Source organism: Schistocerca nitens, chromosome 6, assembly GCF_023898315.1.
Source record: "Schistocerca nitens isolate TAMUIC-IGC-003100 chromosome 6, iqSchNite1.1, whole genome shotgun sequence".
In the NCBI taxonomy this organism is placed as follows: Eukaryota; Metazoa; Arthropoda; class Insecta; order Orthoptera; family Acrididae; genus Schistocerca; species Schistocerca nitens.
Window position 1 is genome coordinate 588,871,293 of NC_064619.1, and position 72,089 is coordinate 588,943,381.

At 42.2% G+C, this 72,089-nt stretch overlaps 1 protein-coding gene across 1 annotated transcript; it reads left to right on the top strand.

Annotated features, from left to right (window-relative positions):
- The first annotated feature begins 31,830 nt into the window (after positions 1–31,830).
- Positions 31,831–49,758, top strand: LOC126262639 (probable cytochrome P450 6a14). The gene is made up of 8 exons (XM_049959400.1): positions 31,831–31,895; positions 36,349–36,614; positions 38,600–38,838; positions 41,154–41,416; positions 43,139–43,308; positions 44,949–45,167; positions 47,233–47,502; positions 49,445–49,758. Exons 2-8 carry the CDS (start codon positions 36,395–36,397, stop codon positions 49,615–49,617), a joined length of 1,554 nt encoding a protein of 517 aa, XP_049815357.1. The 5' UTR covers positions 31,831–31,895; positions 36,349–36,394; the 3' UTR covers positions 49,618–49,758.
- Positions 49,759–72,089: the final 22,331 nt, after the last annotated feature.

The window sequence follows — 72,089 nt, forward strand, 5'->3', positions numbered from 1 at the left end:
AGAATAGAAGCTTTTGCAATGTGGTGCCACAGAAGAATGCTGAAGTTAGGTGGGAGATCACATAACTCATGAGGAAGTATTGAATAGAATTGGGGAGAAGAGGAGTTTGTTGGACAACGTGACTAGAAGAAGGGATTGGTTGGTAGGACATGTTCTGAGGCATCAAGGGATCACCAATTTAGTATTGGAGGGCAGCGTGGAGTGTAAAAATCGTAGAGGGAGACCAAGAGATGAATACACTAAACAAATTCAGTAGGATGTAGGCTGCAGTACGTATTGGGAGATGAAGAAGCTTTTACAGGATAGAGTAGCATGGAGAGCTGCATCAAACCAGTCTCAGGACTGAAGACCACAACAACAACAACAACTAAGTAATGAATCTTTTGCTGCCTTCTTAAGCTCTTTATCCGCCACATGTCATTTCTCTAAGTCTTGATTATCTCTGTATGCATTGTTGTGTTATTTAAATGTTTCACCTACTCCGTTTCTACCTTGAATTCCTTCAGGAAGTTGTTTATCTAGTGGGGTACCCAGAGCACAAAATTTATGCATAGAAAGTGCAAAATTGATGTTATGCTTTCCAATTTGGTTAATTATCCAGTTTATTAATCGTTTTCCATATTTTTCACTGTGAGGAATATTGATGACAGATCTGATTAGATATGGGATTTTCTTAGGATTGTTGATGATGAAACCACTAAATTTATTCATTAAGATTTGTGTTACACCAACTTTTTCATCATGATAATCTTTATTTCCACCATTTCTTCCGTATGAATTCCTGTTAATCTGTCGATTAATTCCTCTGCATCATTCATCCAAATATATTCAACTGGTTTTCCAGCATATTTTTTATTAAGCCTTCATCTGTTAACTCAACGAAACTTGAGTCTATATCTGCTTTTCATGTTGGGAAACAGACATCAGCAACAATATACTTTTTCAAACTTTTATATTTTTACTTCCACTTGATTTTATTTAGAGTATGGTCAGAACATAATGCTCCTGAATGGTACAATATATCTGCATAATTTGACAAATCAACAGCATCAAATTTGTGTTTAAATCATCCATGGTCGTATGTGTTTTTATTTAAAAGATTCAACAGTCCATCTGTACCTCATAGTATTTTCTATCAATTTTTAATCCATCTCAATGGAATTCAACTGGCAAGAACCATCAAATTTAAGAAACCAACAGTTCTCAACCCAAAAATATTATCGTCACTGTGATTGATGTGCTCTAACATACTTCTACTTACATTAATTTTTTTTATGTTCTTCACTCCTTCTTTATGTTTCTCTTCTGCATTTTTATTCAGTGTATCCTGTATTTCTGATTCACTTAATTCGCAATCAAACTATAAACTTTCATATTGTTTAATTTGCAGTAAATCTTCACATTCTTCTGAAAGAGCAGTGTATGCCTATGGAGTCATTAGTTTTTCCGCTTATCTAGTTTCTTCAATAGCTTTCACAAAATTATCAACAAATCTTTCAATTCTTTGTTTTACCCTCTCAATTGTATCAATAACAATATTTTATTTTTTTATATTTTTCTATAGCCTGAATGCTTTTTTCAATTCTTCAATTTTTTTATATTTCTTTAGCTTTTTAACAAACTTCTGCTCATATTTTGCCAAAATTTACTATAAACAAATAGTGAATAAAATAACTTTTATGTTTAATGTTTAGATGTTAAAAATATTTAATATGATATCTGTACTTTCCTTCATTGGATTTCCTTATTACGTCTATCGCAAAAAATCCAAATTGATTCTCATTCCAGCATTTGTTAAAATATTTTTTAAAAAGTCATCAAACTTAAATATCACCACCAATACAGTTACAATTTTAATTGCTACCATCTTACCTAAAAAAATTTATAAATTTAGATTATCTCTCACTAACTGTTTTGCTATTTTTGAATGTGTCTGAGTTAAACAGGAGTAATATATTCCTTTGTGCCTATCTCTAGTAAAGTACTCTCTAAACACATCCTGATGTTTGAGAATGAAATCATCGAATACTACCATTAAATTATCGTGACAGTGATCTAGTGGTGCAATTTCATCATGTTTTTCAATAAAAGTGGGAATCCTCTCATTATTTTTGTCTTCAACTTTTTGCATGTCTTTTTTTTTATAAACTCTTGATATTTTGGTCGATCTAAGCTTCTAGAGTAAACATACAGATGAATGATTTTATTCCATTTCAGCCATCCCACAGTTAGAATACAATTGTTGATAGTTAATGTTGTTTTTCCAAATCCACTTGGCCCTATTATTGCAAATAGCATAGAATTACGCATGTGAACCCCTTCTTTTTTTATTTCTTCTTTGAAATTCTTATTTTTGGTTCCCAATCTGTTTTCATTTAATTAAAATTATTTTTATTGGTAGCAAATTATTTACCTACATCAGCTGAGTGGTAAGTCACCTGTTCTGAAACAAAGATAGACTGTATCTATACTAGGCAGTTATAGTAATGCTGCACTAGTAAGTTTTTATACAAGATTTTTAACTCCAGACATTATGTCAAAAATAATATACTATATTGTGATGGAGAAACAATGGAAATCGCTGTTGGTCAATACTCTTTGAAAAGTTTAGAAAAATCTGTTTATTCAAAAAAGCCAAATATTCATATTAAGATACATGAAATTTTAAATAGAGTTGTTACTGAAAGTAATGTTAAATTGTATATATCTATAAATAATAGTGTTGGAAGCCTGCTGAATTTAGTGCCCAAACTATTCTTGCTAATGAAAAAATGTTCCTAATGATGTTCCTAAAATTGTTCCATTCAGATTAATCAACATAAATTTTAATGTATCTGATAGAAAGTTTGTGAAGTATTCTGACCACTTTTTTTGAGAAAATAATATCATACTTTCATTCAAGTCTAATGCTGAATTTAGTGAACCACATTATCCTGTATTTATTCTATTTCATGATAAAATTGAGGACTTGTAAACAACTGTAACTGATGAAAAGAATGATTCAATTGTCTGCAGTGGTAACTGTGTGACAGCTGTTTTAGAAATGGCTTAATAAGTTTTTATTTGTGTTGAATGAATAAGATCATGAGCTATCAGTTTTACTCATTACCTGTGAATGAGAGAATTAAATATAACTTTAATGTTCTTAACAAGGATATTGAGATTAGCATTCATGTAGGAGATAGATGTATACATGAGCTTTAGGACTGGAGCACAGTACCCAATATATGACTGTAAACTCAAAAAAAATTAATACGTAATTATGTGGCAAATCTATTTGATTTTATATCTATAAACAAAGGAAATAATGTTTTATCTATAACTGATTACACTGTTATTTCATCATGAGTTTTGATGCAAGTGACTTCATCTCTTGTTGATAAAAGAAGCATGTAAGTTCTTAAAGTTAACAACAGAAACATTAAAAATTCTTAAAATGAGGGTTTTGAGCACAGTTATAATATTTTATTGACCTTCAGCTATCACAGGTGCCTTTGTCAGGCATCATAAGTCAACTGAATGAAACTGCAACTGTGTGGCTGCAAGCAGAAGAAGAAATGAGATACAGCCCAAAGGCTAATTAGCTGTGGCAAGATAATGCAGAGCAGTCATGATGCTTGAAGTATAAAATTAAAGTGGCTTACACTGCCTTGTGTGGTTAGCTTAGCAATATAAGGTAAGCGTGCTTTGAATCATGAAATGTTTACTACTAGCACTTCATGGTTCGAAACCTTCTCAAATACTGCACATTTTAAAAAATCCTGGATAATGTAGCCCAGGGTTTTTCCACATGAGACAAGTGCTTGCAGAAAAAACTTGGTTTTGAGCAGTTAATTTTTAACTAAAATTTAATTTGCTTATTAAAAAGTTTTATTATATAAACGGATCTTCCACTCAAGATGATTAACAATGCAATCAATTTTAATTTATTTAAAAAATTTGTGAACTCGAAGTAAATGTTTTTATAATACTACTGGATGTGAATATTTGAATACTAGATGTCGTGAAAAAATTTGTATGAAGCTCAATAATGTGTTTAAGATTCTTTTGCCAGATAGACATTTGAAATTCATTACTGACTGGAAGTTTCAGTTTTATGAAGATGGACACATTAAACTGAGGTACAATGGGATGAAGAAAATGAAAAATAAAAGTAATGAATTTCATGATTTAGAATTTTCACCTAATTGAAATTTTACTTTCAATTTCTTATTATTGTAACTATTACTTGCTACTGTGCTGGGTCATTATCTTTACCCTGACAGATAGTCGTTTTTTCCTCCCCCAAGGGCACTCAATGTGGCTACTTACTATTGACAAAATATAAAACTATAAAAGTTATATAAAATAAAATGAGGTAAAAAATATAAAAAATAAAATATGGTTACTAAGGCAATGTTTTTGCATTCTGACAAATTCATGAGAACCCAGAAATCTTCATAAATAAATATATGTAAAACTGGTAATTTCATGTTCAATTACTTATTTGTTTTTCTTAAGATTGAGAAGAATGAGTTGAAAGAAAGTAGGGTAGCAAATATATTTTATAGGTTCTGGGTTATTTTTTCCATAGAAAAGGAGACATAAATCACGAAATTCTGGAGGATTTTGTGATTTATGGACACTTTTTCCCTAGTATAAAATGATCAAGAACCTACCAAATATATCTAAAGGCAATTCACCCTTGTGCCCACAAAACCAGTACTGAGCGATGTGACCTGTGTGAACAGGAGCCCTGTCGTTTTGAAACACGGCATCACCATTGAGCAGCAAATATTGTATCATGAGATGGTTCTGATAAGCCCAAATGCTTACATAATCCTTGGTAGTAATGTGACCATCTATGCGAGTAGCTGCGAGTGCTAATGTAAGTTAGCAGTATTTTGCACTTTACTGTAATATAATAATTGTTGCAAAGACGAGTTAGATATCGGTTATTATGTTATTTATCAGGCAATCAGCCTATTGAAATTAATGTAGGGCGTATCAGACATCGTAAGACGCGTATTAACTTTAAGAAATTTGCATGTTGCATGAAGTCGGGGTTCAGGTGATATTTTCATGGAGTTTGGCTGGAGCGGACGAGCGGCACTGCTCAAAGGCAGGGCAGAGGGGTGCGGAAGTTTACAACCGACCATTACGAGTCGGCATACGAAAGCGTCCCACTGGAGGAGACGTGCCGCCGGAGCAGGTAGGCACCCACTGCGCGGACAACACAGGTAGGCCTTCGAAGGACGGCGCCTCGTTGGCGCTGGACGTTACGCCAACGCCACAATGTCGAGATGAGCTGCCGCCTAAGGGAGCCTTTCCACGAATCTTAACGTTTTCTGGGGCTTTCTAAGAAACGCGGTTAAGCTAGTGCAATGACCGTTTCCCGTGCGAGGGCGAACAGAGAGACACCATTGGTGGGTTCAATTTTGAATGGAGTTTCAGTTTGTTCCAGAACATTCTCGGGGCAGTAAGACGCAGAATGTTTTAATTGGCTGGAAGAAGCCAGGGAATAATAGTGGGAGCGAACTGTGCTGGTCTAGAGCCACGGGATTGGCCAGCTCGAAAAATAGCGTGTGAGTGCTGATTTTTGCAGAGAGAAGCGTCTTAGCTCCTGTAGCGAGCGGACGTCGTGCTTTCGGCTCTGCTGTAGGAGAGTAAATTATTTTCAGTGTGTTGTGCAGGACTTTGAATAAGTCTGCCAGTTGCAACTGAAACTAGTATTCAGTTAGTGGTACTATCATGTTTTACTGTTAGAGACAGGCTGGTTCCGCTAATTACAGTTGGGAATACTATCTCACAGGAAGCAGACAGGAGCAGAGCAATTTCCTTGAGCCACACTTCATTAAAGACGTTACTGGATTCCGCCTTTGGACTGGTGAGTCCCGTCTTAACGAGTGCGAGACGACTGGAAAGAAACCAGAATTAGCTTTTGAATAGGAGTTTACGAACAGGAAGCCTGTTCGCGAAAATAAATTCATTTTGTTGCAATTGAGGCTCCTCGACGACGCAGACGCCATCGGCAGCTTGCTGACCTGTCCACGATGCTGCATTTGGTAACGTGATGCTCAGCTTCGGCATTTAATCCTATATTACGCACGCCTGTGATTACCAGAGCTCAGTTTTCCAGCCACGCTCTTATTGAGAATTTGGTAATTGAAGTAGATTTGTCTGACGTATTTTATGCCGTCTGACAAAGGGAGAGAGTAGAAAATAACAAGTACAGTTGCGTTATCCGACCTTAAGAGTTAGTTTTGGAATTTAAGGGCCATTGCCATTACTAGCTTGATTTTATCACTTATATATGTATGTCTTTGTTCACTTTGATGTTAGGAAGATTATTGTTAAATAAATGTGTTCAATGCTATTCTTCTTTGTTTAGTAGTGATCAGTTCCCTGAACACTATTTAATTATTAAATGTTAATCAAACTTAGGAAAGGGGCAGTTTTAATTAACGGATTGGGTCTCATAACAGGCCTTCAGACAGAGCCAATGACCCGATCCAGTAGGGAAAGTGAACAAGTAAAAGCATTCTTGTTAAAACCCCCGACATTTGGCTGACCCGCCTAGGGTCCCTAATCATCATTTTATGGAAAGAAAACCCCTTCCACTAACATGACCGCATCTGTAACAGAGGTTTACACTGGCTCTGGATCGAAACCGTCCAGCTGATTAATGGCAGGGGGTTGGTGTACCAGTCAACCTGGATATGGTTTGTTGACGGTTTACTACATACCACTAGGTAAATACCGAGTTGGTTCCCATGTTCCACCTCAGATATACACTACGCAAATATTGAGAACACATTCTCACACTTGCACACAGAATTACCTCTACATGCACACAGATTCAGTACAATGCTTCTTTCCTGGAAGGAAGGGTATGAGACCAATGACCTTCGTTAGTTAGTCTCCTTAAACACTTAACCAGCAGAAGAAGAAGCAATGCGACCTTGCAGAGTAACGCAGGCGCCCAGGAAATATTACAATATGGCTGCTCAGTTCTTCGCTTAACCCCTCCATATATCACTCTTGGGCCATAGACTCTGCCAGATATTGGAAACAGTGGGCAACAAAACTTGAAAGGTATATACACATAGTAAAATTTGATATTGAACCAGAGATGGTCAAATGTAGTATCGATTGTGCAGTAGCATCACTGCTCAACTGCAATCGCTGATTCAAGGTGTTATAGGTAATGTGTTAGAGCAACTTGGGAAGAGAGATGTATGGAGGACTCTCAAATGTAAAGCCTTGAATCTGATGTGTGCTGGATATATACAGGGTGGTCCAAAAGACCGGAAACACCCTCATAAAATTCAAATGGAGTAGCAAACAAGGAAACAGAGTCCCTACACTTGAGGAATGGGAAGGGGGAAACTTTATAGGCTATGCCACCAACATGGCGGCCATCTTGAAAGTCGCCATCTTGGATTCAACTCGTGTATAGGGACTCTGTTCCTTGTTTGCTACTCCATTTGGATTTTATCAGGGTGTTTCCGGACTTTTGGGCCACCCTTTACTTAGTTGCTATGGGTAGTAATGATTTTTATTTGCAAGATACCATACTGGAAATAATTAAGGTAAAGATAGTTGTTTTCTTATCAATGCAATGCGCGTAATCGTAAGTGATGATTGAGAGAATGTATAGCACTCACATCCAATGATTTTGTAAAGCTAACTGTTAATGTATAATCAGTTCATTGTGTTCTAATTGTAAGCATTATTAATTTTCAAAGAGTCAAATACAAGTTTTAAAGTTAGTGCTATATTTTTACTTACCACAAGTCATTACCAGTTCCCAGATCCATGTCGTTTTTGATTAACTATTTTTCGCAAGAAGTTATTGTCCCAGTCATATTAGATTTAATTAAAATGTATGCTAAGCAACAGCCTTGCACAATAGCTTTTTGCTAACAATGCAATTTAAAGTACCTACTAACAGAGAGGAGTGCGAAGAGCATTACCATTGTGCAGATAAAGTAAGAAATTTTATTATTTAAGGAATAGCATTCATTAAGCACAGGGACCATTATTTTCAAATCAGTCAAGTTCTGTTTTATTGCCAAGGCCAATTTCAAATCCATAGTGTTGGTTGAGATTCAGTTTTTGTGTTATGTAAATTCATGCAGCTTTGGTCTGGTTTATAGTTATTGATAATGTACATTCTCGCAGTCCTAAAAGTTCAGTACAGGACAAAGCGCATAAGTGACGACATAAAATGCACGTTCGTATGTCACTCCAATTTTAACCGTTGTGTTGCAGACAAATGTCAGTTACGTAATTCAAACGCAAATGTTTAAGACTCTTCATACCAAATGAATATCTTACATTGCTCCGTTGTCCAGGTTTTATCCTCTCGGCACCACGATTTCCTGTCACGGGTCTTGGAATTCGAGCTCGCTCTACAACTCTCGGCATACGGGGATCCCTTCGTGTTGTTTTGGTGCTAACACGATTCGCGAGTGTGATATTAAGTTCTGCAGTGACTTTTCCAACATTCGTCCCCTTGTTTTTCGTCACAGTCCTCTTCAATGACCCTCTGTCACGATTACCCAACACATATTTTCGCCCGCGTTGTGACGTAGCCCAAGATGTTTTCCCGCTTTCCTTGTATGTGATATAAATCTTCGATACGGTGCGTCTTGGAACATCAGACACTTCGGCTACCTCGGTTAAGGAAGCACTCACCACACGAGAACCAACAATTTGCCCGCGTTCGAATTCACTTAGCTCTGGCAAAATACACTCACAACTACGCAGAACACAGTTATGACTACGACTGATGCTTGAACGTATTGAGCACATTGTATAGGCGCCGTTCGTTATCAAATACAACAGCGCAACACACAGGCTTGGCTATCATCTGAATTTATGTTCAAGCACGCATTTCTGAAGCGGTATTCCCATATTGTTCAATCTCCGTAGACATCGATGGATATTGAGGCAGGTATTCTCAATAATCGCCTTTTAGTGTCCAATAGTAAAGTATTAAATACTCTCCTTACGATGAAGAATACAACCACTGTTGTCTTCTTGAAAGTCCGATATTTTCTGCCTGAAACAAATTCACCCGCAGCTCCAAACGTCCACCTGTTGTTCTGAAACGCGATTAGAACACTGTACTAATAAAGGCAGCTTTTGCCCTCTGGGTGACACGCACCTCTCTAAAATATATTTAGCATTTCTTTGCATGCAATGCTTGGTGTTCCATTTGCAGTGACATCGTAGTCGTTGCTACAGAAAAATAACCAACCTTCCTGCGAATTGAAATTTGCAGAAATAACTTCCCGAAAATGACTTTAGGATCGAGGCCACTTTCTTCTACAGTGAACGAATATCCCACTTCAGATACTCTTTCGCTAAAGAGATCACATTTATTTTGAGGTCGAGAGACATATCTTTTATTAATTTCTGCGACCTAGCTGCCATCAGTAAATGACTGGGAGGGACTGGGACAACTTCATTTCGATGCCACTGCTTAAGACTCTAGAATACGAGTAAGGCCATCAGTTCTCTACTATTCTATTCGTTTGTCTTACGTGAAGCAGTTCTTCCAACTTAATGATGAAAATTCAACTCGCGTAGCCCAAAACGTTGGAAAACAGCCTCTCCCATAATTTGGACGTGAGGAAATACTTCTGATTAAATCCAAACTGTTAATATCTGTTTTCTCCGACGCCTAAAAAAACTGTACCTCGTATGTCATTTTGTGTGTGACTCTTTCTCATAGTTAAGTTTCGTCTGACGTATCGTTGCTTACTGAGGACAGTTCTTGATCCAAGACTGAATCGACGCAACTGCAGAGCAACATTAATGTCCGTCAGAAAAATGGGTTGCCAAAGCTGTAATGATGAATTTGATTTACTTGACATTGTTAGAGGCTTCCTATCATGTGAGGACTATGTATCAGACATACAATATATAAGTCAACATAATGGAATTACGAAAATCATTGTGGAATTCTCCATCCAAACATCGTGCCCGTCGGCTCAGTTTGCTCACAGCAACCAGACGTGAAAGTGTAGGTGCATATCGTCTGCAAGGGACTTATGATCTCAGTAGTTTAGTCCCTCTACCTAACTAACCAACCAACCCAACAGCCAACCATATCGTCTGCGGCATTTGTAGATGCATATAGCTACGTCTGTTAGTGTGAGTTAATAGAATTCTTTCATGTACACACATGGACACAAGCTTACTTCAGGAAATACTAATACTTACGATGTGGTAATATGTTACATGTCGTTAACTGACCTCCGATAAAGAGAGTGTACCGATCTGTTCTTTTGCGTCACGTTTCACGATATATACAAAAAAAAGTCTTTTAGTTGGAGAGAGAGAGAGATAGAGAAACTCCCGTAATAACTTCGCTAACTTTATGATCGCCTCCCCAGCCTTTGCGAGAAAAAACCACAGAAAACACACACACACACACACACACACACACACACATATATATATATATATATATATATATATATATATATATATATATATATATATATACTATTTATTGCCAACTAGAATAACTCCGAAAAAATGACAGGGGCTGAAAAGTTTGTGGGACAAATGTTGCATGACACAACGGAGCCAATAATATGACGTTGGTTTTTTGTTGCTAGGTGGGATCGCTTCGGCGATATGAAGGTCAGCTTTGTTTTTTTTTTAATGGAATGCTATAGTTTGTACTTATTTTCTGATAGCGGCTATCGAGACGAATCCAATGATGTGTAACAGTAAGGTCTTTGAAGGTCAACGAAGGTCAAAAATGTGGCATGAACGTCCTCTTACAGAAGGTGTTCGAAGTGATGACCATTGATATTAGTGCTGTGCTGCAATCTTATTATCATGGATTGAGTGGTATTCCTTATCACTTCGGCACTTATCGAAGCACATGCTCTGACAATTCTCTCTCGTATATCGTGCAAACAGTAAATATTCGCCGAATACGGAGTATCCATCTAACGTGCCATTGACATGTAAACACCATTCGACTGTTTCGTAATACAACCCTAATAGGAACGATAAATCGTCGAATCAAGCGAATGTGAATGATGTATTCCTTCGAAGAACAAGTCGATATGCTACTCATTTACGGGGAATGCCAACGAAATGCAGTGAGAGCTAGAGACTTATACACTGAAAGATCCTCAACGCCCTCACGCTACACGTCATACCTTTAAAGATGTGTATGATAAATTGAGAACAACTGGATCTTTAACGGAAACATATTCGGCAAAGGAAAGTTACTAACAAGGAAACGGAAACTGGTACTCTTGCCTCTGCGGTCCGAGATCCTTGTGTTAGTTCGCGTCAAATCACAAAGGGAATCTGGCATGAGCCAGAGTACTGTCGTTCGTGTTCTGCAACGCCATAAATATTATCCTTACCATATCAGTCTCCACCAAGGATTAACTGGTACAGATTGAATGCGTCGCATTGAATTCTGCCAACTGGCTCAATTACAGATTCAGAGGGATGACACATTCATTAATTTGATTTTATTTACTGACGAGGCTACATTCACGAACCATGTAAATGTTAATTTGCATAATATGCATTATTGGGCAACTGAAAATCAATATTGGCAGCGACAAGTTGCACACCAAAAACCGTGGTCGGTGAATGTATGGTATGGGATTCTGGAGGACAGAATAATAGGCCCCTATTTCATCGAAGGAAATCTTAATGGTAGGAAGTACACCACATTCCTGCAAGTAACATTAGGTCTGTTATTGGAAGAAATACCTGTAGGAACAAGGAATAGAAAGTGCTATCAACACGATGAGTGTCCGGCACATTTTTCGCTGATGGTTAGAAATGAGTTACAGAGTCAATTCCCAAATCGTTGTATTGGACGCGGAGGAGATGCGTCGTGACCGGTTCGTTCGCCAGACTTGAAGCCTCTGGATTTTTTTCTTTTGGGGATTCGTAAAAGACATTGTTAATAAAGACGTTCCAACTACACCTGAAGATATGCGAGAGAGGACTGGCAGAGCATGTGCTTCGATAAGTGTCGATGTGATAAGGAATGCCACTCAATCCATGATAAGAAGATTGCAGCATTGCATTGATACTAATGGTCATCACTTCGAACACACTCTGTAAATGGACGTTCATGCCACCTTTTTGACCTTCGTTGACCTTCACAGACTTTGTAGGAAGAGTGACTTTGTACGCCATTTTGCTTTGAAGTGTATGTTTGTCTTGCAACTGTATGGCTCAAATGGCTCTGAGCACTATGGGACTCAACTGCTGAGGTCATTAGTCCCCTAGAACTTAGAACTAGTTAAACCTAACTAACCTAAGGACATCACAAACATCCATGCCCGAGGCAGGATTCGAACCTGCGACCGTAGCGGTCTTGCGGTTCCAGACTGCAGCGCCTTTAACCGCACGGCCACTTCGGCCGGCTTTGCAACTGTAATTATGTAGTTACGAGAAAACTAAAAATGTAAGGTACACAAGTAAGGCCAGATAATTTTGACTGAATGCTGAACTACACTTCAAAGGGACACAGTTACGTGACACTATTTTGCAGTTTAGTCACCAAGTCTGTGTAAACAACGGTCGGAGCATTCTACCAATCGGTCAGTTACAGAACGACAGATGTCCACTCTTTGGTTCAAAAAAATGGTTCAAATGGCTCTGAGCACTATGGGACTCAACATCTTAGGTCATAAGTCCCCTAGAACTTAGAACTACTTAAACCTAACCAACCTAAGGACATCACACACACCCATGCCCGAGGCAGGATTCGAACCTGCGACCGTAGCAGTCCCGCGGTTCCGGACTGCAGCGCCCCACTCTTTGGTCACGTACCCGAGAACAACAGTGTTAGCTTCCTTATCGTTGGAAAAATCTCTTCCCCCCCCCCCCCTCTCCCAGACGTTCTTTCACTTTGCCGAAAAGATGGAAACAGCGTGGTAGTAGGTCCAGAATTCCCGATCCGCAACACCCTGCGAAACCTTAGAGGTGAAATTGTTGACAACATTTCACCACAGCTGGGCGCAACATTGCATGTGATTCATATATCGCCAGAATATCACAGTAAATCTGTGCTCATTTTAGAAGTTTTGTCTACAGCAATTGTACTGTCCCGCATACTTCAACACTGGAGCTCACGCCCACATGGCGCACTATTTCAATCGCATCCTATGATGCACGTATTACAAATATCGCAGCAGAGATTTGCCAGCAGGTAACCTGGAACACGCACTCTCTTCTGAAAATGTGTGTCAGTTGTTACGCGGTGGACTTAGAGTGGGACACCACGTGTAACTTACTTTCTGAACTTGCTACGTAACTTTCCACTTGTGACTATTTCTTTCTATGGTGTCTTCACTCATACTCCTATCCTGTTACCTGTAGAAGGCTCGTAAGCTGTTGACTCTGTTACATGTAACTGACGACACAGAGCGCTTAAACTTTTTGCAGCAGGTAATGACACCTTGCGCAAAGCATGCGAAAAATTGGCACGTGTATCTTTGGCGTTACATGCGTTCTGTCTCAAGATAAGCCATCAGTTCCATGTATCGTAATACGAAACGCGGGAGCCGAACTCGATCCATGAACGTGACAAGTTTATCTAGCATACAGGGTGGGCAAACCAAAACTGTCCCAGAAAGTACTTACTCTAAGATTGAAGCAATGTTTTCTGGTGTTCAAACTCTTTTCGGATATTAACGGTTTTTGTTCGCTAGAGCCCGTTTCTCGCCATTTTGCTACTACGTTTTGCGTTGGTGACATTGCTGGAGGTTTTATCAAAACGCTTCCGGTCCTAAACACTCGTGGAAGCAGTTCTGCATACTTTTTTCCACGAATTATGCTTCGCATCACACTTGACCAGATACACGCGCTGTTTTATTATAACCGTTATTGTGTGTTGCATCCAGTTTGTCACTAAATGCATCTCCTCTTCTAACTTATTCAAATTTAAGGACGCAGGAAAGTATTTTGGACAGAGCACGCGGTCCGCAGCTCGTGGTCGTGCGGTAGCGTTCTTCCTTCCCACGCACGGGTTCCGGGTTCGATTCCCGGCGGGGTCAGGTGTTTTCCCTGCCTCGTGATGACTGGGTGTTGTGTGATGTCCTTAGGTTAGTTAGGTTTAAATAGTTCTAAGTTCAAGGGACTGATGACCATAGATGTTAATTCCCATAGTGCTCAGAGCCATTTTTTGAACAGAGCACGCGGGAGATGCACATGTGCAGACGTGTGAGAGCAACCGACTGATGCATCGAAGCAACTATTGCCAGCGTCTTCACTGACAGGCAGTTCTCTTATTCGTTAACAAGGATCTATTTGCATCAGTCTTATAAATATTTTCCAGGCCAGTTTCATTTTGCCCAGCGTGTATATAGTTAACATTCTGAAACCACAACAATAACGTAAGAAGATGCTGGGTGCTCTGAACCCGTAACAGTAATGTAAGAAAATGTTGGATTCTCTGAACCAAAACCAGTAATGCAAGGAGGTGTTGGATGCTCTGAAGCCATAGAAGTAAGGTAAGAGGATGTTAAGTGCTCCGAACCTATAACAGTAACGTAAGAAAATGTCGGGGGCTCTGAACACGTAACAGTAAAGTAAGAAGGTGTTGGACATTCTAAACCCGTAAGACTAAAGTAACAGGGCCTTGGATGCTCTGAACCTGCAACAATAACGTAAGAATATGTTGCAAACTTTAAGTCTATTTTCATGTGTTTTATACCATTATCCACTTTAGAATGCGGGATGAGAAACAGGGAAGGCGACATTTAAAGCATCTTTTGAAATAATGCTGTTCCTGAGTCGTACCTACTACGATAATAAGAACAAGTTCCACCCTGGACCCTATTAAATTTCTACTAAGTTAGGATTCCCGAACAGAGGAGCGAGTTTTCATCAAGCACTTAGCTTTTGGATAGCAAAGAGAAAATTGAAACTTTCTGGCAGATTGAAACTGTGTGCCGAACCGAGACTCGAACTCGGGACCTCTGCCTTTCGCGGGCACCAGAGGTCCCGAGTTCTCGTCTCGATCCGGCACACAGTTTTAATCTGCTAGGAAGTTTCATATCAGCACACACTCCGCTGTAGAGTGAAAATCTCATTCTATAGAGAAATTTGTTTACTTTTGTAAAAATGCTTCTCTCCTTGCTGCTAAAATTGTAGTAATTTTAACAAATCATGATGGCAGCTACGTCGTTCCTTGGGAACGTACCATCGGCAGTCGTGAGTCTTTAATCAAACCGCGGGTAACTGAGTTTTACTTTGATCATAAACAATAATTGACCTCATCCGGCAGGCGGATATGATATCACTAACTTATCACCAGTCGTCAGACCTCCAAATCTGACTAACTTTATGCACCGGAAACTTTTTGATATCTTTTACTTTGAAATCCCACTCTACTCTCCACGTTATCTGTATTGTATTCTGTCCCGTCCTGTTCGACGATGTCAACTAGTTTATCGAGCTGTTTGCATGAGTGATAACTCATAAAAAAGGATGTGCGCAAGCAAAATGTCACCCACAGGCAGTTTCCTTTTTTCGATAGGAGCAGTAGATCGCTTCAGAGTTAGCCTTGTTATGATGCAATAATTTTATGATCTTGCATTTTTAACAGAATTATTTTTCCATTGATAGTTATTAAGTAATTTATTTACTTTTATTTACACGTCTAGTTCCGTAAGACCAAATTGAGGAGCAAATCTCCAAGGTCATGGAACGTGTCAGTACATGAAATTACAACATAAAAGTAAAAACACGTAAAAATAAATGTTTATGAACCCGAAAAAAGTCAGTCCATAAGTTCAAGCAAACGCAGTCAACAATCCAACAAGAATCAGCTTAATTTTTCAAGGAACTCCTCCACAGAATAGAAGGAGTCACCCATGACGAAACTAAACAGTTTCGATTTGAAAGCGCGTGGATTACTGCTAAGATTTTTGAATTCGTGTGGTAGCTTATTGAAAATGGATGCAGCAATATCTTCACACCTTTCTGCACAAGAATTAAGGAAGTCCGATCCAAATGCAGGTTTGATTTCTGCCGAGTATTAACTGAGTGAAAGCTGCTTATTCTTGGGAATAAGCTAATATTGTTTACAGTAAGGAAGATATACAGGATGGTCCATTGATCGTTGCCCGGGCCAAATATCTCACGAAATAAGCGTCAAACGAAAAAAACTACAAAGAACGAAATTTGTCTAGCTTGAAGGGGGAAACCAGATGGCGCTATGGTTGGCCTGCTAGTTGGTGCTGCCGTAGGTCAAACGGATATCAACTGCATTTTTTAAAATAGGAACCCCCATTAGTTATAATATATCCGTGTAGTATGTAAAGAAATATGAATGTTTTAGTTGGACCACTTTTTTCGCTTTGTGATAGACTGCGCTGTAATAGTCACAAACATATGGCTCACAATTTTGGTACAGGTAGGTTTTTAAAATTAAAATATTGAACGTAGGTACATTTGAACATTTCATTTCGGTTGTTCCAATGTGATACATATACCTTTGTGAACTTATCATTTGTGAGAACGCATGCTGTTACAGCGTGATTACCTGTAAATACCACATTAATGCAAAATGATGTCCGTCAACGTCAATGCATTTGGCAATACGTGTAACGACATTCCTCTCAACAGCGAGTAGTTCGCCTTCCCTAATGTTCGCACATGCATTGACAATGCGCTGACGCGTGTTGTCAGGCGTTGTGGGTGGATCACGATAGGAAATATTCTTCAAGTTTCCCAACAGAAAGAAATCCAGGGACGTCAGATCCGGTGAGCGTGCGGACCATGGTATGGTGCTTCGACGACCAATCCACCTGTCATGAAATATGCTATTCAGTACCGCTTTAACCGCACGCGAGCTATGTGCCGGACATCCATCATGTTGGAAGCACATCGCCATTGTGTCATGCAGTGAAACCTCTTGCAGTAATTTCGGTAGAACATTACGTAGGAAATCAGCATACATTGCACCATTTAGATTGCCATTGATAAAATGGGAGCCAATTATCCTTCCTCCCATAATGCCGCACCACACATTAACCCGCCAAGGTCACTGATGTTCCATTTGTCGCAGCCATCGTGGATTTTCTGTTGCCCAATAGTGCATATAATGCCGGTTTACGTTACTGCTGTTGGTGAATGACGATTCGTCACTAAATAGAACGCGTGCAAAAATTCTGTCATTTTCCTGTAATTTCTCTTGTGCACAGTGGCAGAACCGTACACGACGTTCAAAGTCGTCGCCAACGAAGCAAATACCGTCCGCACTGGCGGAATGTTACGTGATACCACGTGCTTACTCGTTTGTGACTATTACAGCGCCAGCTATCACAAAGCGAAAAAAGTGGTCCAACAAAAATATTTGTATTTCTTTACGTACTACACGAATATGTAATAAAATGGGGGTTCCTATTTTAAAAAACGCAGTTGATATCCGTTTGACCTATGGTAGCGCCATCTAGCGGGCCAACCATAGCAAGCGCCATCTGGTTTCCCCCTTCAAGCTAGACGAGTTTCGTTCTTTGTAGTTTTTCGTTCGATGCTTATTTCGTGAGATATTTGGCCTGGCCACTATCAATGGAACATCCTGTATACTGTGAGGCCGACGTCAAAATACCCAGACTCGTGAACAGGGGTCGACAAGAGGTTTTTCGAACTTACATAACTCATTGCCCCAACCGCCCGTTTCTGAACCAAAAATATCATTTTAGAATGGGAAGAGTACACCAAAATATAATACCATACGACATAAGCGAATGAAAATAAGGAAAGAAGACTAATTTTCCTGTCGAATGATCACTCACCTCAGATACCGTTCGAATAGTAATAAAGTACTGGTTAGGAGCATTGATAAAGATTTGTGCGAAACTGATTTACGGCCGCAAACTAAAAACAATACGGAGTAATTGGATGGAAGAGAGATGAGACTTTAATGTTATTCCGAAATCTAGTTCAAACGCAGAATATTCAGATTACTTGAAGCCTACTGTACGAAGACCTTTTTCCTGCATCTTCTTTTATTGAAATGCTTTTTAGGGATGGAATGGTAAACCTTATATTGACTGGGGACTGCTGGAAAAAAAGAGAGAACAAACTCAACGGCAGAATTTCAAATGGGAACATGGGGAAAAAGTAATTCCTTGAAAAGAGCTTTCAAAACCGATATTTATTTGGCTAAAAAGTTATTTGCTGTTTTACTCCATTTCGGTAATACCAAGAGAAATCTCATATTTGCAAAGCGCTACGCCACGCCAAGGCATACCACTCAACTGAAGCGAATGGGGAGTGTCAGTCTACCCTAGACAGCGTTCTTAGCATTTCACCGCTGGTACTGCTAGCACTCGCGACTAACTAGGGACGTTTTGCTGGCCGCCTTCAGTTACTTTTTGTTACTCTTTCAGTAACGCCATATTCTAACGAATAAATACTTATGCTGATGGGAAAATGTCGCCAGAGTTACTCACAAGCAGAGCGGATTTGTATAGAGATATGCAGATCAACCACACAGGTCGGAACGCGGTATCAGCGGTTGAAGACTCAGATTCACAATGGTGGCAGGCGAAACCAACCAGTTTGTAGTATGTCAGAAGACACGTTACGAAACGACAAAAGTGCAATAAAGCACGACCATTATTTCTCGCATAAAGAATAGCACGATATTCTACGACAGAATTCTGTATAACAGTTCTCTACATTCGCATCGCATCCATGTTCAACAGACTGTCAGGAAGGTAATTTCTATAAGTGAATTAGCTTCTGTACCTCGGTTTCTACGTCAAAATTTAAACCACACGGAAGCCAAACTGTAGCTGTTGAAGGTAAATTCAAATCTAACGGCGAGGAACATATTCACAATGTTCGTTATTGGTCGGAAGAAAACCCTCTCTGGTTATGCCAGCAAAATACTAGCACGTCTGTTGTTAATTATCTCATCAAAAATACAAATTTATGTAATTAATTTTTTGTTTGTTTGCGGTCCTGGCGCAGCCCACACCACAATATCATAGCACGGCGCTAGAAAAGAAAAGACAAAATGTCGTAACCCACATATAAAGTGGTCTATTGTGGGCAAACTGATAAAGCAGTTAATGTTGTCAAACAAGTCTGTATGATCAGGAAAGAACCAGAAATCGAATGAGAAGTTGAGCCCATGGTGCTCGAAGAGCGATGTATCACAGTTGAGGGACTAGTGGAAAACTTGACAATAAGTCGTGGATCAGTAGATTATATCTTGCACAACGTTTTGATCATGAAATGGTCGCCACCAGCTGTATTTCGCGACAGCCCACACCATTACCAAAAGCACGATGAACCGAGACAGCAACGGAAACGTTGCAGCTGTGACAGACCAATCAAGAGGACTCCTCTAGCCCCCAAATCACCATGGACGAGTGCTGGGTGTACCACTATGACCCACAGACAAAGATCTAGATTCACCGTCCCTGAGAAAGGCGAAGATCCAACCATAATTGAGCAATTTTTAACAAAGAAAAATCACCAAACAGGCGTACTTTTTCGGAAGTTGTTATTTAATTTAGACGACCAGTTTCAGCATTTCATTAAGGCCATCTTCAGGCCTTTGCATATTAAAAACAAGTAGCATGTAGTGCATGTCAAGGTATGCCTCAGTTAACATTACAGAAAATGAAGTGAACAATAAAAGTCCTTAGAACTTGCAAACTCATAGTTATGTCTCCTTGAGATTTAGAACAGTGAGGTTGTTGCTGTTACCCTGTGGTGTGACTTGCTGTAATCAATTCGTTTGCATAGTTTTTTTAGACTGTTGCATTTTTGACCCAAACTGACATATTCCCCGGGTCAAATGTTGGGTAATTCTGTGTATCGTGACTACAGCTCATTAGTTGCATTTTGGTTGGTTTAGTATAGTTGTAGGTTTGTGACCTTTACTTCACCAAACAGCTTATGGGAAATTTTATGGTGGTGTTCTTACCATATACGCAAATTTTATTAGTTTTAAGGATATTTGATTCACATCGACCTGATAACAGGTGCGAGTTTTATGTTACAGGCTACTGTTGTGGGTCACAAGTTTAACTGTGTGGCTCGAGATTCCTGGCATATGTAGGCTTGTACTGCTACTTTGGTTGTTGTATCCACTTCGTTTTCCTCATTATTTATAAGTATTTGATTTAGTATTGATCCATTCCATGATTGGTTTACAGTATCAGGTCATTTAACAACTCCTTTTTCTCTCATAAATATTGCTCCTTTCTACACCATTATATTCATTAATTAGTGGGCTTTTTACTCTTATTGGTTTTCGCACATTCATCTTATTTTTTCACTTGTTCCTTCCCCACACTACCTTTTGCGATACAGCTTGCTATGTATGTTCACCCCTCACGTGTTGTCAAGTGGAAGATCATTCCGAAGTTTGGCAGGCAGCTAAAAACTTTCTGTGGGGCCGATCGTAGGGCCTCCCCGGTTCGTTTGATGAACACGTTTCGGGCGTTATCTGTAGCTGACGAAGTCTCTGAGTCGGATGCAGTCGTCCACCCTGTTACAGAGGAAGCTTCTCGGCCCGCAAAGTCTGAGCATTCACAGAGGGTGGGTTTGTTGGTAGTTGGGAACTCCAACGCTAGACGCGTAATGGGGCCCCTTAGGAACATGGCTGCCAAGGAGGGGAAGGGAGCCAGTGTGCACTCCATATGCATATCGGAGGGAGTCATGCCGGATGTGGAAAGGGTGCTTCCGGATGCCATGAAGAGTACAGGTGGTAGCCCATGTCGGTACCAATGACGTGTGTCGCTTTGGATCGGAGGAGATTTTCTCTGGTTTCGGGGGCGAGAGGAAATGGTAATGACTGCCAGTCTTGCTTGCGAGATTAAGGCGGAGCTCACCATCTGCAGCATCTTCGACAGAACCGACTGTGGTCCTTTGGTGCAGAGCCGAGCGGAGGGTCAAAATCAGAGGCTCAGGCAGTTCTGTGACCGTGTAGGCTGCAGATTCCATTGCGTGTTGGGTTTCCGGGTTCCGCTTGATAGGTCAGGAGTCCACTGCACACAGGAAGCGGCTACACGAGTAGCAGTGGCTGTGTGGAAGGGACTGGGCGGTTTTTTAGGCTAGAGGGTCTCAGGAACCACAGAAAGGGCGTCCGTCTAAAAGGGGGCAGGTAAAACACAGTAAGGCAGCTGTAGAAACGATCTGTATTGTAGTTGTAAATTGTCATAGCTGTGTTGGGAACGAACCAGAGCTCCAAGCCATAATAGAAATCACTGAAACTCAAATAGTTGTAGGTACACAAAGCTGGCTAAAGCCGGAAATAAGTTCAGCCGAAATTTTTTCAAACGATCTAACAGCGTTCAGAAAGGATAGATTAAATACAGTTGGTGGTGGAGTATTTATTGTTTTCAGAAGTAGTTTGCCTTGTAGTGAAATTGAAGTAGATAGTTCCTGCGAAATAGTATGAGTAGAGGTTATACTTGACAATCGGACTAAACTATTAATTGGATCGTTTTACCGACCCCCAGCTTAAAGAAGATATAGTTGCTGAACAGTTCAAAGAAAACTTGAGTCTCATTTCAAACAGGTACCCCACTCATACAATTATAGTCGGTGGCGACTACAGTCTAACCTCGATATGCTGAAAAATTATTCATTTAAAGCCGGCGGCAGGCATAAACGTCATCTGAAATGGTACTGAATGCTTTCTCAAAAAATTATTTTGAATAATTAGTTCATCCCCCCATGAACCATGGACCTTGCCGTTGGTGGGGAGGCTTGCGTGCCTCAGCGATACAGATGGCCGTACCGTAGGTCCAACCACAACGGAGGGGTATCTGTTGAGTGGCCAGACAAACATGTGGTTCCTGAAGAGGGGCAGCAGCCTTTTCAGTAGTTGCAGGGGCAACAGTCTGGATGATTGACTGATCTGGCCTTGTAACATTAACCAAAACGGCCTTGCTGTGCTGGTACTGCGAACGGCTGAAAGCAAGGGGAAACTACAGCCGTAATTTTTCCCGAGGACATGCAGCTCTACTGTATGATTAAATGATGATGGCGTCCTCTTGGGTAAAATATTCCGGAGGTAAAATAGTCCCCCAGTCGGATCTCCGGGCGGGGACTACTCAAGAGGACGTCGTTATCAGGAGAAAGAAAACTGGCGTTCTACGGATCGGAGCGTGGAATGTCAGATCACTTAATCGGGCAGGTAGGTTAGAAAATTTGAAAAGGGAAATGGATAGGTTAAAGTTAGATATAGTGGGAATTAGTGAAGTTCGGTGGCAGGAGGAACAAGACTTTTGGCCAGGTGATTACAGGGTTATAAATACAAAATCAAATAGGGGTAATGCAGGAGTAGGTTTAACAATGAGAAAAAAAATAGGAGTGCGGGATAGCTACTACAAACAGCATAGTGAACGCATTATCGTAGCCAAGATAGACACAAAGCCCATGCCTACTACAGTAGTACAAGTTTATATGCCAACTAGCTCTGCAGATGATGAAGAAATAGATGAAATGTATGACGAGATAAAAGAAATTATTCAGGTAGTGAAGGGAGACGAAAATTTAATAGTCATGGGTGACTGGAATTCGTCAGTAGGAAAAGGGAGAGAAGGAAACATAGTAGGTGAATATGGATTGGGGGGAAGGAATGAAAGAGGAAGCCGCCTTGTAGAATTTTGCACAGAGCATAACTTAATCATAGCTAACACTTGGTTCAAGAATCATGAAAGGAGGCTGTATACATGGAAGAAGCCTGTAGATACTGACAGGTTTCAGATAGATTATATAATGGTAAGACAGAGATTTAGGAACCAGGTTTTAAATTGTAAGACATTTCCTGGGGCAGATGTGGATTCTGACCACAATCTATTGGTTATGAACTGCAGATTGAAACTGAAGAAACTGCAAAAAGGTGGGAATTTAAGGAGATGGGACCTGGATAAACTGAAAGAACCAGAGGTTGTAGAGAGTTTCAGGGAGGGCATAAGGGAACAATTGACAGGAATGGGGGAAATAAATACAGTAGAAGAAGAATGGGTAGCTCTGAGGGATGAAGTGGTGAAGGCAGCAGATGATCAAGTAGGTAAAAAGACGAGGGCTAATAGAAATCCTTGGGTAACAGAAGAAATATTGAATTTAATTAATGAAAGAAGAAAATATAAAAATGCAGTAAATGAAGTAGGCAAAAAGGAATACAAACGTCTCAAAAATGAAATCGACAGGAAGTGCAAAATGGCTAAGCAGGGATGGCTAGAGGACAAATGTAAGGATGTAGAGGCTTGTCTCACTAGGGGTAAGATAGATACTGCCTACAGGAAAATTAAAGAGACCTTTGGAGAGAAGAGAACCACATGTATGAATATCAAGAGCTCAGATGGAAACCCAGTTCTAAGCAAAGAAGGGAAGGCAGAAAGGTGGAAGAAGTATATAGAGGGTTTATACAAGGGAGATGTACTTGAGGGCAATATTATGGAAATGGAAGAGGATGTAGATGAAGACGAAATGGGAGATAAGATACTGCGTGAAGAGTTTGACAGAGCACTGAAAGACCTGAGTCGAAACAAGGCCCCGGGAGTAGACAACATTCCACTAGAACTACTGATGGGCTCGGGAGAGCCAGTCATGACAAAACTCTACCATCTGGTGAGCAAGATGTATGAGACAGGCGAAATACCCTCAGACTTCAAGAAGAATATAATAATTCCAATCCCAAAGAAAGCAGTTGTTGACAGATGTGAAAATTACCGAACTATCAGTTTAATAAGTCACAGCTGCAAAATACTAACGCGAATTCTTTACAGACGAATGGAAAAACTGGTAGAAGCCGACCTCGGAGAAGATCAGTTTGGATTCCGTAGAAATGTTGGAACACGTGAGGCAATACTGACCTTACGACTTATCTTGGAAGAAAGATTAAGAAAAGGCAAACCTACGTTTCTGGCATTTGTAGACTTAGAGAAAGCTTTTGACAATGTTGACTGGAATACTCTCTTTCAAATTCTGAAGGTGGCAGGGGTAAAATACAGGGAGCGAAAGGCTATTTACAATTTGTACAGAAACCAGATGGCAGTTATAAGAGTCGAGGGGCATGAAAGGGAAGCAGTGGTTGGGAAAGGAGTGAGACAGGGTTGTAGCCTCTCCCCGATGTTATTCAATCTGTATATTGAGCAAGCAGTAAAGGAAACAAAAGAAAAATTCGGAGTAGGTATTAAAATTCATGGAGAAGAAGTAAAAACTTTGAGGTTCGCCGATGACATTGTAATTCTGTCAGAGACAGCAAAGGACTTGGAAGAGCAGTTGAACGGAATGGACAGTGTCTTGAAAGGAGGATATAAGATGAACATCAACAAAAGCAAAACGAGGATAATGGAATGTAGTCAAATTAAGTCGGGTGATGCTGAGGGAATTAGATTAGGAAATGAGATACTTAAAGTAGTAAAGGAGTTTTGCTATTTAGGGAGTAAAATAACCGATGATGGTCGAAGTAGAGAGGACATAAAATGTAGACTGGCAATGGCAAGGAAAGCGTTTCTGAAGAAGAGAAATTTGTTAACATCGAGTATAGATTTAGGTGTCAGGAAGTCGTTTCTGAAAGTATTTGTATGGAGTGTAGCCATGTATGGAAGTGAGACATGGACGATAACTAGTTTGGACAAGAAGAGAATAGAAGCTTTCGAAATGTGGTGCTACAGAAGAATGCTGAAGATAAGGTGGGTAGATCACGTAACTAATGAGGAGGTATTGAATAGGATTGGGGAGAAGAGAAGTTTGTGGCACAACTTGACTAGAAGAAGGGATCGGTTGGTAGGACATGTTTTGAGGCATCAAGGGATCACAAATTTAGCATTGGAGGGCAGCGTGGAGGGTAAAAATCGTAGAGGGAGACCAAGAGATGAATACACTAAGCAGATTCAGAAGGATGTAGGTTGCAGTAGGTACTGGGAGATGAAGAAGCTTGCACAGGATAGAGTAGCATGGAGAGCTGCATCAAACCAGTCTCAGGACTGAAGACCACAACAACAACAACAACAATTAGTTCATGAGCCTACTCGAAGCGTAAATGGTTGCGAAAGCATACCTGACCTCTTAGCAACAAATAATCCTGCACAAATAGGGAGTATCATGACGAATACAGGGATTAGCGACCACAAGGCAGTTGCTGCTAGGCTGAATACCGTAACACCCACAACCATCAAAAAGAAACGCAAAGTACATCTATTTAAAAAAGCTGATAAAAATGCTCTTACCGTCTTTTTAAGAGACAGTCTCCACTCCTTCCGATCTGAAAAACGGTTCAAATGGCTCTGAGCACTATGGGACTTAACATCTGAGGTCATCAGTCCCTTAGAACTTAAAACTACTTAAACCTAACTAACCTAAGGACATCACACACATCCATTCCCGAGGCAGGATTCGAACCTGCGACCGTAGCAGTCGTGCGGTTCCGGACTGAAGCGGCTAGAACCGCTCGGCCACCGCGGCCGGCTCCTTCCGATCTGATCACGTAAGCGTAGAAAAGATGTGGAATGATTTGAAAGAGATAGTATTGACGGCAATTGAGAGATATATGCCACATAAATTAATAAGTGATGCTATTGATCCCCCATGGTACACAAAAGGGTCAGATCGCTTTTGCAGAAGCAACATTAAAAGCGTGCTAAATGTAAAAGAACGCAAAATCCCGAAGGTTGACAAAGTTTTGCAGGAGTTCGAAATGTAGCGCGTGCTCCAATGCGAGATGCTTTTAATAATTTCCACAACAAAACTCAGTCTCTGAATCTGGTAGAAAACCCAAAGAGATTCTGGTAATATACAAAGCACACCAGTGGCAAGACGAAATCAATACCTTCACTGCGCGATAACAACGGCGAGGTCACTGATAATAGTGCCACCAAAGCAGAGATATTAAACACGGTTTTCCGAAACTCCTTCACCAAAGAAGTCGAAGTAAGTATTTCCGAATTCCAATCAAGAACATCTGCGAACATGAGAAACATAGAAGGTGTAGCAAAGCAGCTTAAATCACTTAATAAAGGCAAGACTTCCGGTCCAGATGGTATACCAGCCTGGATCCTTTCAGAGTACGCAGATGTAATAGATCCATATTTAGCAATTATATACAACCGCTCGCTCACACAAAGTTCCGTACCTAAAGACTGGAAAGTTTCTGAAGTCGCACCAATACCCAAAAAAGGAAATAGGAGTAATCCGCTGAATTACAGGCCCATATCACTAATGTCGATTTGCAGTAGGGTTTTGGAACATATACTGTATTCGAACATTATGAAGTACCTCGATGAAAACGGTTTACTGACACATAGCACAGATTCAGAAAATATTGTTCATGCGAAACACACCTAGCTTTTTATACTCATGAAGTAATGAGAGGTATCGACAGGGGACGTGAAATTGACTCCACATTTTTAGATTTTCAAAGGGCTTTCCACACCGTTCCCCACAAGCGTTTTCTAACTAAACTCCGTGCCTATGGAATATCGCCTCAGTTGTGTGACTGGATGCGTGATTTCCTGTCAGAAAGGTCACAGTTCGTAGTAATAGACGGAAAGTCATTGAGTAAAGCAGAAGTAATATCCGGCGTTCCCCAAGTAAGTGTTATAAGCCCTCTATTGTTCCTGGTCTGTATTAACGACATTGGAGACAATCTGAGTAGCCCTCTTAGATTATTTGCAGATGATGCTGTCATTTACCGTCTTGTAAAGTCATCAGACGACCAAAACGACTTGTAAAATGATTTAGATAAGATATCTGTGTGGTGCGAACAGTGGCAATTGACCCCGAATAAAGAAAAGTGTGAAGTTATTCACACGAGTACTAAAAGAAATTCACTAAATTTCAATTAGGCGTTAAGGCACACAAATCTGTAGGCTGTAAACTAAATACTTAGGGATTACAATTACAAATAATCTAAATTGGATCTACTAAAGATCTACTAAAGAGACTGCTTACACTACACTTGTCCACCCTATTCTGGAGTATTGCTGTGCGGTGTAGGATCCGCATCAGGTGGGACTGACGGATGATATTGGAAAAGTTCAATGAAGGGCGGCTCGTTTTGTATTATCGCATTGCGACGGGATCTTCTCATGAAATTTCTATAACCAGTTTTCTCCTCCGATTGCGAAAACATTCTGTTGCCACCCACATACATAGGGAGAAATGGTCATCACGATAAAATAAGAGAAATCAGGGCTCGCACAGAAAAATTTAAGTGCTCGTTTTTCCCACTCACCGTTCGAGAGTGAAACGGTAGAGAGACAGCTTGAAGGTGGTTCATTGAACCCTCTGCCAGGCACTTAATTGTGAATAGCAGAGTAATCACGTAGATATAAATGTAGATATAGATGTAGACGTTTAGATGGGTTTCGTCATTCCATAAACGACACGATAGTGTGACATCTTATATTCCCAAGGGAACAGTAATTACATAGTCAGCTCAGATTTTCGGTAGACTCCCCTTGATTAATATGTCACTTGGGGGTCCTTATTTGTTCCTACGTAGTATCTGATCATCAAGTAATTGATATGTAAGGATCACCAAGTCACATCTTTTTATTTTTATTTTTTTTTGTTTGGTATATAATATTAGGCCTTCTAGGTACTTTATAGGTACTTCTCGCAAGTTCTTTGCTTGTCATTATTCACTTAGTAATTTGTCGGGCGATGGGTTCTACCTGTGGTTGCGTTTCTGGTAATGTCACATAATTTTGATATATAACTAGTATTGATAATACTGTCATTAGATAAGCGCACTATTTTAAACACCATAGGTTATATCGCGATGTTTTTGTTTGAATGAGGATAGGTTTATGAAATTAACAATATCAGGCCCAGTTAGTTCAACTAGTCATCTTATCCACACCATTTATACAGGGTACGTCAAAAAAATGGATACACACTTTGAAGCGTCATAGAAAATTTATTTTCTATTCTACAATGTTAAATTTCTGGAAATGGAAAGCTTTAAGTCCAATTGGAAATATAAATGTACTTTGCAAATGTGATTAATGTTCAAACTGGTGGCCTTCAGCATCAATACGTTTCTGAGTACGAGTCACCACTGATTCCGTACATTGTACCAAAGTGTTTAATGAGATTTCTGCACACACCACCTGAACCTCATTCCAAAGTGTGTTCAGGTTACGTGGTTTACATTTGTACACCTCATCTTTTACTGTGCCCCATAAGAAGAAATCCAGCGGCGGGAGGTCTGGAGAGCGTGCAGGAAACTCGATTGGTCCCCTGCGTCCTATCCACTGGCCTGGCACATTGTGATCCAAGTATGCTCGTACGTCCCTATGATAGTGCGGCGGGGGGCCATCTTGTTGGAAGTAAATAATTACCGTATAATTACCGTATAAAGCACGAATGGCGGGGAATATGGAGTCAGCAAGCATTGTTAGGTATGTTTCTCCGGTAACAGTACCTTCAAAATGGAAAGGCCCAATGAGTCCCCTTGCAGACAAACCACACCACACGTTTACACCAGGCAAATTCACAGACTTTTCAACTGTAATGTGAGGATTATCTTCAGCCCAGTACACACAATTGTGCCTATTGACAGTTCCATTGAGTTTGAATTGGGCTTCATCCGACCAAATTATGCTACCCATAAATCGACCTTTATGCACATCACACACTGTTCCATGGACTTCGAATTCGTCTCGTAGAAGTGTAATTGTTAACCTTGAAGGTGGTTCCGTACCATACTCACTTCTCCACTGTCTTCGAACCGCATCTATATTCTCAAATCTCAAGTACCACTTAATTATTTGCTTCCGCGCTTCGACCGCCATGTTGCAGTTACTTCTTTGCCACTGCTGCCACCTGTTGAAGAAACATAACATTACTTTCTCACAGATATTTAACCTTGTAGAACGGGAAATAAATTGTCTATGACAGTTCAAAGTGTGTATACATTTTTTTGACGCACCCTGTATTCTGAACTACAAGACCCTCACAGACAGTGATACACCATCGTCTTTATAGAAACAGGAAATCACGTAAGAAGTGGAGGTGGTGCCCGAATACCGGAGTAGCACAATCGAAGGAACAGTGGAAAACGTGAAAATCACTCATGGATCAGTTTTCGACATCTTCCTCGGAGTTTTGAACGCGACAAAGGTGGCCGCCCGCTGGTTTCTGTGACTGTTCGCGCCCATTCCAAAAGCTCACTGAAGCGAGACAGCGTCGGAAATTTTGCAGCTGTATCGGGCTAATATAAATATTTCATTAGCCGCCAAATCACCATGGACGAGTCGTGCACATCTATGACTCCGGTACAAAGGAGCAACGCAAGCAGCGGAAACATGTGTATCCCCATCGACGAGAAAGCTGGAACAGCGACCTACTCGTACATAAACAACATAGACTGGCGTAGGCGCCGCCATATTTGATGCCAACTGACAACTTTGCCGCCATGTTTTGCAATGTCAGGTTGGGAACTAGTCGTCTGCTGGCACGGGATCATATTTCGTTTGTTTTTAGTATACAACAGCATTTACTGCTACCAGTCGCAGAAACGACCCGTTTCGGGAAATGATCCCGAAAATGAAGTGCGTTTGTCGTGTACTGCGTCATCAAGTGCGAGATATTTGCGATGTTCGAGCTCCTGCATTATTTTATTGACATTGCTGTAAAGTCAACAAGCGTATTTTTGTAATTACAGATGCATCTTTCCGTATAGACAGAAGCGAATTCATTTATAACCTTTACATTCGTTTATTCTATTTCTGACTCAAATGACATTTCACCTTTTGAGGTACTGTCTTGCATATTCATCAGAGGTATCTTCAACAGGTCATTGGTATTTATAGTAGAAGCAAATGTTGAGTAGACGAAGATTTAAAAACGTGCTTCTAATTCCTAATTACCGTTGTTGTTGAGGAGAACTGCACATATGTAGGCTGGGTTTTTATTCTTGTAGCGTTATGTCATTTTTGGGTGGCTTTGAGCAGTTGTAATGGAAGCTAGGACAGTCGTGTTTTACACCATATTGCGTTAGGATATTTGTTTCTAGGAAAAGAGCAAACACGAGATCCCCTACGATCAGTTTATTTACGATGAATATTAATACAATTCCGTAACCTCCTCTATGATTCAGCATCCTACAGGACACCGTAAATCTCATATTAGCCAGCTAGTGTCATTGTATAAAAAAGCATGTCTTACTGTTTAACAAGTAAATCATTGTTTTTATCGAAGAAGGCTTTTAAGCACCATTTGATAGTGGATAAAGTGAAACTTAACGTATTGTTGTGTGTCATGCACTGAGCTAAAAAACAAATATCCACCGGCAATCAAATATTGCTCTTATAAGGCTTATATGAATAAAAAGAAATGAAACAACAAACGTTTATGATGTACAGTAACTGACAAGTTCAATAATAATAAACATTGCCGGTTACCTAGGCATACAGTTGTTCCACAGTAAAATGTATCTAAGACTATATTTCTACATTAAGTAGGACAATTTACAAGAAAGGGCCGTAATTGCCTTTTAAACAGAATTAAATTTATGTACATTTGTCTTACCTGTTTTCCTCTGCCCTTCATTGTTTTAGTTTTGCACAAATGATGTAACCCACAAGTGAAGTGCCGGTAACCTTAGAACAACAGCTTTATTAGAATAGACTAATAACACTCCTTTCCAAATTCAGAGGAAACTATTAGGTGACCAAAACCAGTAAACAAACTCTGTCTACAGACATGAAGGAATTAAAGACACTAGCTGCCTGTGGGCATTCATTTATAACAATGGTTCAAGTTGAAAATATACACCGGACCGGGATTCAAACCAGAATTTTGAACTTGCCCCATTGATATAAATCAAAGGCTACAGGCCGCTAATGTCTTTAATTCCTTTGTGTCTTGATTGATACAGGCTGCAGGATCAAAATGGCGTCTGCTTTTTAGGACATATCGAAAAGAAGACACCACATATATAAACTAGGTCTATGTCCCAACATTCTCAATACATCTCACCTATTGACGTTTGACGACTTTTTAATATCCTTTCTGCCACTTTGAACATTAACTAGGCATGATTCATAATTTAGACTAAAATAATTCCACGTTAGATTTCGATCATAAAAGAAAGATAATGTTGCATCAGTATGTTTATTGAGGTCGTTGTGTTATACCCACCTTGTTAACAAGTTGAGTGTGTTGACGTCACAGCTTGATATTTTGAGGTGATAATCAAAGTTTTATGACTACCCTCGTAGAATGATCGACTGCTGTGCTAGTACGACAATGTATTTCAGTTATGCACCAAATCATCACAAGCTCACGGATTAGTGTCGATTAATCTTGACATACCGGTAGTTTAATGCGAACGAACTTTACCTAGAAATATAGCTCAACGTACATCTTGCAATCTTTACAGACATGGAGGTGAAACAGACTAAGATACAATCCACGTGGCGGATTAACGGTCGTTAGTCTCGTAAGCCAGCCAGCCTAGAGTAATTTTTCGGCTGTTTTCCATGATCATTTAGGCTAAGGGCGGGCTGTCGCCGTCACAGAAAATACGATACATCAACTTTTAAAATACGAATACGCACAGAACAAAGTTCAAACGATTCACTAGTAGATGACGAACACGATTTCCCTCCGTTAGGTTATCTGAAGAAGTGTGGCGACAGGAAGGCCATCCGGCCGCAGAATTCAGTACAATGGAATTGCCGAGTAACGTAACACAGCTGATTCCATACATGGTGATAAACGCGGGAGGTGAAGGAGTGTGAACGTGATTAACAGCAGTCTTCCGGTCGATTTCAATCGTCTCTCTGTCGCTTATCTCGTTATCTGATCACACAGACCTCATATAAACACAGATGCCCCGCCATAATGCCAGTCAGAGCAGCAGGTACATCACTGCAAGCTGCCTAAATCAGCCACGTGAAGATATCTTGGGACTGCACGTGGTAAGCATCCGACAAATACATGTTCTCAGCAAACGCTGTTTTAGGTGATGTACACTAGTTGCGTATGGTGGAAAGGATCAGAATATGCAGACGGATCTGAAGGTGTAGCCTTCGTATGCCTTCCTGATACAGTAAGGGAGCTTGGGAGCTTAGAGATCACTCCATGGCTAGTTAACAACTCGTGTACAGTTCCCTCTAAAGCCCAGTATGTCTGTGTTTGACTGCCTGTATAATATAACATTTTCATCTGCTTGGACATTCCAAACAAAACTATTCTCGTTTCTTCTTAATTTCTTTCTTTTTTTTCGATCTCGTTATCATCTTGCGCTGCAGCAGGTTTTTGGTCACTGATACCAGATTTAATTGAAAAGCCCTTTAGATTCTGTACCCGCTATGGCATGGTATTGCCATATGGCAACAAACCGTAATTTTACGTATAATGTTATGGAAACCACTCGTATAAGTATGATGTTGCCGCCTGGAAACACACACAGTCGGGCTGCACCGAGCTAGACTGTGTTTACCGTCATTATGTCGGCAGAAACAGTTGAAAATCCCTGCTGAAGATCGAGTGTACGTAAACACACGCGAAAGCATTTGAAACAGTGATTTATATCTGCCACTTAGATCACAAGTATTTCGATTTTGAGACATCGTCGCCCAACACCGAAGGTAGAGTGCTGGGAAGGCTAAAAGTCGGTCGTAGAGCGACTAAAATTGGGCAGTCCACCAAGATGTGCACGACAGTCAGAAGGGAGCCACAGCGACACTGTGGTGGGTCCTCGCGACTGTGAAGGTAACCATGTGTTACCACGTCGGCCACGTATGACCAATGCGGAGCCGGCAAAGGACAACTGATTCCCTGCGAGAAGCTCGCATGGATGACCGCCACACATTCGTCGTCTCCTTAATAGCACGAAGTTTATTTGGTGTGCTCAGGGTGCGCCATTCAGTGTCCCAAATCGCGAAAGCTTTGCGGCGGAAGACTGCTCGCAAATCGGTCTCCGGGAGGCCAATGTCCAGAGATGGTTTACTGGTGGCCTGTTTGGCCAGGCGGTCAACATGTTCATTGCCCGGTATCCCGACATGGCCTGGAGTCCAAATAAAGGTCACTGATCGGCCACTAGTGCAGAGGGCATAAAGAGACTCATGGATTAACAGTACCAAAGGATGCCTAGGGAAGCACTGGTCGAGAGCTTGTAGGCTGCTTAAGGAGTCAGTACAAATGACGATGGACTCACCAGAGCAGGAGCGGATATGTTCAAGAGCACGATAGATGGCAACCAGCTCTGCAGTGAATACACTGCAGCCATCCAGCAAGGAGCGTTGTTCCGTATGGCCAACGTGAGCCTAAGCGAAGCCAACAAGACCGTCGACCCGTGATCCATCTGTGTAGATTATTTGTGAGCCCCCAAACTCGCCAAGAACAGAGAGAAAACTCCGGCCGAGGACCTAAGGTGGGACTGAGCCTCTGGGGCTAAGCGATAGGTCGAGCCGAAGACGTTTTATGCTCCATCGGACAGACTGCCATTGGCGAGTATAGCTTGAATCGTCGGACAGCAAAGCATCCAAGCCGGAATAGAGACGATATGGCGGACGTTTTCGCGGCATTTCCTAGGTAATCTCGTCATTCTGGAAGGAGCAGTGGATCAACACAAGTGTGCTCTCATCCTTGGGGACCATGTCCACCCCTACATGCAGTTTTGTTTTTCTCGGCACTATTCCATCTACCAACAGGACAACGCAACTCGTCACATAGGTCGCGGTGTACGTCTATGGTCCGTAGAGTAACAACCGAGAGTCTATGGGACCACTGTTCGCGCCATAGATCCTCAACCGAGAAATCTGGGACAGGTGGCCACAGCACTTGTGTCATCATGGTTCCATATACCTTTCGGTACCTTCCAGAATCTCACTCTTCCCGCACGTCTGCGCTGCAAAAGCTGCTTATTCAGGCATCTGAATAGGCGCTCACATTAACGTGTCTAGACCGTGTGTTTCATACATCATTTATTGCCAACAAACACGCAATATAACATTGCATTCTTACTCTGTGTTTCTTTTTTTCAGTTCAGCTCCCCATTTGGTAACTATTGAAAGGAGACTCGTTGTAGACCTTCATCACCAGTCGCATACCACACCCTTGTGGCACTCCTGATGTACCTTACACGTTTGACGATTGCTCCCCGTTAAGAGAGTCGCGCTGAGCTCCATTTGCCAGGCAGTCCTTTGTCCAACCACGAAGGTGTAGTAGAGTATACAAAACAAGATCGCTGACTGTGGTGGGGTTGGCGCTCGTGCTTCATGCTTCTACGTCAACCAATCACTCAATGCGCTTTTGCATACGTCTCTACGGCAATGGTGTTATCACAGCTCAGCAGACGACTGGTTGCTTCGACTGCAGCTGTCGAAGCTTCGCAGGTGGAAGTCCGCATCAGCGCTGCCAGCTGTTAGGCGTCTTCTTTTTACCGACTCTTCCACAGCCTGCTGTCCCCAAGCTTGTATTCGCGTTTGTAATGAAACGTCCACAACAAGCAGCATGCGACAGCGCTGTTTTCCAGCCTACCTATTCCAACAAAATGCAGCTCAAAGGCAATGTGGACTTTCAGAACACAACTGTTTTGCAGATCAGGATGACACCTGACTTACATTTTTACTAAATAACATAACAAAAATTATATGTTATTTTTTTATATAAACACTAAATCAGTGAATCAGTCTTTGGAAATAAATACACAACTGGCCATTAAAACTCCTTCACCACGAAGACGTGCTATAGACGCGAAATTTAACCGAAAGGAAGAAGATGCTATGATATGCAAATGATTAGCTTTTCAGTGCATTCACACAAGGTTGGCACCGGTGGCGACACCTACAACGTGCTGGCATGAGGAAAGTTTCCAACCGATTTCTCATACACAAACAACAGTTGACCGGCGTTGCCTGGTGAAACGGTGTTGTGATGCCTCGTGTAAGGAGGAGAAATGCGTACCATCACGTTTCCGACTTTGATAAAGGTCGGATTGTAGCCTATCGCGATTCGGTTTATCGTATAGCGACATTGCGGCTCGCATTGGTCGAGATCCAATGACTGTTAGCAGAATATGGAATCGGTGGGTTCAGGTGGGTAATACGGAACGCCGTGCTGGATCCCAACGGCCTCGTATCACTAGCAGTCGGGATGACAGGCATCTTATCGACATGGCTGTAACGGATCGTGCAGCCACGTCTCGATCCCTGAGTCAACAGATGGGGACGTTTGCAGGACAACAACCATCTGTACGAACAGTTCGACGACGTTTGCAGCGGTATAGACTATCAGCTCGGAGACCATGGCTGCGGTTACCCTTGACGCTGCACCACAGACAGGAGCGCCTCCGATGGTGTACTCAATGACGAACCCGGCTGCACGAATGGCAAAAGGTCATTTTTTCGGATGAATCCAGGTTCTGTTTACAGCGTCATGATGGTCGCATCCGTGTTTGGCGACATCGCGGTGAGCGCACATTGGAAGCGTGTATTCGTCATCGCCATACTGGCGTACCACACGGCGTGATGATATGGGGTACTATTGGTTACACGTCTCAAAAATGGTTCAAATGGCTCTGAGCGCTATGGGACTCAACTGCTGAGGTCATTAGTCCCCTAGAACTTAGAACTAGTTAAACCTAACTAACCTAAGGACATCACAAACATCCATGCCCGAGGCAGGATTCGAACCTGCGACCGTAGCGATCTTGCGGTTCCAGACTGCAGCGCCTTTACACGTCTCGGTCACCTCTTGTTCGCACTGACGGCACTTGAACAGTGGACGTTACATTTCAGATGTGGCTCTACCCTTCATTCGTTCCCTGCGAAACCCTACATTTCAGAAGGATAATGCACGACCGCATGTTGCAGGTCCTGTACGGGCCTTTCTGGATAGAGAAAATGTTCGAGTGGTGCCCTGGCCAGCACATTCTCCAGATCTCTCACCAATCGAAAAGTCTGGTCAATGGTGGCCGAGCAGCTGGCTCGTCACAATACGCCAGTCACTACTCTTGATGAACTGTGGTATCGTGTTGAAGCTGCATGGCAGCTGTACCTGTACACGCCATCCAAGCTTTGTTTGACTCAATGCCTAGGCGTATCAAGGCCGTTATTACGACCAGGGATGGTTGTTCTGGGTACTGATTTCTCAGGATCTATGCACCCAAATTGCGTGAAAATGTAATCACATGTCAGTTCTAGTATACTATATTTGTCCAATGAATACCCGTTTATCATCTGCATTTCTTCTTGGTATAGCAGTTTTAATGGCCAGTCGTGTATTTCACCACACCCTTTTTGAGTGTCCTCCATTGTCAACATACAACCAGTCAGTCATGAGTAGAGGAATTTTACTTCATCAGACCCACCATCAGTTGAGCTACTCTACTTCGATTTTACGGTAGTATCTGTATGCTGTTCGCAGAGTTCAGGATCGTCTTGATAACCGCAGCCTACACCAGACCCTCACCATGGTGGTGCAGCTGGACTCGTGGATGGACGAGCTGGGCCTCGTGGTGATCGCCGCCGCGCTGGTGCTGTGGGTGTGCTACTTCCGGCACTTCAGCTACTGGACAGAGAAGGGCGCCCCACAGTCGCGTCCATGGACGCCGTTTGGAAACTGTTACAAGTCCATCGTGCAGAAACAAATGCTGTCAGAGGACCTCGACGATCTCTACCGTCAGTTCAGAGGTATGTACACTGCAGAGAAGAAATCATCAATTTGCAAAATACTATGGAATGCAACATCACATTTAGATCAGCTACTTTTTGGCAGTTCAACTGTCTAGACACAGGAATCAGTAAGCTTCCTTCAAGCCTGGCACGATTTACATATCTGTGATAGGCAATAAAACCTTGTTTCTCCAACTGTCTGCGAAAACCTCGTAATTCCAGTACATCTACATCTACATACATACTCCGCAATCCACCATACGGTGTGTGGCGGAGGGTACCTTGTACCACAACTAGCATCTTCTCTCCCCGTTCCACTCCCAAACAGAACGAGGGAAAAATGACTGCCTATATGCCTCTGTACGAGCCCTAATCTCTCTTATCTTATCTGTGTGGTCTTCGCGCGAAATATAAGTTGGCAGCAGTAAAACTGTACTGCAGTCAGCCTCAAATGCTGGTTCTCTAAATTTCCTCAGTAGCGATTCACGAAAATAGCGCCTCCTTTCCTCTAGAGACTCTCACCGGAGTTCCTGAAGCATTTCCGTAACAGTCGCGTGATGATCAAACCTAGCAGTAACCAATCTAGCAGCCCGCATCTGAATTGCTTCTATGTCCTCCCTCAATCCGACCTCATAGGGATCCCAAACGCTCGAGCAGTACTCAAGAATAGGTCGTATTAGTGTTTTATAAGCGGTCTCCTTTACAGATGAACCACATCTTCCCAAAATTCTACCAATGAACCGAAGACGACTATCTGCCTTCGCCACAACTGCCATTACATGCTTGTTCCACCTCATATCGCTCTGCAATGTTAAGCCCAAATATTTAAACGACGTGACTGTGTCAAGCGCTACACTACTACATCTACAGCTACATCTAATGGAGTACTCAAACATTACAGGATTCTTTTTCTTATTCATCTGCATTAATTTACATTTATCTATATTTAGAGTTAGCTGCCATTCTTTACACCAGTCACAGATCCTGTCCAAGTCATCTTGTATCCTCCTACAGCCACTCAACGACGACACCTTCCCGTACTCCACAGCATCGTCAGCAAACAGCCGCACATTGCTCTCCACCCTATCCAAAAGATCATTTATGTAGATAGAAAACAACAGCGGACCTACCACACTTCCCTGAGGCACTCCAGATGATACCCTCACCTCCGATGAACACTCACCATCGAGGACAACGTAAATCCATTATCAAAGACAAATTTGAAAGTGCATGGGTTTCTCTAATATGTCAGTAAATCGGCTTTTACTACGTAGTTACACATGTAGGAAATTTATCTCTATCACTTTTTTGATCCGCCTGCAAAATTTATCAAAATGAAGTTACAATGTTTTCATCACCTACCATCGATGTGTGAAAAATATTAAATTTCAATGGTATTTGCGATCGGCATAAAACTGTTAAGTTCCCCTACAATTGCCCTAGGAAGTAAGTTGTAATGCCGTACCACCTCCAGTAGGACCTTACGTAGTGAAGCACAGTGGTATTCATTCTTCATCACACAAAAAAATCTAATGAGAGTAATGTGGTATTATTGACATGAGCTGCAGGCGAACAGAAGCGCCAAACTGTGATGGACACTACATTCTATTTTACTCCACTGAACCGTAATGATAACAGGCCTTCAGTGCCACCTGAAAGCGTACAAACGGCAATTTGAGTCATACGACACTTCGTAATATTGTCGTAAGCCTTGGTTCACGCCATAAGCGTTACGGGTAACCATCTTCAAGTTTCTCCAATTGTTCTCATTAAGGCCAGTGCTGGCTGCTCTAGTTACCAGTATAAAACTTTTATGTGACTGTGTAAATATTAAGTGTAAAATGACTGTACTTTCATTTCATTTAACGAACCGTGACAACCACTTCGTCCTTGAGGCAATTGGTCGGTTCATTTTAAAAGACACATATCATATAGCAGGTGCAGTGCTCAGAATAAGTTCTTACCAGGACTTTTAACAGTCACTAATTGGATTTTTTTTTCAGATAAGCGCTACGTGGGATACTACCGTGGACTTGAACCCCGCCTGCTGGTCATCGACCCAGATCTCATTCGTCAAATACTGGTCAAGGACTTTGACTACTTCACCGACCGAGAACCTGTCCCTGTAGATGACCCAATACTGGAGGGTCAGCTGTTCTTCATGAAGGGCGATCGATGGCGCCGCCTGCGCAACAAACTCAGCCCACTGTTTACCAGTGGCAAGCTGAAGAACATGTTCCAGGTGAGCAGATGTTCGAATAAATACAATAAATTTTAACGAGCCCCGTCACGCATTTTGAGCAGCGTGGTCTTTCTTCTACCTGGGATGATAGTAAGATTATTAGTCATTTGTCACATTCTGAACAGCAACTTTTATTTGCTGTGAGAGGCCTTGAATACTGGTGAAAATGATACGCATCAAACTGCCACCTTTAGAAATAAGATATAATGCTCTGTGTATTATTAGTTGGTATCTATAGACACCCTGTCACTTTGGTGAGTGTGAACGCGTAATTGGCTCAAATGGCTCTGAGCACTATGGGACTTAACAGCTATGGTCATCAGTCCCCTAGAACTTAGAACTACTTAAACCTAACTAACCTAAGGACATCACACAACACCCAGCCATCACGAGGCAGAGAAAATCCCTGACCCCGCCGGGAATCGAACCCGGGAACCCGGGCGTGGGAAGCGAGAACGCTACCGCACGACCACGAGATGCGGGCAACGCGTAATTTTTTAAATGGCTACAGCAATGGTTTTAGGTACTTAATAAAACAATTATGAAGTGCGTGAGGGTCCTATTTTCAGACTTTCGCACCCCAGAAGGATTAGGGAAACAAAAATAGAACTTATAATTCGGTAACTTGCGACGCTTACTACTGTATCATAGAAGACCGATGATCAAGGTCTCACTGCCAGTTTTTATTATTTTTACTCTTATGTTCACAATTTTTCTTTTGATGTTATTTTACCCCCTCGTCCCTCACGCTTAAGGGTGGCTGGCAACAAGCTACTATTAACATCTTCAGCCAAGAAACTTTTGAAATACGAAGTTTGATATAAATATCAAAAAGAAGATGGAATATTTCTATTGTTTTATGATTATTAAACTAGTTTCTATAGTGACCTTATTAAAACTACAAATAGTCACTGTAGACTTCAAAAGCTGTGTTTCTAAGATGCTGAACTTATCGAAGGAAGTACTGCACTTTGCTGACTGGAAATAAATTGCAATTGGAAAGAATAAATTAGGTGAGGTTAAGTGGACTGGCTTCATGGGGGTGTAAGAAGTGAGTTACCACGGCGTCATGGTCAATGGAATCTTGATTTACATGAAGTGAAACAGAAGCTGCGGTGGTACAGAGGAGTTTGAGTATGGGTAAGAAGAAAGGAACTGAGGGTATATATCGGATACGTGCAATGTGTCGATACAGTAGTGCAAAGGTTTATCAGTATTGGAAATTGGTGGGTTAGGTTTAGGGTTAGGGTAATAAGATTATTCAAAAATGGTTCAAATGGCTCTGAGCACTATGGGACTTAACATCTGTGGTCATCAGCCCCTAGAATTTAGAACTACTTAAACCTAACTAACCTAAGGACATCACACACATCCATGCCCGAAGCAGGATTCGAACCTGCGACCGTAGCGGTCGCGCGGTTCCGGACTGAGCGCCTAGAAGCGCTAGACCACCGCGGCCGGCAATAAGATTATTGGGGTCTGTTTTCTGGGAAGCACAAAATGTAAGCACAGGCGATCAGTTTAGATGAGGATGAAGGGTAATTTGATGAGTTGATAAACGATTATTGAAGACGAGGATAAGCGTGACCGGAAAGCAAGATAATAGTGTACATGGCTCTGGAAGGGAGGTAGTTTGGTGGAGCGGAAACCCAGCTAACTCTACAGAGAAGGATATGTCATATGACGGCTTTGCAGGTATGGAGGATGGTGAAGGAATGCAATTTCCATGTACGGACGATTAGTAGTTCTATTGGTTCTAGTTTACTGTGGGATTAATATTGGTTGGACGGTAATGGAAGAATGTCAACTACTAATTTAAGGAGGAAAGTTTGCCGAGGTATTTTATCGAGCTGGATATGTTGATCGTAAATGTAGAGGCAGATATTTTGGGATGTCTCTACTGTAGGTTCGTGGGTCATGGTAGAGTTTATCATAAGGGCCAACGTGTTTGACGAAGATGCAACCTTCTTCATCCACTTTTGGGTGGGATTTTTATGATGTTCAGAGGCTCATAACAGTGGTGTTATTGGCACACAGCTGTGGTGATTTAACCATTTCAGTAGTGCCAAGGATATATAGAAATGTAAGTTAGACGAATCCTTGGGCACAGATGTAATTCGTTGGGGGCTGTTAATGGTTACATGTGGTGGATTATTGTGAGAGGCAGGTGCAACAAGCTGACGTAGTTAAACGTAACTGTTTGGGTTAAGAGTCTGAGAATGAGATTAGAATGCCATACACAGTCAAGGGGTTTTAGAAGTCAAGGGACAGATCGATAGCTGGTGGACTTACCTAAAGCTGCGTTCCCTTCGCAGACGCTGAACGAGTGCGGCAGCGAGATGGTGGAGGTGCTGGCGGACGCCGCGCGGGAGGGCAAGGTGCTGCAGTTCCGAGAAGTGTTCGCCCTCTACACCACGGAGGTGATCGCCACGCTCGCCTTCGGCGTCAAGCTCAACTGCCAGAAAAACCCGGACTGCGACTTCAGGATGTGGGGCCGCATCCTCTTCCAGCCACGGGCCAGGCCCTTCAAGGAGATCGCCACCGAAATCTTTACGCCTCCGCTCAAGCGGTACCTCGAGTGAGTAACTCATCTTTTTACTGTGGAAACTGTACCAAAATTTAAAATGGCATCTGGACTTCAAAGCACTATGAAAGTGTTCAGATTTTCTTATATATTCCTTTACTGTTGACTAACAGCATATCAGCATTTCCTTTCTAGTGCCTTCAAATGAAACTGTTCTTTGCTCAGTACCTTTTGAACGTTGTTTTGTTCATCCTGTACATTATTTAAGTCATCAGTTTGGAACAGTCAGGTGTAGACGTGATAGTGAACTTATCTAACACCTAGGCAATAATTACAGGACGAACCAAGTTACCCTTTTGCCTCCATGGCCCCTACATAATAGCTAAAAGCTGCCCTGACACTTAATAGCATTAAAACTGTTTACCTGACTGAAAACTCCTCCTCCTCAGACCTCTGCCAGAAGTTACTCTTGCTGCTTTATAGATTCAGGCGCGACTCAGGGTCCATCCACAGCTTCAATTCGGGAAGTATCTCTCTCCTGCGTTTCTGATTCCCAATATAATTAGTCTCTGCTGCAGCCCTTGCTGGACTAATCGACCCAAAAAAAGTGACATCACTCAGCAATGTCTTTTCCACAGCGTAGCGATTGTTTCCATAAATCTGCTTTCACTCTACTGTGGAGTGAGTGCTGTTTACAAAACGTTCTCCCACTAACCTCAGAGCGCAAAACAGCACATATCTCTGACCTCCTAACATCGAGTACGGTACTCACCGTAGTCTAAATATCCCCAAAATTATTGTAGGGCGAATATGGGGACTGCATTATCCCAAAATCATCCACATTTTTAAAGCGTTGAAGTAACACATCTTCCTCTATGTAAACCTCACCCTGATTATCTCCGCTACACTGTTAAATCATTATCTTAAAACTCTATTACGCCTTGGTCTGCTTCTCAGAATTCGCATTTGTTTGTCCTTTCCATCAAAAGACCCATAGCATACCTTTATATTTCCTTCGCCCCCCTGTCCGTATTTTTTTCGTTCCGCAAACTCTATACGAACCATTTCATTTCCTCCTCTTATTTCTTATCTTGATCCATTGGTGCCCCTGTACGATACATACCCTGCACATTCTTCAAATATTCTCACAATGTAAATATAACGGACATCCACCCTGGTCCGAGAAAACTAATTACAGTCTTATCCATCCGTGTACTGTATTGGATAACATGAGTTTTAAGTGCAATAAATTTTAATGTGAATCTCACGAAGACTATATATTGAGTAATTTCCACGTCCTTTGCGCACGAAAGATGTTCATACTGGGGGAGTAATTCAGTATACCACTGTTCGGTTGCCAAGTGTCAGGAAACACTTAACAATTAACTGCATATTCTTATTCGTTTAGAGGTTTCATAACGTCAGATTATTTCTGCAGAATTATTGTATGTACGTGGATGTCCGCATTGCTTTATCTAGTAAATGTTGCACACACGTGTTCTGTTTCACTGTCGTAGTTTTTTAATTTGAGATTCGTGACGCTCACTATCATTATTGTACTGCAAATTATTCCTCACACACAACCGCAAAAAGATAACTATGAAAAATAAAACTGCGGTAAATATCTCACATAATAACTAACAGAAATGCCTTACTGTTAGCAATTACAAGTCGTTTCATGACTTTTAGGATTCAAATATTGTAATAAATATAGTTCTTGGTTAGCTATAAAAAAATCTTTCTGACATATTTCACAATTTTCCTTTTACACTTCAGTTCCAGAGCTCCTAGGAACAATACACTGCAGTTTTTCGACAATATGGTGAAGGAGACAGTCCACGATCGCTTAGAAAATTCCATCAGAAGGAACGATTTCATGGACCTGTTTATCCAGCTGCACACGAAGGGTTTCGTCGAAGGCGAGAAGCAAGGAGGCACTGACTGGAGTAAGTACCGACTTGTTCAGTTATTATTTTACGAGTAAATGTGTCTATTGAAACTCTAATACTACAGAAAAGGCATATGCGCTTATAGCACGTAGCACCCCGTTTCGCCCTGATGTCGGATCCAACGCATCGTCCTATGGATCAACGAGAGGAGAATATGTTGGAGAACTTTCGTAATCCATAACCGTCCACCCCTACCACTCAAACAGATTGCTTGGATCAGCAGAAATCAGGTCAGGTCACCAGGGGACAAACCTTCATGTACATGGTGTGGCCCACAAATCATCCTCTCGAAAGTCGGGAGCGATGGGCTGAAGCACTGTCTTTCTAAATGTTCAGGTCGACTGTAGTCTGCTGTAGGCATTCAGATAGTTTCATGTGAGGAGCAGGAGGAGATTCGTGGTGAACGTCCCATCGACAACGAAGTCATTGGAGACGGAGCACAAGCTCGGATTAGGGAAGGATGGGGAAGGAAATCTGCCGTGCCCTTTGAAAGAAACTATCCCGGCATTTGCTTGAAACGATTTAGGGAAACCACGGAAAACCTCAATCAGGATGGCCGGAGACGGGTTTGAACCGTCGTCCTCCCGAATGCGAGGCGTTTCATGTGATAATAGGGTATTGTTCACCACTGGGAAACAACGGCAGACGTGTCATGGCATATAGCTGACATATTGTAAACATGCCCCACGGAAGGATACCTCTAACTCGTGCCAAAACAATGCCCTGTTTGACAATGAGTTGCATCGCCTCATATTTTCGACGAGTACCGTGCCATCAGCGCATAACAGCGCATCTAAAAATGTTCGACGACCGAAACCGGTCACAGCATGACAAATCTGAAATACAAGAGTTGGTGGTTTTCATTGATAATTGACTGAAATTTAGGAGTACGCACGTTAAATGAATGTCTGACTAATTCTTCTTGAAGCCATTTTCTTCAGGAAGGTCACTATTTGCATTTGTGTTGGCTTCAACAACAAATACATCCACCGAGTGAGGTGGCGCAGTGGTTACCACACTGGACTCTCATTTGGGAGGACGACTGTTCAAACCCACGTCCGTGATTTCCCTAAATCGTTTCTGACAAATGCAAGGATGTTTCCTTTGAAAGGGCATGGCCGATTTCCTTCTCCATCCATCGGTAATCCGATGGGACTGATGACCTCGCTGTTTGGGTCCCTCACCTTGTACAAGGCGAAATCCTCATAAAACATTTAGTGCGGTGTCTTGTCAGCAGAAGAACAGGGAAAACAGTCAACAGACAAAGAATTTCATGTAGACAGTTGATGAAATTGGACCACTTGTTTTATTCTTATTTATTTATTTGTTAATTTTTTTGGCTTGATAAAATTCATGGATGAAGCAGATGTAAAAAAGGGATTGGGTGATTCTTCGATAAATCTGAACTTTTACATGATCGACGCTAACTACTTCTTCCAGATAGGACAAGCGTAAGACACTGAGGGCATATGTTCCAATAATATTTCACCTTGACCTGGCAAATGTCCAAAGTTTCACGCAGAACTCTTCATTCCACACATACTCACTCAAAACTATACTATAAAGATACTGTCCTGTGCAGTGAGGGGAGAATCTGAATTGTCCGTATTAAAGAACCCAACCTCTTTGCTTCGCAGAACTGTCGGAGAACGAAGTGTCGGCACAGGCCTTCCTGTTCTACATCGCCGGCTTCGAGACGTCGTCGACCACGATGAGCTTCGCTGCTTACGAGCTGGCAATCAACCCGGACATCCAGCAGCGGGTGCTGAAGGAAATTGACTCCGTGCTGGCAGAGAGCGGCGAGATCTCGTACGACTCTCTCGCGAAGATGAAGTACCTCGACAGAGTGCTGTCAGGTAACACGCCCACTGTTATCGTACGACTGCATTCGAGCTTTCTCCAGATTCATAGGAAAGTGTGTGCGTTCATCAAATGTTAGTCATTTGGCGTTCCATGAACGATAAATGCGATCTTCAGTAATTTGTTGAACGTGTCATTTTGTGTAAACTTTTTCAATGAAGAAGTTGGTAGCATACTTAAAACTTAAGTGACTTCCTTTCACGTGAATTCTACGCTAGATTTAATTTTTTTCACATGGTTTTTTATTCGTAACTCTATAATGCTACTGATTTAGAAATACTTCTGCGAATTGGAAAGACTTGTCAAACCACTACGACCTCGATAAACCTTCGTTTTCAGAGCAGTTCAATAGTGTGGTGTGTCTTTAATCATGAACGGTATAAGCGGTGTGCATACAGTGCTGAATCTGTCAACATGCCTTGAATGATCGTTTAAAACATAGTCGGTGTTAACAGCGTATCTTCACAGCAGTAAGGTTTGTCAGCTGGCAAAGTGCCCCGGTAACTGGCAAACCACACAACGACGTCATTCGACTATTCATCCACTATTAGGGAACGGAAAGTTTTGAAGATCTGTGTCATACTGATCGCCCGTGGTGAACTATATGTCTCGTTTGTCCCCCGAGCAAAATGCAACAGAGTTGCACGTTGAATTTTGGTGGAAACTGGAACAGCTATGTCGACGTTTGCATAGTTCAAAAATGTCTCCACACGATTAATTTAGCCTCTAGGTGTCCATTGCGAGAATAATAGCTTCAAGCACCGTGGTGGTCTAATTAGGTGAGCAACGAAATGCATGGAATGAGACTTGCATCAATGTTGCTATGTTTCACTGGTCGACGAGTGCAGTATTGTTACATGTATTAAGGACAACACTGTCACCTTGGTATACTGGTTTTATTTGTTGCTCCAGTGCACAGAAACGAATAAAATCAGTAAACACAGCTGACGTTGTTGTCTTTACTACATGCAATATCCTAATACATACCACAAGATCGATATACTGAAAGTGTAGGATTTTTCTGACACTTGATGATTGCTGTAAAAGAATGAGAGGCGGCCAGCTACCAATGTACGTCTGAGGTATGCAATCTTACGAGTTCATCAATGCTGGGTCAGCCGCGTTTTGGGACGTTACTACGTACATATGTCGGACGCTTCTCGTGGTCTTGAAGGGTAGCATGAATGCTATTCAGCGTTGGGACAGGATTCTCCAACATCTTACCCGGCTGTACAATCACATTTTTCGTAGCTCCCTCTTTCAAGAAGATAATGCATAAACACACCTCACTCATCTCGATAACACCTTCTTCCAGAGCGCAAGATGCAATTGAATGGAATACCACGAAACTGATTGAGCGTGCTTGGCAACAGTTGAAAATTGCTGTGCTTAGTCGCTGGAATGCTACTAAAACATTACATGAGAGCAGTACCACCCTCCAAGAGCTGCAGACAGCGTCAGAATGGGTAGGGTGGAAGAACACGGTATTGGATATTACTCAAGATCAGCTTTATGTTTCACAGATGTACAAAAATGTACAGTTCCGAACAGGCTATTTTTAATTTTTTGTTTTTACTTTCATAACACTTACTTCTCATCCCCTGTACACATTGCATTTCAACCCACATATATTTGTTGATATGCGGAAAGTGCAAAACGTATTTGAGCACTGTATTTCAGCATACCCAGTAAATATAGCAGGTGAAGTAAAAGTCGTTGATACAGCTCATATTTTTGCGACATGTAGACATCTTCTGGTTAATATGTTGTTTTAAATTACTCCATACCCACTCTCCATTCATCACTTCCAACTTGTCAGCTTTCTTAGGTACCCCACACATAAGTGCAGCCTAAGTGCAGTCGTTGCTGAAGTGTAGCTATATATTGCGTTATGCTGGTTAGTAGTTGCTGTATCTCTCTAAGACAGTTCTCACTCCCACTAATTTGTAATAACTCTGAATCCAGTTACCTATCCTTGGTTCCCCACTTGTTTCCTCTGACCTTCTGTACACCTGGCGGCCCACACTGCGTGTGGTGACGAGACGTTCGGCGCCGTTGCAGAGACGCTGCGCAAGTACCCGCCGGTGCCGACGCTGACGCGGCAGGTGCAGCGGCCGTACCGCCTGCCCGGCGCCGACGGCGAGGCCGAGAAGGGCGCGCTGCTCGAGCCGGGCGTCGTGGTGATGGTGCCCGCCTTCAGCCTGCACTACGACCCCACCTACTTCCCGGAGCCCCACCGCTTCGACCCGGACCGCTGGACCGACGAGGCCAAGGCGTCGCTGCACCCCTTCGTCTACATGCCGTTCGGCGAGGGTCCGCGCTTCTGCATAGGTCAGTTATGCAACTTCCGTGATTTCACCATCTTTTTTTGTCAAGGAAATTGAGGTAATGTGTGTGTTTGGTGCCAACTGCTTTACCGCAGTGGTAGCACTGGTTTCTGGCAGATCACCGAAGTTATGCACTGTCGGGTTTAGCTACCACTCTGATGGGTGACTGTCTACGTCAGCCGAGCGCTGTTGGGAAGTAGGGTGCACTCAGCTCTTATGATACCTACTGAGGAGTTACATGATTGAGGAGTAGTGGCTCCAGTCACGAAAACTGACAAGGGCCAGCACAGTGGTGTGCTGACCACATGCCCCTCCATATCCGCATCCAGGGGCGCCTATCGGCTCAGAATGACACGGTGATCGGTCGGTACCATTGGGCCTTCTGAGGCCTTTTCAGACTGAATTTAGTTTACTTTTTATGTTGATTTAGTGCGCTCACAATTCCATGTTGATACCAATTGATATTGATCAGCTAGGTCTTAAATGCAATTTCGACATGGAACTTTCACTTTTACCGCCGAATGTCATTCCTGTTGAAAATTTTCGTTTAATCAATGTGGTTCAAATCGAACTATCCATTGCTACTCTCTATCCAGGCAAGACGACGTGCTAGATAGGTAATCCCACTACTGGTCAACATAATTATTCCATGATTTGCCGATAAAACCTCTTATTCGTGTACTCACATGTAATTCTGCCAGTGCTACGTTCATAAAAATGTTTTAATAAGAGTTGTCTAAGTGATCCCTGTTAAGTAGTGAAGCAGTGAAGTACTTCAGACACTGGATATACATGTAGAAAGGCGACAGTTCAAAACTCCAGCTCTCTGTCTAGCCAACCTGAGTTTGGTATCCATTAATTCATTAAAGTGGATAACAGGATGGTTTATCTCACAGATATCCTGATGTGACGATGAACGATTATAATCGCCATGGAGTTGGCGGTGCTAGGCTGGAGGTGATCTGCCTAGCGCTTGAGGGCGAGTTCTGGGTAACAAGTTGTAAGGAATGAGGCGGTATACAGGATGGTCCATTGATCGTGACCAGGTCAAATATCTCACGAAATAAGCGTCAAACGAAAAAAACTACAAAAAACCAAACCTGTCTACCTTCAAGGGCGAAACCAGATGGCGCTATGTGTGACCCGCTAGATGGCGCTGCCATAGGTCAAACCGTACCCCCAACGAGTGTCTGTCTCACCTAGATGTATCAAAATATTCATGAGTCCTGACCATAGGTCAAACCGTATCCCCAACGAGTGCCTGTCTCACCTAGATGTATCAAAATTTTCATGAGTCCTGACTACCACAGGTCATACCAACCCATTTCCCTGTGACCTATGAAGTGAATGAGAAAATATTAGGCCCCCATTTGGGTGGGCTAAACTAAAACTAACCTCTGTCCGAACAGGCCTCGAAAGACCCTAACGGCACTGACCGACCGCTGTGTCATCCTCAGACTTTAGGCGTCCCTGGATGCGGATATGGAGGGGCGCATGGTCAGCACACCGCTCCCCTGCCTGTTGTCAGTTTTCGTCATCGGAGGCGCTACTTCTCAATCAAGTAGTTCCTCAATTTGCCTCACAAGGGCTGGGTGCACCCTGCTTGCCGAAGGCGCCCGGCAGACCGAACGGTCACCCATCCAAGCGCTAGCCAAGCCAGACAGCGTTTAACTTCGGTGATGTGATGGAAACCAGTGTTACCACGGCGACGAGGCCTTTGGCCATATGAGTGGACAGATAGTGAAAACTCTTCTAGTGACATTGAACTGTTGTCAGGTCCTATGGCACGCAAGCATGTGGAAAACCCTAAGCTTATTCGTATTACGCAATCTCTTAATTTGCCAAAATGATAATGACAGTAACTTTTTGACTGCCACTTTTAACGTTGGCATTGTAATTAGTGTAGCGCTGTGTACATAGTTAAGGACATGTTGGTGTTGTCGCAGGCATGCGCCTGGGGCTGCTGCAGTCGAAGCTGGGCCTGGTGCACCTGTTGTCCCACTACAAGGTGGACGTCTGCAGCGAGACGGACATCCCTCTTCCGCTGGACCCCATGGCTGCCATCCTCGCCACCAAGAACGGCGTCCACCTGAAAATCACCAGTCGGAAGGCTGCCTAGAGTGCTCAGTGCGAGGACAAAGCTGTTTCTACTTTTGCGTGTCTCTATTACTTCTGAGTGTGATGTTATTTATGTGGACATTTTCCCAACAAGATCTGTATAAATATCTATATATTTGTATATATAATTCGTTTCTATGTAGCTGATCGTCTACTGTCTTTCAATTTTTTGACATCGTTTCGACTATGTACGTAATATAAGATTAAATAAATATTATTACCACAAGGCATATCGTGCAAGTTTTCTGCTTCCATCCACTGCACTTCGTTTAGAGAGCAAGCTTACACCACAGACGGATCCATAAGTCACTGGAGAATTCATCACGGTTAAGTTATAGCCAATGTGACATCCAGAACCCGCCAGGGTAGCCGAGCGCGCTAACACGCTGCTTCCTGGACTCGGGTTGGCGCGCCGGCCCCAGATGGAATCCGCCCAGCGGATTAACGACGATGGTCGGTGTGCCGGCCAGCCTGGATGTGGTTTTTAGGCGGTTTTCCACATCCCACAAGGTGAATACCGGGCTGGTCCCCATGTTCCGCCTCAGTTACACTACTCGCAGACATCTGAACACGTTCGCACTATTCCATGACCTACACTAGTCGCAGACAGCAGGGGGTACACTAATTCCATCCCAGGGGGTACGGGGTGGTGGCAGGAAGGCCATCCGGCCACCCCTTTCCACTAACCTTGTCAAATCCGTTCATAACAATGCCGACCCTGCGTCAGCGCGGGACATGGCACCACTGAAAGAAAGAAAGAAATGTGACTTCCAGAATTTCACGCATTTAGTTAACAATTTCAGACTTTTATACCTCTACAAATTTCATTAACTCTTGAGAGAAACTCACGAGTGGAAATCTTTCGGGTCAGCAAATACGGGGTGGCCAAGCTAAAAGAGGTCCCGTGTTATACTGAGCGTGATATTTGAAGCTATCTGAGTGTTGTTATTTCTTAGCGCTAAAGCGGCACTCGAGTGGCGTCACGTGACGTCGAGTGGTGATTTAATGATCAGTGCTACGTTGTGATTAATCAGTTTGAAGCTCGTTGTGAATACAGTTCTGCAGAATGCCTTTTTCAATCGAACAAAGAGTGTTTTACTGTTCAAACTTTCGATGTAAACCGTTTAAAACGTTAAATGAAAGGTTTACGATAAAATATCCAGAGATAGCTGCTCCTGCAAAAAGTGTTGTGCAGAAACTGATCACTAAATTTAGAGCAACAGATTCAGTCGCTAACGTCAAACGCAGTCAAGTAAATAAAGTTTGCTCTCCGGAAAATATTGAACGTGTTCACGAGACTATGGCAAGACATCCACGGGAATCAACTAGATGCCAATCCCCGCGACAAAATATCAAACTAACGTCATGCCAGAACATGATGAAACTGTAACACGTGCGATCAAACAAAGTTAGTGTGATGCACGCATTAAAGCCTACGGATTACACACAATGACAATACTATTGCAGATGGTTATCCACACATGTCGCTGATGGTTATCTGGATCCAAGTCTTTAGTTCAGCTCAGACGAAGCATGGTTTCACCTTAGTGGATACGTGAACTATCAAAACACACGCTGCTGGTCAACAGACAATACCAGGGAATGCTTTGCGATACCTCTGCATGGTATGAAACCAGGCGTTTGGTGTGTCAGTGGATTGCAGCCCCCATTTTCTTTTACACCATGAACTCTCAAGTATTTGTAACTGACCTGTTGCAATCATAGGACGAACGGTAGTATGCGCTTTTCCAGCAAAATGGCGCTTTGACACCATACTCCCACGAATCTTTCTGAGAAGAACGTACACTTTCCGCAGGTTTATGGCCTCCCAGATAGGCCGATCTGTCTACCTTTCATTTTTTATTTGTGGGGTAATTTAAAGGCTAAAGTCTACAGTCATAATCTGCATACAATTGAAGATTTGGAAACAAACACTCGCAATGAGATTGCGGATGTCACACCACATGAATTGGCGAAAGTTTCCTGCAACACCCCCCTCCAACATAAACACTCCCATCACAGCACAAGACATTAAACTTATCCTCTGGTCCAAACGCAACACGGCCCCTGGTCACGACTGTCACCTACCGCCACATTCGAGAAAGCCCCTATTCCTTCCTGACTGTCCTCGCCCATCTCTATAATGTCATCCTCTCTATTGGCTTCTACCCTGACCTGTGGAAGACCTCACGCGTCCTCTTATTCCTCAAACCCAACAAACCCCCTTCTGCCGCCTCTTCCTATTGTCCCATCTGCCTCACCTCCGTCCCCAGTAAGGTCTTTGAATCCATCCTCTCCCACCGTATCCATCAGCACCTTACTAAACACCACCTCCTCCCACTTACCCAGTGTGGCTTCTGACCCTCTTTCTCTGCTGAAGACCAACTCCTAAACCTTGTTCCCCTTCTGTCCCTCCAGCTCAACTCCCGTCGCTCCACCATTTTTGTTTCCCTTGACCTCCAAAATGCCTATGACCGCGTATGGCATCCCGGTCTCCTCTTTAAACTCCTAACCTACGCCCAGCCTATCAATTTTGTCCGTCTGGTCGCTTCCTTCCTCTCGCACCATCCTTCCTATGTCACCCTCCACAACAACAACTCCTGTATCTTTTATCCCACAGCTGGCGTCCCACAGGGTTCTGTCCTCTCCCCTCTCCTTTATCTCTTGTATACAGCTGATATGCCCAAGCCACCCCCACCAGTCCACCTTCTCCAGTATGCTGATGACACCACCTTCCTGGCTCTCTATCCTACCCTTCAACGGTCCCAACGTACCCTCCAAAACCACCTTAACCAGTTCACCACTTGGTGTAACCAGTGTTTCCTCCGTCTCAACCCCTCCAAAACCCAGGCAATCATCATAGTCCGCACCACTCGCTCCTTTCGTCTCCATGATTTCTACCTCACCCTTTATGGTCGTCCCATCCAGCTCACCCCCACCCTGAGATACCTTGGCCTCACCCTCGACCGACACCTCACCTGGATCCCTCATCTCCAGACCATCCAGCAGAAAGCCCATTCCCGCCTCCGCCTTCTGAAACTCCTGTCTGGCCAGACATGGGGATTGCTTCCTTCTACCATCCTCCACACCTACAAATCCCTCATCCATCCTATCCTCTGTTATGCCAGCATTGCCTGGATCTCCACGCCGACCCGCTTTTACAGGGCCCTCCAAATCCGTGAATGCCATGTGCTCCGCCTTGCCTTCCATATCCACCTTCCTTTTCCCACACGGCTCCTGTATGAACTGATCCCCTTCCCCCACCTCCTCCTGTTCCTCCAACATCTCCGCATCCTTTACATTGTCCGCATGCTCGATCCCCCCCACCCTCTGGTTTCCTCCTTCCTCCCCATCCCCCGCCCGTTGCCGTGCCTCTGTCGCTGTATCCCTCCCTCTCTCCACCTCCACACCCTCCATCTCCTTCATCAGGGCAATTTCCAGCGCCTCCCCCTCCCAGATGACGAACTTCGCCTTGACATCTACCCTTCCTTCCAACTATAACCTGGCTTTGTTCCCCCCCCCTCCCCAGGGCCCCCTTTTTCCTCTCCCCTCCTTCTCCCAGAGCGGATTTTCCTCCTTCCTCCCCCCCCCCCTGAGACCCTGCACTCCATACTTGCCTCTTTCCTTCCCACATCCCTCCCTACCTGGCCCTCTTCAGCGCACCCCGCACCCATCTCCCCCTCTCTTCCCCTCCCTCCCTCCCTCCCTCCCTTCTTCCGGTCTCCCTCATCTCCTTACGCCTTTCAGATCCTCAGGTTTGATCATCGTCAGTGTGCCACGTCATTGTTGTGTTTAGTGCTGTTTCTCCTGTGCGTCAAGACGTGTGATTTTAATTGTATACTGCCTTGAGGTTCGCTGTCAGTGTTTGTTATGTGCTACGCCATCCGTCGATACTTTTTATGCTCCAGTCATACTGTGCCTTGTGTTCTTTTAATTGGCAGAGTGTGGCTTTTTGTGTGCGCTACTTTTAAACAGTTTTTTATGTCCATTTTACAGTCGCCCCTTGTTTTGTCTATTGCCTTCCATGATGTTCCCCCTTTTTTATATCTATGTTCACCATATTCTCTCCTTTGTATATTTTTCACTGTCTTCTATTGTTTGTTCTATGTCTTTCGGCTGAAGAGCAGTGCATATGCTGCTGCCAGCCCACCCCGATGGGGAATTGAAATACAATAGAGAAAAAAAAATCCTGCAACATGCTGAGACGTGCTGAGTTGCGTATCGAAGTTTACGGTGAACATTTACAGTACCTCATGTTAACTACTGACCTCCTGTAGGTTCAGTACGTTGTTTTTCGTTACAATAACAGTTTACTACTCTGTATTCTGTATTTTCAATTAACGAGTGTATGTTGTTCATAAGACATGGAGCCTCTTTTATTTAGACCACCCTACATTGAAAGATGTTGTCAAATGAAGTAAACATAAACCTCTTCAGTCACATAATACGAGGATGAGTCAAATGAAAACCTTAAATTTGTAATAACAAATCGAAATTTCGCGCCATTATCCTGTAAGTTGGTAAGCGTGCTACAAACAGCGTGCGGAATGGCCTGTAGGTGGCAGCATAGTGCAGATGCACACATACCGACGCAGTATCAGTATAAAGATGGCCGCCCCACGCGCGACTCGCACCAGGGAAGAACAGCGCTCTGTTATTCGGTTTTTGCGTAGTGAAGGTGTGAAAGCTATTGAAATTCATCGACGAATGAATGTTCATAGCGGTGATGCATGTTTGTCACAGCAGCAAGTCTACGAATGGAGTAGGAAGTTCGCAAATGGTGTGACTTCAGCGGAAGATGCTCCTCGTCCAGGTCAGGCACAGCGAGTTGTGACTCCACAGAACATTGCAGCAGTTGAAGCCATAGTGAAGGAAAACCGCCGAGTGACACTGATCGACATTGCAGCATGTTTACAGATTAGTCATGGGTCAGCACACCACATTGTGCATGATGTGCTCCAGTTTCACACAGTCTCTGCAAGATGGGTGCCACGGCAGCTGACTCCTGAAATGAGAGAACGACTTGTTGATGCTTGTGAAGAACTTCTTCGGCGCTTTGAATGAGAAGGTGATGGCTTCCTTGCAAGAATCGTTACTGGGGACGAAACCTGGGTTCACTTCCACCAACCGGAAACAAAGAGAGCGAGCAAGGAATGGCGCCATTCCTCATCACCAAAACCAAAGAAGTTTCGAACAGAGCCATCGGAAGGGAAGGTTATGCTGACTCTCTTTTGGCACGAAAAAGGCGTCATTTTGGAGCATTATACGCCGAGAGGGACCACTGTCACCAGTGCATCATACACAGATCTTCTAAAAAATCGTCTGCGGTCTGCAATCAAATCAAGGCGACGTGGATAGCCCCAGACTGCCCATACAACAGTTGCAACAATCACAGACATACATTCTGAGTGTCTTCCTCATCCACCATACTCACCAAACCTTGCCCCAAGTCATTTCCATACGTTTGGACCACTAAAAGACGCAATGGGAGGAAAGAAGTTCCGTTCTGATGAAGAGGTACGCCACGCGGTGCATGAATGGTTGTGCTGACTATCAAAAGAATTTTTTTCTAAAGGAATTTATGCACTTTGTAAGCGCTGGAGCACTTGCATTGAGTGTGGGGGAGATTATGTTGAAACTTGATACAGCTTTGTACCACTTCTGCACAATAAATAATCTTTAAAATAATATTTAAGTTTTTCATTTGACTCACCCTCTTACATGGAGCCCATAATAAGTGAAATTTGCAGGAGTTATTATTTTCACTTTCATGTTCATATGTTCATGTAATAGATAATTATTAGTCTACATCTACATCTACATACATACAGTTCCGCAAGCCACCATACGGCGCGTGACAGAGGGTATGCTGTACCACTACTAGCCACTACTTTTCTCGTTCCACTCGCAAATAGATGGAGGGAAATCGACTGTCTACATGTTCCCATATGAGCCCTAATTCCTCTTCTCTTCGTGGTTCTTACGCGAAATGTACGGTGGAGGCAGTAGAATCGTTCTGCAGTCACCTTCACATACCGGTTCCTTTTCTCGATAGTGTTCGTAGAAAAGAACTTTGCCTGTTCTCCAGTGATTCACATTTGAGTTCCCAAAGCTTCTCCATAACACTTGCATATCAGTCGAATCTACCGATAACAAATCAAGCTACCCGCCTCTGAATTGCTTCGATGTATTCCTTCAAGCCGACCTGATACGGATTCCAAACACTTGATCAGGATTCGAGAATGGGTCGCACTAGTACACAAAATGCGATCTTCTTTACAGATGAACCACACCTTCCTAACATTCTTCGAATAACCCGATGTCGACGATTGGCTTATTACATGCTCATTCCATTTCATATTGCTTTGCAACATTACGCCTAGATATTTAAACGACGTGACTGTCAAGCAGGACACTTGTAATGCTGTATCCGAAAATAAAAGATTTGCTTTCCCAACTCATCTGCATTAACTTATATTTTTCTACATTTTAAGCTAGCTGCCATTCATGGGACCAACTATAAATTTCGTCTAAAACATCTTGTATGCTCCTACGGTCACTCAATGACGACACCTTCCCGTTCACTACAGCATCATTAGCAGACACCCGCAGGCTGCTGCTGATCCTGTCTGCCAGATCATTTATGTACTGATGAACACTCACTGTCGAGGACAACGTACTGGGTTCTGTTGTTTGAGAAGTCATCGGGGCACTCACATTTCGGAGAACCTATTGGTTCAAATGGCTCTGAGCACTATGGGACTCAACTGCTGAGGTTATTAGTCCCCTAGAACCTAGAACTAGTTAAACCTAACTAACCTAAGGACATCACAAACATCCATGCCCGAGGCAGGATTCGAACCCGCGACCGTAGCGGTCTTGCGGTTCCAGACTGCAGCGCCTTTAACCGCACGGCCACTTCGGCCGGCGGAGAACCTATTCCATATGCTCTTACCTTCGTTAAAAGTCTGCAGTGAGGAACCATGCCAAGTGCTTTTCGAAATCTAGGAATATAGAATCTTCCTGTCGCCCTTCATCCATCATTCGCAGGATTTCATGTGAGGAAAGAGCAAGTTGAGTTTCGGGCGAGCGATGTTTTTTAAAACCATGCTGATTCGTGGATGTAAGCCTCCCCGTCTCGAGGAAAGTTGTTATATCCAAACCGAAAATATGTTCGAGAATTTTGCAGTAAATCTATGTTAAGGATACTCGTCTGTAATTTTGAGGAGACTTAGTGTTACTAGATACTGCGAAACAAATTATTGACGTAAGTACAACAGTACAGTAGTCAGTAGAAGAAGAAATTACGTAATGCGGCAAGCAAATTTTTGGGAGAAATATATTTTAAAACTTAGAAACTAAGAATATAAATGAGTATGATGAACTGAAGGACCTAGCTAACCCTTAGGTCCAAGACGACATTCCAGATCAGTGAATCATTTAGCCAAGGCTAGTTCTGCATAATACTGTAGCATAAGCCAAATCGCAAGAAACGAAATTGTAGATTTCACTATTTTCAAAGTTGTACATAATTTCGTACAGTGAAATGAAATGAAATGTCGTGTGGCTAGGGCCTCCCGTCGGGTAGATCGTTCGCCTAGTGCAAGTCTTTTGAGTTGACGCCACTTCGGCGACTTGCGTGTCGATGAGGATGGGAAGATGATGATTTGGAGAACACAGCACCCAGTCCCCGAGGGGAGAAAGTCTCCGACCAACCAGGAATCGAACCCGGGCCCCTTGGCATAGCTGACCACTCAGCTATCGGGGCGGACATTTCTTACACTAAAAATATGTTTCAATTCCACAGAAGTAAAAACTGGAGAGAGTATTGTACGTTGGGAACATTTTTCAGACTTCCGCTTCTAGTCAACCTTGAAATGGAAGTTTAATATATTTTATTGCTCCTTTTGTATGCGACAGCATTCACTGTCTGTGTGCTGCATAATTTTTCTGAAATTAAGTAAATTACTCTCGAAAAGCAACGTTTTTTTCAAATTCGAAAAAGTGTTCCAATGTACAACACCGTCATGTTGAAACTTCCTGGCAGATTAAAACTGTGTGCCCGACCGAGACTCGAACTCTGGACCAGAGTTCGAGTCTCGGTCGGGCACACAGTTTTAATCTGCCAGGAAGTTTCATATCAGCGCACACTCCGCTGCAGAGTGAAAATCTCATTCTGGAAACCGTCATGTTCCTAGAAATAATTATTCTGTTGATATCTGAAGGTGCTGCAGTCGCAAAAATCTAGTCAATAGTCAATAATGAATTCAGTAAGTTGTCCGTTACATTATTACTTTACGACCCACCAATAATCAGTAAACGAATTCAAATTAAGTAGAAACACTGTTTCATCAAAAATCAGTTACAAGTTAAATACATTTTGAAATAGAAGCTATTTGAAAAGTACACAAATTTCAATTCTGAATATAGGTAAAGTTGTTAAGACATTAAAGAAACTCCGTTCATTCACAAATATGACATGTTCCATGGTAGAAGACCTTCTTCTGTTTCACAGCACAAAAAGTACATAGTGGGGAAGAAAGATTATCGCTGAAACAATCGGTTCTCAGCTATACTAAGCTTTTTCATCTACAGTGTAACCTATTAAAACCGCTCGAAATAATCTGACTGTGAAATAACCGGTTTTCGAATTTTTTATTGCTATTAAATGGTTCAAATGGCTCTGAGCACTATGGGACTCAACTGCTGAGGTCATAAGTCCCCTAGAACTTAGAACTACTTAAACCTAACTAACCTAAGGACAACACACACATCCATGCCCGAGGCAGGATTCGAACCTGCGACCGTAGCGGTCGCGCGGTTCCAGACTGTAGCGCCAGAACCGCTCGGCCACCAGCGGCCGGCTATTGCTATTATTTCCTGTAATAAACGAAGTTTTCGAATGATGATTGTAAATTCTAATTAATCTGAAGGAGTAGGAAACTTAATCGATATGGGCTGGAGGCTGTGGCAGAAATCAGTCTTGATAGTATTGGGACTACCTGTGTTCTGCCCCAAGTACCGTTATCCAAGATGGCGGCGATGAAGTCATCCAAGATGGTGCCGATGACGTCATCCAAGATGGCGGCGAAAACGTCATCGCCGTCATCTTGGATAACGGTACTTTGGGGCAGAACACAGGTAATCCCAATCCTCTCAATGTCTCCAGCAAAGCCGGCGAAGGTGTAGGAGGCGGACACGGCGACAGCGAGAGTGGTTGGTCACAAGTTGATGACTTCCCTGCATCGTTGCTTTTTGGTGGTTCCAATTTTTCAGCCTAAAACAACACCAATATTAGGGGTTCCGTTATTATGCCAAGTTCATAGCAAGTCAACAAAATTCTAGGTATATCACTCAAATTTACCTTCTCTTCCAAGCAACGTTCTGGATGATGTTTTCTCCTTACATGATGTCGCAAGTTTGTTGTGCCTCTTCGTATTCTTAAAGTTTCAAGACTAATGGTGCACTGTTCTTCATTGCTATCAGACTTCATAAAATACTTCCAAACTAGGGATGATGCCAATCTTCTGCCGGCCGGTGTGGCCGTGCGGTTCTAGGCGCTTCAGTCTGGAACCGCGTGACCGCTACGGTCGCAAGTACGAATCGTGCCTCGGGCATAGATGTTTGTGATGTCCTTAGGTTAGTTAGGTTTAAGTAGCTCTAAGTTCTAGGGGACTGATGACCACAGCAGTTTAGTCCCATAGTGCTCAGAGCCATTTGAACATTTTGAACCATGCCAATCTTCTACATACCATATTTCCGAGCACGACAATGGGAAGCTATCGAGTAGACCTCATGTACCGTTTAACAATCCATGCCACACAGCAACAGGTGCATTACACTCTCAGCAGCGTTGTACCGATTCTTACGTCGTATCTTAGTTACTCGTTTCTAACTCCCGATGTTATTAAAATCTAAAAATTTCGAACGTTCTACACCATTTCACATTGTGCAACTTTTTTCCAGGTCGACAAATCCTATGAACGTATCTTGATTTTTCTTCAATCTTGCTCCTATTATCAACCGTAACGTCAGAATTGCCTCTCTACTGCTTTTACCTTTTCTAAATCCAAACTGATCGTCATCTAACACATCATCAATTTTCTTTTCATAAAAAATATTACAACCAGGACCAAACACACACCGTAAAATTTCGGTTATTCGAAACTAAAATTCCGATATCTGTTTTAACCGGTCGGTTTTTCCCGTCCCTAGTGCACAGTCCGTCACGTATGGCTTAACCGGCCACACATCACATAACTAGGTTTAAAGATACATAGATTTATACTAACAGTAAAGTTATGTAACTGAAGAACTAACAATGCTTCCCAAATAGCTTTTATATGTTATACAGCAATTAAATGTGTTGAACTCAAAATATTTACAAATACTGCACAAAACACGACCTCATGCCTCACACCAACAAAAACAGTAGAAAATGTCGGAAAGTGCTTATGGCGGTCTCTGGTTTACATTTCTTCACATGATTCCGAAATCGGTCACTAGGCTGAAACACTAACCAAGATACATCCCGTACACTAGCTTCAAGGTACAACACCCTCCCCTACAAACAGACTTTCGCATGACTTTACAGTTTCACATAATTTGTTTCTGCCAGTCATTAACTTCATACATTCTTTTAAACTTCTCCATGACACGTTTCGGAAAATAATTCAAATTGTAGAATGCAATTTCTTTTAGCCTATGTCGTCTTAAATTTTAAAAAAATGTGCTATCCATGAAAGCATCGTCTACAAGACAAATTAAACGTCACTGGTTTTAGTTTTGGACCGAAACCACGATTTTTAGTGTCCTAGTGATTCAATAACCAATTTATAACAACAACACAAATATTAACGAAATTTTCAGTGAATACTTTGAAGAAGAATTACTTGGTCCAGTGAAAATTTCGAAGGAGCTCAATGGATGTTTTAAAAGAGAGTGAAGGCTTAAAATCGACATATTAACGAAATCAAATTTGCCTCTTTTCTGCCGCGTGGGATTAGCCGAGCGGTCTAGGGCGCTGCAGTCACGGACTGTGCGGCTGGCCCCGGCGGTGGTTCGAGTCCTCTCTCGGGCATGGGTGTGTGTATTTGTCCTTAGGATAATTTAGGTTAAGTAGTGTGTAAGCTTAGGGACTGATGGCCTTAGCAGTTAAGTCCCATAAGATTTCACACACATTTGAACATTTGAGTAACCTCTTTTCTTCCGAATGCTATATATTAGCAATAAAAATGCACCGTGAAAACGTACAGTTATTTGAAGGCTGTATGTTGTATTAGTGTCAGCAATCAATAAGTATATTCAATTCCTATTTTGTTACATACAACATTACAAAAAAAGCGAATAAGAAGTGCACGTTTGCTAACATAAACGGTGTAGTTTGGTTACAGTCTCTGTGGTCTAGGAAGCCACAAAAAAAAAAAAAAAAATAAAAAAAATGGATGTTCAGCAAACGAAAATGCAGATGTTAGAGGATGATTGCTAAGCAAGCTGATGAACTTGTTTCTAAGTAATGACTGTTCACATACTGTAATAAGTAGATCGAAAGACTATGAGACAGAGAGATGAGGCAGAAAAATCTCGAATCTTCATAGTACTAAGCTACAGAGCATTAGTTTCCTTGATCGGAATTTCCTGTCACACAATCACACTAATACGGCTCTGTTGCAGCGTCTTCTCTTCAGTACGAAATAGGCAAATACCGGCAGTTTAGCACCAGGTGGTCAGATTTGTTACGAGAGCAGCATCAGATGCTGAACAAAAGGTATACAAGGAAATTAAGAGATCAAAAAGAGACTAAAACATTATTTAGGAATGTAGGAACTACCTATTTGAGCTTAAACTGCAATTAAATAGCGCCGTGGAATGTTGTAATGTCTATGAGCGGGCAGGCTGTAGGGGCACACGCAGTAGAGATTACACGGTTGCAAGACAGATGGCGCATGCGGCAGCTCTTCCATGGATAATACTGCAGGGTCCAAAAGACACTGGTAGCCACTGATATCAGTGACAGTTTCATGACGAACAATGTCTCTCGCTTGTGAACGCTGTTATATAGGATACGGCCAGAAGGAAATTAATAATGACATTATTATGATTACAGGTTGAAATGTGCGCTAAATTGAAATAAAAATATGTGTATAATTTGATATACACTCGGATACGTGGCAATGAACATTGTACTTCATGTCCCATACAATTAGATAATAACATACGAAAAAAGAAAAGATATTTATTTAGAGTGAAACACGAAAAACAGTTCTACGTATTACTGCTCTGTTATCAGCGAACTAAAACTAAAAGTTTCCATCTGGCACTGCTAATATGCCTGTGCAGCAAAAATAGCTAAACCTTTTGTTGATCTGTAATTCTTCCACGTTTATCCGCTGTAGACTGTCGAGCTAGTTCAAACGTATGGGTAACCATTTGGGAGTCGTAGAACTGAGTGCTTCATTGCTAAATCGAAGATTTTTAGGTACTGCATCTAACTTTTTTGATATTTGAATGGTTTAAATGGCTTATCGAGCAAATAAATGTGATATAAACATTCCTAGCTATGATTTTGCCGTACCCTTTTTCAGCAACACCATCTTCTGGACCGATTTTCAGCGTCGCCACCTTCTGTAGCATTTTTCTTCTTCTTCTTCACCTTTAAGTCTTTCATGACATAGTTATTTACCCCATTTCCGAGACCCACTGCTAAATGTTTGAAGTTTTGCTTTGAATGAGTTTTTCATTGAATAATTGTATATAAAAGTTTGCGCAGCATTTTGGTACTTGCGAAATACCAACGGACACACATATCTTTAACTTCAGTTTCATCTGCACACCACAAGGAAATGAAAAAAAATTTGCTTCATATTGTTTTTTGGATCCCAGAGGCAACAAGAAAAAAATGTGTGTTCCTAGTGGCATGCAAACAAAATGATGCATGGCAGGAAGCAGAAGAATACCACTAAAACCGGAACAAGGACATATACAGAGCACCATCTACGAGATTAGCCACTGATGGTGCCATTCACAAAATAAAGGCGAAACGTGTATTTCACGAAGAATTCGTTTTATTCTTTTGTAATCATATGAATCCAAAGTGATAATTGTCAATATAATAAGAGACAGATATGTTGTAATGGACTTCATGTGGGCTGTTATGCGTAAAAGTTATGAATGTTTCCGCTATCGAATGGAAAATAAACATTTTTAGTCATGGTTAATGAGCTGTAAATATTGTTGTTGTTGTGGTCTTCAGTCCTGAGACTTTTTTGATGCAGCTCTCCATGCTACTCTATCCTGTGCAAGCTTCTTCATCTCCCAGTACCTACTGCAACCTACATCCTTCTGAATCTGCTTAGTGTATTCATCTCTTGGTCTCCCTCTACGATTTTTACCCTCCACGCTGCCCTCCAATGCTAAATTTGTGATCCCTTGATGCCTCAAAACATTTCCACCAACCGATCCCTTCTTTTAGTCAAGTTGTGCCACAAACTTCTCTTCTCCCCAATCCTATTCAATACCTCCTCATTAGTTACGTGATCTACCCACCTTATCTTCAGCATTTTTCTGTAACACCACATTTCGAAAGCTTCTATTCTCTTCTTGTCCAAACTAGTTATCGTCCATGTTTCACTTCCATACATGGCTACACTTCATACAAATACTTTCAGAAACGACTTCCTGACACTTAAATCTATACTCGATGTTAACAAATTTCTCTTCTTCAGAAACGATTTCCTTGCCATTGCAGTCTACATTTTATATCCTCTCTACTTCGACCATCATCAGTTATTTTGCGAGGTGCCGGGGCAAGCAGTGTATTTAACACTAAATTCTAGAAGCTACATATGTAAATGATGCTCTAAGCCCCCCCTTTTCTAACTCCGACTTTTGCTGTTGCACAAGGATTAAAAATATACGCGAACTGACTGTAATCAACCCTGCAAGTGGAGTAGAAAAGAGTTTGGCACCTGCAATAATTTAATTTGATAAATAAGTTAAATAAAGGAAGGTTTCATAAACGTAGTGAGAAATGATGGGTTGCTCTACCGATTAACAGAATGAAAGTTCTGTCCAAAATAACAATATGATTTATTACGACTAAGCACAAAATAATAAACAAAAACACATGAATTCTAATTTATGATACATTAAATTGGCTCAAATTGGAGACACAAACAAACGCTGTGAAGGTGAAGTTGTCCCTAAACTAGATCGTGAGGTTTAAGACGAAGTGGTATGTGGAGCCAATTCCTTGCCACTCAAATCTCAAGAGAGACACACAGCTAACCCAACAGTAATTGCTGCTACTCAAGACAGAACAAAGTTAGAAAAAGACGAACAGGCGCGCTCTGCTGAGCTCTGATTATCACCTAGGAAAATCCCTATCTGCCGGTGCTGCGGACATACATTACCAAAACTGTCTTCTTGACTGCCAGAACACGATCTGGCGTACCGCAGGCGAGGGCTGGTTGCTTCGACGTCCTCGACCGAAAGGCGACTGCCGACTCCTAGAGCACCCGTACAGGCCGAACACACAACATTCCCGCCCCCACGACAGTGGCCGTGGTTACGTTCCAATCAGCAACTCGAAAACCGGCGGAAATTCCACTCCATTGCTGGGGCACTACCATTCCACCTATGGAGATTCTTGGCGCCAATTTCTGTGCTGATTTTGCTCCGTCACGGAGCTATGCCCTGAGCAAGCCAATCACAGTCCTATTTTGCAGAAAGCGCGGGAATTTTCCCGCCACAGCTGCCTGGGTACATAAGTCATTCCCACGCCTCGCTGGTAGCCCGCCAGAAAGTGTTTTCGCTAAGCTTCTGCGAAGCAACGGAACCTCCAGCCCAGCCGCCACTTCCGGCTCCAAACAGGCGCGTCTCCTGACAATGCCGGCGTCCGGAAAGCATTCACTCGACCCCCCACGCCTGTCGGCCTACCCTTTCAAAGTCAGAAGTGCCCGCCTGTCACTGGACCACCCGGGTGACGAGAGACGCTGCATGGGAAGTCCGCGTGTGAAGGAATAGCAGCCCTCCACTGCATGCAAATAGAGAGGAGAGTCGCAAGATAGAAACATGAGAGGGGGCTCATGCCACCTCTCAATTTTACTCCCTAAATAGCAAAACTCCTTTACTACTTTAAGTGTCTCATTTCCTAATCTAATTCCCTCAGCATCACCCGATTTAATTTGACTACATTCCATTATCCTCGTTTTGCTTTTGTTGATGTTCATCTTATATCCTCCTTTCAAATATACACGACACTTTTCTGGCAGATTTGCGTTCTTCATTTATATTCTCTTTGGTAGAATATTTGAGGCGGAACAAGCCAACACCGACTCAAAGGAAGGCCTCGGCGCTTGTTGGTGACGTCACGTCAGCTAGGCAAGGCGAACGCCAGGTCTGTTGCAGGCAGAAACGCCTGGGCGTGCTTATCACTATAAATCTCTTATTTTTGGACAAAATGTTTGGTATTGTTTTGCATTCTGCAGTTTTATTTAGATGAAAGATTTTCTTAATATCGTAAAGCTACAAATGAAGATCATAGTTCTGTATTACTGAATCACGTCGAAACAAACGTATATCAATGTGAGAAGATGCTTTGCCACATTGCAAGCTTCGGAAATTTTACATTCAAGTGACTATATTTACTAAATCCATTTTGTTATCGAAACTTACCCCAACCCCCTTACAATTAACTCGTTTCTTTTATTTATTTATTTATTTATTTTCGTTTGACATCGTCACTGGAAATGTGGACCAATTTACATGTGTAAATGTCCAACTGATGCCAGTCATTAGATTACAGTCGTTTTCAACGAAAGGAATTCTAAACGGGAAACAAAATAGCTTCATACATCGAAAATACTGCTGAGCTTAAACTTTTTTAAACATGCACATTAGAAAAGATAAATATTCCCCTCTTGCAACTGAAAGGAGAAACTTTATATGATAAAAAAAATTTATTTGATAAAACAAGTCTCTCTCTTTTGCCTCTTCTTCTGTCCCCCACCCCCTCCCCCAACGAGTACAATCGCAAGATATTTCATTAACATTCAGTGGTCCTCACCCCATAGTCAACCAAGATACCTAAAGAAGAGCACCAATATGTTCACAGTTTCTTGTAAAAGCAACCCAGTACAAACGTAACTTCCTGAGATTTACAAATAAGGTAAAGAAGCACGAATTCTGTTGCTGCTGGACCATGAAGTTGTTTTTGTATGTCAATCCTTAAAACAGGCGGAAATTTAAGTTCACTCTGTGCCAGAGAGGGAGACACCACCATTATGAGTATGCCTGCGACAGACCTAGCGTTCGGCGTGCCTAGCTGACGTGACGTCACCAACAAGCGCCGAGGCCTTCCTTTGAGTCGGTGTTGAACAAGCGCTGTGTCATTGTAAGAGGTACAGAGGTGAGCGAGTGTGCTGGAACTTACACCAATTCACTACTACCAGCGGTACGTCACCATAACGCGCCTGTGCTTAACATATAAAGAACTGCATCATAATTTAAGAGTGAAATTAAAGATTAAGTATATTAATGTTAACATTGCGAAGTCTCGGAATGATCAAATGAACATGTTACGCAAAATGCAGGATCATAAGAAAAAATTATTGGCCCTGAATAATACGACTAGAAAGCTAAAAGTTTCTCAGAATATGCAAATGTATGTCACAATTAAGAGTTACAACTCTCAACTTCATCAGAGCAATATTTTGGTTACAATCGGGGTTATTACGAAAAATTAGAATAAGAAAGCTGAAAATCCTAGTGTAGTCTCAGTTTCATGTAAAAATATAAAATATTTGACACCAATAAGCTACCTCTATTAGATTTCAAGTTATTTACTAAAAACCAAATTTGGAATGAAACGTCCTCATTCATAGAAGACCAAGTATAATTTGTATTTGTAATAGAGAAAGTTCTAGTGATTACATTCCTGAAATAATACAGTTATACCAAGTTTCAAGAGTGTATTGTAAATAAAAAGGGTTACAAGGAATCTTAAAAAGGCAATTCAGGGGTCACGTTCTACTGTCTGTTTCTTTCTAAAAATTCTAGACGAAGAAGTTTAAATGCTGTCGGGCAAAAATGTTTTCAGTAATCAAAGCAAACTAAACTCCATTTATATAAAAATTAAGAATATTGTAAATTGTTAAAAGACAGAACTTTAATTAATATGTGTCCAGTAAATGAGCTACTTAGATACTGCTAGTTGTGCCTAGGGCATTTAATAGCAGATGTTCCATTTGGCGGTCCGCTGCTCCCCTGTGTAAATGCAGCCAGAGAGGCAGTGGTAGGGCACACTTCGCACCGAGATATCAAAATGTCCGCATCAGTAAAAACCCCTTGTTGTTGGGCCTCGGATGACGTCAGAACTGGACAGACTTGAATGCGTTTCCGGTAAAAGCAGTAAGTGAAGACGCGAGGACTGTATACTGTCCTCGATCGCTTAGTTTTCACGGAAGTAAATGTTTTTGCACAGCCCTTAATCCTGACAAAACCGCGTGGCATGTGGTGAGATTATTTTCCACTCTTACGGCGACAAAATAACTTTTGGTGATTAGAAGTCAGGGCAAGAGATCATCTTACTTGGAAATTCCCGTAGAGGTCGCATCTGCACTGTTAATAGAGTTGAAACTTCCTGGCAGATTAAAACAGTGTGCCCGACCGAGACTCGAACTCGGGACGTTGCCTTTCGCGGGCATGTGCTCTACCAACCGAACTACCGAAGCACGACTCACGTCCGGTACTCACAGTTTTACTTCTGCCAGTACCTCGTCTCCTACCTTCCAAACTTTACAGAAGCTAGGTCCCGAGTTCGAGTCTCGGTCGGGCACACAGTTTTAATCTGCCAGGAAGTTTCATATTAGCGCACACTCCGCTGCAGAGTGAAAATCTCATTCTGTTAATAGAGTTGTTTCCGATGTGAACTTTTACAGAATATATCAGTCAGTTTAAAACTAAAAACTTTTATTTGTAGCCACAATTCCTGATTGCCATGAGTAAGTGGCAGGTAGGAACACTTTCGTTCAGTGAGCACAAAGAGTAACGTGGACTTGCCGACTGGAAATTATGGTTAGTATGTTCTCCATCGCTTTCTGGCTGATCGCAAAAATAGTTTTAAGGCTCTTGTAGACGGCGAAGGTAGATGGAAAAGCATGCACAGATAATTTAAGGTTTTTTTTTATAGTGACATAACGAAGTAACGACCAATTGATTATTACACGCCGCAACACACATTGGAAAGCACCCATTTATCTCCGAGCCGCTTTCTAGCTGAGTACTGATATTCTAACTGAAATCCTGAAGCTAACTGACACCTCCAAGCAACTTTTCTAACTTCTTATTCCGTTGAGGTTAGACCTAAGTTTTAGCTTCTTCGTTTGAAATACTCCCCTCCTCTTCTAATTTGCGCTCTATCACAGAAAAAGATGAAATATATTCGAGAATACTCTCATATTTTTAGCTATTTATTTCCACTGGAAAACTTACTGTTTATTCATCAGTTTTTAATCCAAGAGAAGTATAAAATGTACCACAATGTTTTGACACTTGGCGTAACATGGTGAAAGAAACATAATTTGGTAATGCAAGACACATTTGTCACAGCGTCCTGAATAAGAAACCGAAATTTTAAAAACTGAAATAGGGTATGCAAGAGAAAATGGATGAAACGTTAGTAAAACAAAAATTGTACCGATTACAAACCAGAAACAACAGGGCATAAGTATACCCATCACTTATTTAAGTGAATACATCTACAAAATTCTTTCTGACGCAGACTAGTTATGTACACTCTTTGACATAAAACTCTACCGGCGGCCGGCCGCTGCAGAGGCTAAGTCCGCGCCGATCGCGACATGGGACAAATAAACTGACCAGCTCGCTAATTCTCTAAGTCCAGCTATCTGCACAATCTGGCAACACCGTAGACTGCGGAACTTCCCGGAGGAAGGCTTGTCCCATGTTAGAGAAAACGTATACTGTTTATGCCCGTGCCCTAGCGGTAGCATGCGTTGTTCCTATCTACAGTGTCTGTGGATCGATACCAGCTGGCGCAGAAGATTTTTATAGCCTCTTCTGTCGGAATGCTGAAGACGTGAAATTACTGGTAGCGCAGATTCAATCTATTTCGCTTTCTGACACACCGATAACTAAATTTTATCCAGTAACCATTTTGCGGCAGATTTCTCGCAGACTGTCGTCCTCGGGACTCCGTATCCGGCAAAGCTCCCGGATCCACTTGCCGGCTACCGGCAGCGGCCGTGGTGACAGAGGCTGCGCTGCACTCCCCCGTTCTTTATCGAAAGCGCCTGCTACCGCTCATCGCTTTTCATAATTTAAAACGCTTTATTATTATTAAATGTTGCTCCACAGAAAATTTCTACGATTTCCATTCGCGCTAGAAAGCAACGAAGATTACTGTATTAGATTAATCGGCAAGAGCTGAGTATGGCCCGAAATTAATTTTATAGACTGGGACGAAATTAAACCACCTCACTACTTTCGATGAATTCATAAATGTTTCATACCTCGTTTCTTTTTCTTTTAAAGTCATTTATTTGTGCAACTTTTGGCCAATATTCGGATGTTTTCGTCAAGGCAGAGTGAGCGTCTGTGGTGTAAATTGTATTACAGTTTTTGTTTCACTCCTTATGGTAAGTCAATGCGATAGACTGTGTGAATACCTTGCAATGCATGCTCTGTAGCAGTGCAGGAACACTGCACATTTGGAGTTCCATGTATGGATTCATGAAATATTTAACGTTGATCGGAGGTGGTAGTTAAGGTCATCAGATTTAAACCAGAAAAAGTTATCGTTTTTGAGGTTTCAGAGCTTGTAAGAGAGCTGAGAATTGGCAGCGTCGTAGCAAGTATTTGTCAACACTGGGATAGTTCATTTACTTCCGGGTGTAGCCCGGCATTACTTCACTAAATTCACTGGGCATTCATTTTTCACATTGAAGACACATACGATATAATCCATTGTAACATGAGACACTTACAAAGTATATTTAATTTCTGGACTCCTAGAGAGGCGTTCTTCACACAAGTAACACCTGTTTGTGTGTTTAATGTTGCGTTTTGAGGCTCAGGCAATATCGCAATGACTATAGTCCGCCTGTTGCCGCCAGAGTGTCGTTAGCTCAGTTGCCGGCACGATAGCTCAGCGTGTTCGGTCACAGAGCCAGTTGGCCTCTGTAATAAATAAAACTGAGTGGGAGGATCAACCACCGAACTTGAACAGGATGCCTTGCGACGTCCGCAACGACCAAACACAACGATAAAAAACGAACAAAACGCAAAAAAAACGTGGTTCCATTATGCGTTGCGATGATTGTGCTATATGAGATGGCATTTCCAATTTCGTTTGAAAGCCACTGAATGCAACCTTTTATTTTCCATTTTAATTAATGAAGTTGCAAACTGCAAGTAAAAATTCCTTATACGAAATCTAAAGAATGCCTTTACAAATAAATCTTCGTGCAATTTCAACTTAGTAAATTACGGTAATATCACGGATGTCTGCTTTGCAAATGCGAAGGTGCTTCACTGTAAACTAGCTTCTGAAAAGATTCAAACCGACTGTCAACGATACGAATTTGAGCTTAGTTCGTCATATAGGTCTAACATGTCAGGAGGTTGTTTATGTAGTGAACATGTTGATTAATATAGTTCCTTTCCTCTAAATTTTTGCAATAGCATTTAACTGTAGAGGTTTTCTGACACCGGCGTTAGCAATTCCTTTCCGTTATCTGAAACCTCAAAAACGATAACTTTTTCTGGTTTAAATCTGATGACCTTAACTATCACCTCCGATCAACGTTAAATATTTCATGAATCCATACATGGAACTCCAAATGTGCAGTGTTCCTGCACTGCTACAGAGCATGCATTGCAAGGTATTCACACAGTCTATCGCATTGACTTACCATAAGGAGTGAAACAAAAACTGTAATACAATTTACACCACAGACGCTCACTCTGCCTTGACGAAAACATCCGAATATTGGCCAAAAGTTTCACAAATAAATGACTTTAAAAGAAAAAGAAACAAGGTATGAAACATTTATGAATTCATTGAAAGTAGTGAGGTGGTTTAATTTCGTCCCAGTCTATAAAATTAATTTCGGGCCATACTCAGCTCTTGCCGATTAATCTAATACAGTAATCTTCGTTGCTTTCTAGCGCGAATGGAAATCGTAGAAATTTTCTGTGGAGCAACATTTAATAATAATAAAGCGTTTTAAATTATGAAAAGCGATGAGCGGTAGCAGGCGCTTTCGATAAAGAACGGGGGAGTGCAGCGCAGCCTCTGTCGCCACGGCCGCTGCCGGTAGCCAGCAAGTGGATCCCGGAGCTTTGCCGGATACGGAGTCCCGAGGACGACAGTCTGCGAGAAATCTGCCGCAAAATGGTTACTGGATAAAATTTAGTTATCGGTGTGTCAGAAAGCGAAATAGATTGAATCTGCGCTACCAGTAATTTCATGTCTTCTGCATTCCGACAGAAGAGGCTATAAAAATCTTCTGCGCTAGCTGGTATCGATCCACGGACACTGTAGATAGGAACAACGCATGCTACCGCTAGGGCACGGGCATAAACAGTATACGTTTTCTGTAACATGGGACAAGCCTTCCTCCAGGAAGTGCCGCAGTCTACAGTGTTGCCAGATTGTGCAGATAGCTGGACTTAGAGAATTAGCGAGCTGGTCAGTTTATTTGTCCCATGTCGCGATCGGTGCGGACTTAGCCTCTGCAGTGGCCGGCTGCCGGTAGAGTTTTATGTCAAAGAGTGTACGTCAATTCAAATAAGGTCGACGCACTACTGTCTGCAGGATGTCCACTCTTAGATTGTGGTTCCACACACAGTGGCAAGTACAGTGAGTGTGACTTGTGATGTTCTTCTGCATCTTTAATTTTTCTTTTTTGTCTATATTAAAGACGCCGAAATGAAAAATCAGCACTGGAAGCAGGTATACGTTGTTGAACAGGTAAGAAGTAACTATTCATGACAATTGATATGTTGCAGCACAGCAACAAAATCGTGTTCAGCAGCATGCAAAAAATACGAAGGACGCCAAAAACTGCAACGTGTCACCAGTACGCAGAGAAGGCGGTTTATTACTGAGCCATCGAGCTCTTCCAGTTCAAAAAGTAGAAATGGATTTTTTATGACACAGCGGAGGCATTTAAAGATAAGCACCCATTATCAAATTGTATCTGGAGATGTATATCGAGAAGTCTGTTTCCAATGAGAGTGAAGTGTTGGCAGAAGAGCCAACACCGTGTTGCTAGAGGAGGCCGAAATGCACGCGTTTAATTACACGCTGACTGGCGTGAGATCTGGAACAGGACAATGTCTTGAGAATTGCAAATAAAGTACGAAGATCTTTGAATACTTAACTTTAATTTACAATTGGTGTACAGCGCTCTTGACGGTACAGGTTTTGTAATAAGCTCAATATAACTG

What these genes read in the sequence shown, in the direction of transcription:
- LOC126262639 (XM_049959400.1), top strand. Translation starts at nt 36,395, where the DNA reads ATGGTGGTGCAGCTGGACTCGTGGATGGACGAGCTGGGCCTCGTGGTG. An exon ending in TCTCTACCGTCAGTTCAGAG is followed by an intron (nt 36,615 to 38,599) that starts GTATGTACACTG and finishes TTTTTTTTTCAG; the next exon opens with ATAAGCGCTACGTGGGATAC. An exon ending in GGGTCCGCGCTTCTGCATAG is followed by an intron (nt 47,503 to 49,444) that starts GTCAGTTATGCA and finishes GTGTTGTCGCAG; the next exon opens with GCATGCGCCTGGGGCTGCTG.